This window comes from Maylandia zebra, linkage group LG4 (assembly GCF_041146795.1).
Source record: "Maylandia zebra isolate NMK-2024a linkage group LG4, Mzebra_GT3a, whole genome shotgun sequence".
NCBI classification, from domain to species: Eukaryota; Metazoa; Chordata; class Actinopteri; order Cichliformes; family Cichlidae; genus Maylandia; species Maylandia zebra.
The window spans coordinates 18667202-18738928 of record NC_135170.1 but is presented as its reverse complement, the minus strand read 5'-3'; the positions used below and the strand labels follow the sequence as shown (position 1 = coordinate 18738928).

General features: G+C 38.5%; 5 protein-coding genes across 7 annotated transcripts; 1 reads left to right on the top strand and 4 right to left on the bottom strand.

Annotated features, from left to right (window-relative positions):
* Window positions 1–1287: 1287 nt before the first annotated feature.
* On the bottom strand, window positions 1288–2921 carry LOC143418266 (galectin-1-like). Its single transcript, XM_076882790.1, has 3 exons — window positions 2917–2921; window positions 2588–2759; window positions 1288–1434 (listed from the first exon to the last, which is right to left on the bottom strand). Exons 1-3 carry the CDS (start codon window positions 2919–2921, stop codon window positions 1288–1290), a joined length of 324 nt encoding a protein of 107 aa, XP_076738905.1.
* A 3280-nt stretch (window positions 2922–6201) lies between these two features.
* On the bottom strand, window positions 6202–9290 carry LOC101487575 (beta-galactoside-binding lectin). The gene is made up of 5 exons (XM_024802120.2): window positions 9273–9290; window positions 8257–8380; window positions 7793–7927; window positions 6812–6999; window positions 6202–6631 (listed from the first exon to the last, which is right to left on the bottom strand). Exons 1-5 carry the CDS (start codon window positions 9288–9290, stop codon window positions 6485–6487), a joined length of 612 nt encoding a protein of 203 aa, XP_024657888.2. The 3' UTR covers window positions 6202–6484.
* Window positions 9291–19903: 10613 nt separating this feature from the next.
* Window positions 19904–24268, bottom strand: LOC101487861 (beta-galactoside-binding lectin). Its single transcript, XM_004558504.3, has 4 exons — window positions 24156–24268; window positions 21385–21464; window positions 20721–20892; window positions 19904–20471 (listed from the first exon to the last, which is right to left on the bottom strand). Exons 1-4 carry the CDS (start codon window positions 24162–24164, stop codon window positions 20325–20327), a joined length of 408 nt encoding a protein of 135 aa, XP_004558561.2. The 5' UTR covers window positions 24165–24268; the 3' UTR covers window positions 19904–20324.
* Window positions 24269–32666: 8398 nt separating this feature from the next.
* gtpbp1 (GTP binding protein 1) lies at window positions 32667–40996 on the top strand. 2 transcript variants are annotated; one of them, XM_004558471.6, is made up of 14 exons: window positions 32667–33192; window positions 34702–34813; window positions 34951–35131; window positions 36753–36936; window positions 37187–37351; window positions 37488–37611; window positions 37770–37884; window positions 37968–38112; window positions 38205–38387; window positions 38573–38708; window positions 38912–39090; window positions 39283–39444; window positions 39722–39772; window positions 39920–40996. In XM_004558471.6, the coding sequence occupies exons 1-14, from the start codon at window positions 32998–33000 to the stop codon at window positions 40034–40036; spliced, it is 2049 nt and encodes a 682-aa protein (XP_004558528.1). In that variant the 5' UTR covers window positions 32667–32997; the 3' UTR covers window positions 40037–40996. The 2 variants fall into 2 exon arrangements, with proteins under 2 accessions (XP_004558528.1, XP_004558529.1); XM_004558472.6 differs by lacking the exon at window positions 39722–39772 and having other exon boundaries at window positions 32670–33192.
* A 1172-nt stretch (window positions 40997–42168) lies between these two features.
* Window positions 42169–54297, bottom strand: sgsm3 (small G protein signaling modulator 3). Of its 2 annotated transcripts, XM_076883099.1 has the most exons (22): window positions 54073–54297; window positions 50247–50315; window positions 49977–50062; window positions 49165–49228; window positions 48319–48530; window positions 48089–48196; window positions 47717–47860; window positions 47398–47593; window positions 47123–47268; window positions 46690–46923; window positions 46370–46552; window positions 46033–46188; window positions 45880–45934; window positions 45460–45509; window positions 45109–45261; window positions 44947–45017; window positions 44672–44720; window positions 44450–44535; window positions 44222–44344; window positions 43948–44008; window positions 43758–43829; window positions 43149–43238 (listed from the first exon to the last, which is right to left on the bottom strand). In XM_076883099.1, exons 2-21 carry the CDS (start codon window positions 50251–50253, stop codon window positions 43758–43760), a joined length of 2256 nt encoding a protein of 751 aa, XP_076739214.1. In that variant the 5' UTR covers window positions 50254–50315; window positions 54073–54297; the 3' UTR covers window positions 43149–43238. The 2 variants fall into 2 exon arrangements, with proteins under 2 accessions (XP_004558530.2, XP_076739214.1); XM_004558473.5 differs by lacking the exon at window positions 43758–43829 and having other exon boundaries at window positions 42169–43238; window positions 54073–54296.
* Between the last annotated feature and the right edge of the window lie 17430 nt (window positions 54298–71727).

The window sequence follows — 71727 nt, the reverse complement described above, 5'->3', positions numbered from 1 at the left end:
AGATCTGCATGGAGGAATGGGCCAAAATACCAGCTACTGTGTGTGCAAACCTGGTAAAGACCTATAGTAAATGTTTGACCTCTGTTATTGCCAACAAAGGTTATGTTACAAAGTATTGAGTTGTATTTTTGTTATTGACCAAATACTTATTTTCCACCCTGATTTACGAATAAATTCTTTACAAATCCTACCATGTGGATTCATGGATTTTTTTTTCACATTCTGTCTCTCACAGTTGAAGTGTACCTCTGGTGCAAATTACTGACCTCTGTCATCATTTTAGGTGGGGGAACTTGTACAATCGGTGGCTGACTAAATACTTTTTTGCCCCACTGTAAAACATTGCAATGCCAAAATATGGTCACACAGTTTCCAGTTTTGGAGCCTGTCAATTACTGAAGGCTGTTTATATTGTGATGACTCTGTCTGCCTGACTATCTGTGTTTGAAAATATAGTGCAACTTTTGCTATTAATCTACATAACTGACCATAGATACCAGCAAAATTTGGGGATTGCACTCTCACACTATTTTGCTCCATTTTTTGAGATTTTTAGTTGAACTTGGAGCTACCTACAGAGTTTTGCTCTCGTTAGACATACATACAATTTAGGATTAATTATTCATTTAATAATATCAAGTAGAATAGATATATATTGTAATTTGATCTGTAGTACAAACCTTGGTACATACAGTTACTGTGAGTCAAAGCGGACCCTCATGTTATGAAATATGACCCATAATAAGAATTAAATTACAGACCACAGCAGTGACAGTTTCACCTATGAAGTAATTTCACAGGGGACGCCCAAAGGCATCATAAAACATTCCATGTTAGTGTAACAAGAATAAGGAGTCACCAGAGTCATGTTTTTTCATAAAAGAATGTGTTTTAAATAATGTCGCTGCAATAAAGAAAGAACAAATGGAATGTCTTGGGAATTCAAACAAATGCTTTAGTACTTTCAGACACCTTACAGAAAAACTTGATCACACTTTATTTGATTTTTGCAAGCAAACTGCTAATTCCAAACAGAAAAATCACTTTGGCTACTTTAAAACTTCAGTTATCTGTGTCAAGGACCAAAGAAAATATTTATCTTACATCCCATCTTCACACCCAAAGCTGTTTGGATCAGGCTCTCAACAAACTAAATTCCTTTAAGATAAAAAATGAAATTAGTGATGAAATTCAAGGTTGGCACGGTCACCATCCACCTTTGGGGAGATTACCTACTGATAGACAAGCAGAAAAATAAAACAAGCAATGTGAATTGATGATGTAGATTTACTTGATCTCAATGCTTTTAATTTCAGCATCTTGACCAAATCCAATGACAGAGTACTTCCTTGCACCCATGCGGTTGGGAAAACAGAATGTTGAGCCATTTGGTAAAGTCACCACAAACTCTGAAGGTGTGAATTTAATGGCGATCTAAAAAAGACATTTTGAGTGAAAAGAAACAGAGAGACAAATTATAGATTGATTGTAATACACACACACACACACACACACACACACACACACACACACATATATATATATATATATATATATATATATATATATATATATATATTCGTATCGATATTGAACCGTTCGATACAGTGCTTTCGGTTCGGTACGCATATGTATCGAACAATACAAAATTTGTAATTTATTTTATCAACTTTCCTTCCCCGACGTCCCGGAGCTAGCGATTTTTTCAGTCGGGCTACCAAAATCTATCTCTTCCCTGCCCGTCGGCCTATCGCAGGAAGGAAAAATATATGTCAATGCTTTTGCATTCTTTCGGAAATGTAGCTGGGTAATTATGTCATTGGCATCGGTGAGCCACTGTCAATATGTGACATATTGAAATCGCGTTTGAATTTGCGCTTGTTTTTTTGCTTTCACTTTGCAATCGTGCGAACTGTGTATAGAGAGCGACAGCACTGATTGGTGAGTGATGATAATTTGCGCACCAATTCCTCTGACATCGTCTTATTAATCGTTAGCTTACTATGCAAACATGACAAGTGAAATCTCCCGCAGCAAGCTTAAACATGTGAGAGGTTGATCACGCAGAGAATCGCTGAGCTTATGTGAGTGCGTGTGTAAAAGCATTTCAGTTCTGCTGAGCCAAATAAGACAGGTCAGGGTGAAGAAGTGACAGCCAAAGAAAAGCTTACCACAAAACGGAAAAGTTATGACAAATCAGACTATAAGGCAAAAAGAAAGTGCAGCTTTATGGTTTCATGGACAAAATAATTTCTGTGGCTGCGATATGACGAGCTAAATAACCAGGGCTGCACATAAGTGGTCCGCAGGTGCGCATTCGCTGTCAAAATAAAAAACACGCACAAGGGTTAGGGTTAAATTTAAAAACTGTACTTTTGAGTTAAAATATATATTTATAATTTTAATAAATGACAAATTAAAAAGGCATGAACAATTTTTTTTGTATCGAAAAAATATCGAACCGTGACACCAAAGTAATCGAACCGAACCGTGAATTTTGTGTATCGCTCCACCCCTTATATACATATATATATATATATATATATATATATATATAAGGTGAAAATACAGGCACACACTCTCATACCTGAAACTCCTTTCCCTCACAGAAAGGAAAGCAATCCTCATGTTGCTCCTTACACCAATTGCCTGCTTCCAAAGAATTGCAGACAAATTTATTTATCTGTCCCTTTGCATTAAAGCGAGCGTTGAAATGAAATGCAATTCTGTCCACGCTGGGGCCAATATCCAGCGTGAATCTGCAATGTACAGACACACAAATATTTATTACATCTTATATTCCTTTTAGCATGCGTAGGAAGGACATAGGGCTGAAATAAACTGAAATACAGATATAGCATTTTTGACACACATTTGCAAATAATTTTGCTACAATAAATTTAAAGGACCATTCACCCCATAATCAAATTCTAATGACATGGCCTCCTTGTTCACCTGATCTGAACCCCATTGAGAACCTGTGGTCCATCATCAAATGTGAGATTTACAAGGAGGGAAAACAGTACACCTCTCTGAACAGTGTCTGGGAGGCTGTGGTTGCTGCTGCACGCAATGTTGATGGTGAACAGATCAAAACACTGACAGAATCCATGGATGGCAGGCTTTTGAGTGTCCTTGCAAAGAAAGGTGGCTATATTGGTCGCTGATTTGTTTTGTTTTGTTTTTGAATGTCAGAAATGTATATTTGTGAATGTGGAGATGTTATATTGGTTTCACTGGTAAAAATAAATAATTGAAATGGGTATATATTTGTTTTTTGTTAAGTTGCCTAATAGTTATGCACAGTAATAGTCACCTGCACACACAGATATCCCCCTAAAATAGCTAAAAATAAAAATAAACTAAAAACTACTTCCAAAAACATTCAGCTTTGATATTAATGAGTTTTTTGGGTTCATTGAGAACATGGTTGTTGTTCAATAATAAAATTATTCCTCAAAAATACAACTTGCCTAATAATTCTGGACTCCCTGTAGAGTGTGGGAGGAGCCTTCAACCTGAGTGATATGTGAAACAGCCAATAGGATTGTGCCAGTGCTAAACACCCACTACCTTACTCATAGTCAAATTATAGACCATAAATAACTAATTTAGAAGTTAAAAAATGTTTGCATATGTTGGTGGTTAACATCCCACTGTTACACTGTTTGTTTGAAATGCCTCCAAAAGACTGTCTGAACTTGAATAAACCTACAATTCTCCTTCTTAGATCTTCACTGACTCTTTTGGACTTTTCAGTTGTTCTGAGGGGTTAAAATGGGACTTGACAAAAATTACAATAATATCTATTCAGAGCTCCAGGAGATTTTCTTTGTGTAACGGTTGTAATGAGCTGACCTGTGTTGCTGCTGCTTTGAAGTTTACTGCTCTTTAATGATTTGCACAACTAAATTCAACAAGGTGTAAGCAGATGCATCCCATAATGCTTTCCATTAACTACTGTTTATATTGTCTTTATCATATAGAGTATAAAGTTGGTATAAAAACTGAATGCAGTGAATGAGTCAAAGTATCACCAACATAAGTTCTAATTTACCTGAGCTGCACATGATGTAATAGTGACCATGAATGCACCGTCACTGTGCACCAGTGCAACACACACACACACACACACACACACACACACACAAATTATACAAGGCCTAAGGTTCAAGAAGCCAAAATGCAATTCAGCCTTTGCTCAACTACTGTGAAAGAGAGAAGGTGCGACAGAAATCATAGGGAAATGTTAGAACGTCCTTATCTTACTGTCTAATAGGTAACTTTTATGCATATGTCTTCTCATCTGTCACTGCACTCCATTTAAAAAAGGATAAATGATACAAGGTCTTTATTTTAATTTGCTGGGTTTATCAAGCCAATGAGGTCAGAATGCAGTTCAGTTTCTGCTCAGTTCTGATACTGGGAACACATAGCAGAAATGAAATAGGGAAATGTTAGCATGTGCTTATCTTGCTAACAGATAACTTTCATGTTTATGCATGCCTATGCAGATGAGAAGGAAAAAGAAGTAATTATTGTACATATATGCTGTATGGTGAACATTTTGACCTTAAAAGATCAAATATTCAACATTAAAATAATGTTTAAAAGTGAATACAAACATCTGTTTTAATTAAAGCACAGTTCAATTATAGACTAAGCTTGCACCAGCTATCAGTGTTTAAGTTATGTATTAAGAATGTCTATAAAACACAGACAAGTAAAAGTAATATTAATAGTAATACAGAGCAAGAAAAATGACCTTGACAAAACCACGGGGCAGCTAAAAACAGGAAGGTTTCTGGAAATGATTTTAAATAATCATTTGTTGGAAAGTATACAGAGTTTAAAGGATGACATGAAGTCTTGAAGCCTTGAGATGATTATTCCCATTGTTACCATCTTGGCTGTTTTGCTAAAATGGTTGGAGGGGAGAAGAATTTGAGGGGAATTTACACTAAGCAAAGTTGATCTGAGCACCCACTGTCCTCCAGTGATAACACTAAGGTACTTCAATAATCCACATTCTGCAAAAACCTTTCACTACTACTTCCAATAAAGAAAAAGAGACAACTATTATTACACTGTTATAACAAAATGTGATATAGAAAAATAATCACATATGACTCGCCTGAGTTTATTGTAAAAGTGGCAATTTGTTCTCACGTCATTCAAAAAGCAATCAGTATAACTAAGTAAATAAATATCCTACTCTTCTTGGGTAAATGCAATAATATCAGAGTATTTGTGGGGATATTTCTCCAGTAAGTAGTAGCTTCAAAAGTAGAAGTCAACAACATTGCTCAGCATTTCTTAATAAATAGCAGTAATCAACTCACCTGATATTTAAAATATTTAAGTTTCCTTTTCAACGGTTTAAAGGTTCAAAACATTTAAAACTGTACCCTATCCACTTTCTCAGAAACCAAATCTGCTGTAAACCAAAAGAAGTTTACTTAAAAAAAAAAAAGATAATTTTTCAAAAAGAATTATTGAATCCCATTTATTATGTATATGTACCACCAGCAGCTGGAGTCATTTTATTGAAAGCTTTCTCCACATTCTGAGACTACACTGAAGTAAACTGCAAAGTTGCCATCAAAATGACATCAAACCACTTTTAGTGTTTTCTATTCCAAGCATTGATTGATATTGCATTAATAATTATAATTATCAATTGTAGTTGAGGAAGTATTAGAAATACAGCAGTGAGGTGAGTGTTTAATGGTTGTAGTGGTTATTAATGGTTATGTCCCGACAGTCCCACAATTTTCTTGCCATTTTCACATTCATTAAAATGAATGACTGTTTCATTTCATGTCTGTTTTGTGTTAATTTCTTATATAAATCTGTGCACGATGTTGTGTAGATATTTTTCTCCAAAAATAAATCCTAATAAATAATAATAATTCCAAAATCCTGCTTTGAAAAACATTAATTAAGGATTAACAGTTCATGTATAGACTAGTAGATAGATTAGTTATATGTGAAAAATTAATCTATGGTATAAACACTTCTCATAACTTAAACTGGACCCAAAACTGTGAAGGTATGAAATATGACTTGTATGTAAAAGGTCAAATCACAGAGCGGGGCAGTGCCTGTGTTTCACTGGGAAAGGATGAAAGGCATTGTAAAACAAGTATAAGGAGCCACCAGAGTCATGTTTTTTTTCATAGTAGAACATGCTTTATTGATGCTTTTGCAGGAAAGAATTGAAAAGTAAAAAGTCTTGGAAAATACAAATAGTGAATAGTGAAGCATTTAAAGGCACATTAAAGGAAACTTGATGATAGTTTACTGTATATGATTCTTGCAAGCAAAAAACTACAAATCCAAACCAAAAAATCCCTTGGACTACTTTAAAACTGCACAGTTCCATAACAGGATGTTCAGTCATCTGTGTGCAGAGCTAAAAATCTGCTGCCAGACAAACAGAAAAATAAAACAAGAATTTCAATTCAGCAATTCAAGGGTGGATTTACTTGATCTCAATGCTTCTGATGACAGCATCCCCATGAAAGCCCATGACAGAGTATTTCTCTGCACCCATGCGATTGGGGAAACAGAACGTTGAGCCATTTGATAAAGTCACCACAAACTCTGAGCAAGTGAACTGAATGGAGATCTAAAAAGGCATTTTGAGTGAGAGAAACAGAGAGACAAAGGATGTGAACACTGTAATATAGCTCAGAAAAAGGTCAAATAATGACGTTTTTAATGTAATCAAAGATACCGTGACACACATTTTCCAACAGAGATTGCATGAAAGAACAAGGCTACAATACGGACAAACACACTCTCACACCTTGAATTCCTTTCCCGGGCTGAAAGGAAAGCTTTTCTCATATTGCTCCTGATGCCAATTGCCTCCCTCAAAAGAGTTGCAGACAATTATATTTATGTGTCTGCTGTCATCAAAACGAGGGTTGAAATGAAATGCAATTCTGTCCTCGCTCTCACCAATATCCACAACAAACCTGCAATGAGAGAAAGCTATTACATTACATTATACAGTATTTAGGATCAGAAAATATGGGACTAAAATGGACTGACATAGAGATACAAAATTATCGGCACAGATTTGCAAATAATTTTGCTACAATAATTGCCCCAAGATAGTAAATCTTAATAAAATGGTGACAGAGTGTGATTACCTACCTTTCAGGGAAAGTTCACCCCCAAATAAAAATTCTCATATTTGCACATTTTATATCAGTACCTTTCAAACTTCAGTTACCTTAACCTCCTAAGACCCAAACTCTTTCATGGCATGCATTTTTAATTTCTCTTTTCTATTTGGGCTGATTGGGACCTGATGAATGAAAAAAAAATGATTTTTTTTTTTTTTAACCTAAGTTTTGTTTCTGAGAAAAATTAGACCCACATGAAAGGACATTTGCTTTAAATTCAATAGGACAGTGGCACAGTATAATGTCCTCGTAAGTGGATATCGGGCCCTTGTAGAGCAAAATTTAATTTAATCACCCAGAATGTGATGTCCACGTATGTGGACAAAAGATCCTAGGAGGTTAAAGAGATACTTTACAAAATCAAATTTTCTAATTTTTCCTCTTACCTGGAGATTTAGTTATCATTTTTGTGCAACTTTTCTCTGTATAATAAGATGTACATTTGTGGAACTTTGATTGAAAGTACAATTACTCTTGTTACTCCAAAAAAGTCTCCAAAAGCTTTTTATTATAAATATATTTTATTTTTCAACTTTACTATGACTCACTCACTAATTTAAAAATCCTAATACATCTTATCCTTAATCAGTATTTACCAGATTTGATGACTCCAACAACAGTCAGGGTTTGTTCGACCTTGAAGGTCATGTTCTTTATTATCATATCCTGTACAGATAAAGACAGGGATTTTTGGTGATACTGCACTGGACAGTGCTGTTTACTGGCTGAAGCTGAAATAATAAATGACTCCAAAAAGAGTCAATAGCATTACAAAATAGTGATGCACCCATAATAAATAATGCCCTGCATCAACCATCTGTAGCTGAGAAGACAAAATAACAATTAAGAAATGATTAATGCACACATATGCTCTGTGATGAATATTTCAATGATAAAAGGCCATCAAATAAATCCAAAATGTCAGAATTATGAAAAAACAACAAACCTAAAAGCATACTGCTTATACTTTAGTTTAAGCATAACTCTGCTGATTTAGTTACATCAACCTGGAAAAGAATAAGCTTGTACCATCTGCTTAAGACTGTATATATTTACTTACCTTCATCATCTTGGCATATGTAGTAGGTTAAGTACAGCTGAGAAGAAATGAGAGTTCTGCAGGGACTTAGTCTCTCTGCACCCAGGAAGACTGCATTATATAGAGTGTGGGAGGAGCCTTCAATCTGAATGACATTTCAAACAGACAATATTACTCTGCAATTGCTTAAGACCCACTATTTGACCCATTGTCAAATTATAGACCATAAATAAATAATTAGTAGTTAACAAATACTTGCAGATGTTGGTGAAAATTAGTTGTTAACATCACACTGTTACATTGTAACCTGTATTTGTTCTTTGGACTTTCCCATTGTTTGAAATGTCTCCAAGAGACCCTCTCGACTTGAACAAGCCAGTGTGGATCACATAAAATCCCAAATAAATTCAAACTTGTGCATCCCTTTCTTATTTAGAAAGTCATTAAAGATGCATGGGTACAATAATTCCATCATGGAAGAAGAATAGTTCAAAGTAGGGCTGGGCCATATCATACCGTTCACGGTAATACCGGTATAATGTTGGGCAACGATAAGAAAATGAAATATCGCGATAGAATATGGGTCAAACTCGCATGCGCAGTGCCTTTGTTTTCATACGCACATGGCGGAAAAAGCATGGCGGCGACGGAGAATGAGAAGGGCGAAAGTGGATCGTTGAATGAAATGGATGAACCAGAATTGGTTTGTAAAAATGCTGCAACTTCCGTGGTCTGGAACTGGTTTAGCTTTTCGCTTTCACTGGAAATGCCTTTTGGTTAAACTGTCAGCAAGGAATTTGCATTTGCACTGTTACATTTTTATATAACTTTAATGCACATAAAAAACAGCTGCTTGTTTAAGTGACAATAAATGCGCTAATAAAGTTGTGGAGTTGTAAAGTATTTTGTCTAGTGTCAATTATATCGTCAATTATATCGTCAGTTATATCGTTATCGCAAATTTTCAAATGTATATCGTGATAAATATTTTTGGTCATATCGCCCTGCTCTAGTTCAAAGAAATTGACTCAAATTACCATGACATTCATGCCCATTATGACTGTAGAGAAACATTTTTAAACTACGAGTGAACTCTTTATGAAACATTTTATAAAGTTTAAAAGGGTTTAAATTAATTATAATTTAATTATAGTATGTTTGGTAAATGAGATATAGTTCCTTTGTTACTGAAATTCTTTTTTTTAAGTTGACATTCATTCTATAAATGTTTTAAACTTAGTGCCCAACTTTATATAGCACATTTAACCTTATTTCAATTAACCCTTAATGATATAAGAAATCAACAAGATTTTGATTTTAGCCATTTACTGTATGTCATTTACACTTTTCCAAACATATTTACCCCTGTATCCAAAAAAGCTCAAACACTACAGGATCTTCCGCCTAGTTTATCAATCCAAACAGGCCAGAAAGCAATTCAGCCTTTGCTCAGCTGTGATACTGGGAAAGAGAGAAGGTGTGACAGAAATGACACAGGGAAATTTTTTGCATTTATTTCTTTCCCTTTCTAAGAGATTACTTTTATACATATATCTTCTTATCTACAGTCCTTTCCAAACACATTAACCCGTATTCAAAAAAATTTGATATGATCTGACAGGTTTGTGTTGTATTCTACCTAGTTTATCAATTCAAAGAGGCCAGAATGCAGAAATGACACAGGGAAATGTTCTTACTATCTTACTGTCTAATAGGTAACCTTTATGCATATGTTTCCTTATCTAGTCACTGCACTCCTTTCCAAACAGGTTTAGTGCTTCATTGAAAAAAAAAAGGCCAACATGTTCTGAAAGGTCTTTTTTGTGTTCTACTGAGAAGGTGTGACAGAAATTACAGGGGAATGTTAGCATGTGTTTATCTTGCTGTCAAACAGATAACTTTCATATAACTTTCATGTCTATAAATGGCTATGCAGATGAGAAGACAAAATAAAGAGTTAAGAAGTTATCAATGTACACCAAGGTTTTCATTCGTTTTTATTTAGTTTCAACTTGAGATTTTCATTTAGTTTTTATTTTTTTGAAAATGCTTAGCTTCAGTTATAGTTTTAGTCTTTTTTTGTAATACAAGTTGCATACAAGGGGAATGACTGAACAAAAGAATTCAAAAAAGTTATGTGTAACAAAATCTTGTAATATCACAAATCAGGTAACCTTTTTTAATGTATTGATTTCAGGAAGATGAACAACCATCCATAACAGTCAACTGTAAACGATGTATGGCAGAGTAATCTTGGAATTAAGGAAAATTCAGTAAGCACAGTGAACATAATTACAGCAGCACCTGCAAGCTTATGCAAAGGGTTAGCTTCCTTGCCTCCTTGTTAGTTTTATTATCAATTTCTGCTTTGCTACATCCATCGTAACCCCCATGAGAGTATTGACTCTTGGCTTGGCTGCTTGCAGAAGTCAAGTCGAGTAGCGCAAAGTCTATGGTGATCGTCTATAGAAAGAGAAACATGTTTGATAAGTTTTTTTTATTAAGTTACACACAAATAGCATTCTCTGCCAACAGGCTCACAGAACATGAATATGTAGAAACAAATAACAGACCAGAACCAAAGAAGCAATGTGTACAAGCAGGTGACAAAGACAAGTTTGTACAACACATGGCTCCGTAACAGCTCCAGTGTTTCCTGGAATTGATTCGGAAACACTAACAGAGTTATTACCTATCAGTGAAATTTCCCCCAGATAGTCTTGGTTGAGATCTGGTGACTGTGGAAGCCATGGTATATGATTCACATCATTTTCATAATCAACTATTCCCTCTTCAAATACTTAGTCACAGGCCAAAGATAATCTCTCATAGCAACTTTGCACTGATACGACTCTTTTCCCTTTGACAAGTGGACCCTAACATGGGAGCAAAGTGCAACAATGGGGGTGCCCAAATTGACAGGCTGCATCCTCCTGAGGACCCGGCCTTCACGACCTACGTGGCCCGGGTCCTCCGAAGGCCGGGTAGCCTGAAGTGATCGGCTGTGAAACTGGACGGTCTAGCCTTCAGTTTTGCGTCACCAGCTGTCTCAGTGGAGTTTAATAAACCCAGCTGTCTGCTCCTTCCTATCTAAAATATAACAGGACACTGGCGTAAATTTTCAATCATCTCACACTTCTGTTTAATCATTTTTTCTGTTTGACATTTATTCAGCTGTCTGAAAACTATAACTTTAATCTCAGCCAAATCGATTTACTCACAAACAAATAAAACACTGAAAAAAGCCAAACAATAAAATTTTTAAGCTATCTGAGTGACTTAAATCAAATCAAATCAAATCACTTTTATTGTCACATCACATGTGCAGGTACATTGGTACAGCACATGTGAGTGAAATTCTTGTGTGCGAGCTTCACAAGCAACAGAGTTGTGCAAAATACAATAATGTAAACAAGCAAAATACAAGAATGGCTACATCTGAAACTAATAAATATACGTACAATATATAATAGTATATGCATTTCTGGATGTGTATACTAAATATTTTTCTACGTGTGTGTGTGTGTGTGTGTGTGTACACATATTTTACAAATTAAATAGAGTCAACAATAAATAAAATATATAAAAATATACAGAGTTGAGACATGTGCAAAACAGTGGCATTACTGTACAGTATGGAGTGCATAATGTTAAAGTTCCAGTAGTGAAGCTGAGGTTTCTATGAAGTGTTCAGCAGTCTGATGGCCTGGTGGAAGAAGCTGTCTCTCAGTCTGCTGGTTCGGGACCGGATGCTGCAGAACCTCCTTCCTGATGGAAGCAGTCTGAACAGTTTATGGCTGGGGTGACTGGAGTCCTTGATGATCCTCCCCGCTTTCCTCAGGCACCGCTTCCTGTAGATGTCCTGGAGGGAGGGAAGCTCACCTCCAATTATCCGTTCAGAGCACCGCACTACTCGCTGGAGAGCTTTGCAGTTGTAGGCGGTGCTGTTGCCATACCAGGTGGTGATGCATCCAGTGAGGATGCTCTCAATGGCACAGTGATAGAAGGTCCTGAGGATGCGGGGGCTCATGCCGAATCTTTTAATCTTTTATTCGACTTATATATCATGTTCAACCTGAGAAGCGAAAGACCGCAGAGGGGTTGAAAACGATGTACCGGGAGTTTGCTATTCTCGCCCCAGCTAACTATCGAGCTGGTGGGTAACAGACGTCTCCGAAAACGTCTGAACACTTTTGCAAATATGTGATATCTTGATAAGCTGAGCAGATATTTGAAGTTTACACAGCTACATTCTCGCCTAAAAATATCTGAAAAGTTTATTTTGTGACCCAGAAAGAGTAATAAGAGTAATATTAAAACTAAGTAGCTGCCGCCATTGCTGGAAACTGGAATTGGCTGGGCTGCGCTATGAATTTTGGGATATGGTGGGCCACGAAGGATACACCCGACCCATCCTTCAAATCTGGGGAAAAGGAGGACGCATTTGTCAGCTGCATTCAGGTTATTTTCCAACCTGTTTTGGCTCAAAGGAGCAAAAGAAAAATCCTCATCAATGTTGGAGTAAAATCTTGATGCTTTTATTGTACATACGCTGATAATTGTTGCTCTTGTGTCATTGTAAACCAGTAAAAATAAATAAATAACACATTGGGATCACGCTGAAGATCACAGACCACAGCTGAGCCATCAGGTGGGATAAAGGAGCTGGAAACATCACCTAATAAAGAAAAAAGACAACAGACTGAATGAAAAACAGAAGTCGCCTTCATTGCACATTTTTGACCAATCAGAAGTCCCCTTCTTTCACTCTAGACATTTGACCAATCACCGATCAGGATGAATTGCACTACCGTATGGTCCGTCCCCCTGCCCAAATCCTGACCGGGGCATAGTGTTATTATTATTACTGTATTATGGTTACAATATCAGTAGTGCCAACATGACCAATTATATTTGCGATAACAGGCCAGAAATGCTTGTACGGAAGAGGATTAGGGCCACTTGTTTATCACACAAATGACATCTAATGAAATTTTCCATTCAACATTTGAACGAATCCCCCAGCCAAATAATGATAATAATAATTTCCCGAGCCTTTCGGTTCACACAGAGGAGGGTCAAGGTTGAATGCACCTGCCAGAACTCAACTTTAGGGTTTTTAATGCTGTTAATGCTTAACAGAAAACTCAGCTGTACTGCTGTCCTGCATCCCACTCTGGCTTCTTATTCTTATATTTATTTTAGTTTGTTTTCCAGATACAATAAAAAAAAAAGACTATAGTACCTCGGACTGAAGTGGAGACCTTCTGCTTTAATTTAAGTGGTTTTGCAGTTCGACGTTATCAGAGGCTCAAAATTAACTAACTGACAAGCAGTTTCAGACAAAAATAGCAGCTGACTCATGATCATTTATCATTGGGGTGAAACACAACACACACACACGCACATTATCATAAAAGACTGCAGTTCCTAGTTTATATTAAATCACGGGTGAAGGAAGAGAAGGAGAGCCTCACCTGCTTTATAGCTGTGAAAGAAAACCTGTAAGACAAGCATAGGTGTTTATGTAGCTCTTTTTTAAAGGTGTAAAAACTGGCAAGTTAAGTTGCTTGTGTTTCTTCCCCTCAAAAACCTTTTCACATGATGAACACAAAAGACGCAACCAATGTACAGTATATACAGTGGCACATTTTTATTCATGGATCATACAGTACAACACACACCAAAAACATTAGTCCACCTCCTAATCCGCTTCCTGTCTGTGTTCTGGGTCAGGCCAGAGAATCTCATCCACATCACAGACTACATTGGCCCTAGCCAGGCAGCGGGGGTAAAATCCTCTTGCATGCCTGCTCCACCCCTGGCATGCATCTACTGATATATCTAGGTCTTCCATGACCTGGAGGAGGTGCACACGGACATAAGGTTCTCTGTCGTACACCATAACTCCTCTGTTGGGTTTAGAAAGGAAGAGTATGCAGGCAGAAAGATGTGCACAGACCCTCCACTCTGACCAAGGACATTTACAATAGCCCAATGGCCAGTTATGTTCCTCCACCTCCTCCCTGGTGTCTTAGATCTCCTTCTCCTCCTCGACCTCTTTCTTTGCATGTCTTTGGATCCATTGAGCTGACTTTGGCCCTTTTGTCTATCCATCAAAGTTTCTGATTGGTGTGTGATACATTTTGACTCCTAGTGTTTCCACTTTGTTAATTGTGTGCTAATTGAGCTAAAGCTGTGCTGATGTGAGTTAACATTATTGACTGCTCGTGCTTTTTAAGTAGTCGCATGGTGTCAGTACTGACAAACGTAGAGATCTGTGTGTAGAGTTTTGCAGTAACAGTTCACCACATCTGATTCATGTGGCAAAGCAGGGGCATAGTGTTTATAGCTCAGGGAAATGGGTGTGCTTTTTGGAAATTAGCTTTATGGTTTTGAAATTTGGATTCACAAGATTGGTTATAGTGTTTAAGCAATCGAGAAAAACTGTAACAAAATTTAACCGAACACCTGTTCACTAAGGAGTGCCAAAATGAATTAAACAAATATGTCATTAAATAATTAATTGGGTAGGTAATTAAAGTTTGAAATAATTAATTAATTCAAAACATAAATAATGATAAAATATGAATTCACTTCATTTATATGTTTATGCATATTTTACTTACTTTGAATTTTAACCAATTAATGTTTATCACATTTAATTAACTCATAATAATTAATGACACATTTTACTTTCAATTATTTAATGACATTTTTTTATTATTTAATTATGTGTTTGGTTAAATAATTTTGGCACTCGTGGTCCTCCATAATCTCACTGCCAGCCTAGCCTCCTCTTGTTTTTTTTTTTTAACTATCCCCTTTGATGACTAATTTATATAAATTGTACATTATTAAAAGTGTTGAGCAGCCAGCTGTGCCACTTTCACTGAAGTCCGTCCACTTTATTTCTCTGAAATCATCAAAGCTTTTGGGGAAAACCTATTTATTTACTTCAGGAATTAAATGATACACAAAATGTGTCATATGGAGCTAACTGGTAACTCATTACTGCTCACAAAAAAATGACAAGTGACAAAAAGTGACAACGACCAAAATGAATCCTCTAGAGTAACAAAAAGTTTCTGATTTGCTTTACCTTCTCAAAACAAGGTTTTTTTGCGCCAGTTTGTTTGAGGAGAAATGAGCTCAGTCAAAAGATGAAAAAAATGAAATAAGAGAAAAACATATAAACACAAAGGTGTGCCAGCTACTTACAAGTAGGCCCAGAATGCAAAACAATATCCTTTGCATCCTGAAAATAAATATATGCACATTAGCAGGCAATCCAATTTGTTTTCCTGTTCCCACGAGTCCTTGTTTGAGTTTTTACCTGAACTATTCGCTCCTTGTTGTGCGTCTTCACATCTCAAGTTGCAAAGTTTACCCAAGTTTTCTTCTCTGTTGTGCGCTCACAGCCTCTTACTAAAGTACAAGACTAACCCTGGCAGCAGCAGCAGACTCCCGCAGCACAGAGGCGTGGGTGTTATTGCAGTCGGCAGAGTGAGGTTATAAAAGTATGGTTCGGGGAACCCCAGAGGCCTTACAGCTTTTTCCGAGTGGTCTCTTTAAATGTTAGGCTTCCACTGATCAGCAAATGTGAATCTAGCAGTCCAAGTTAACTGGACTGGACAATCTTTGGTTGTCAAAATTTATTGTGAGGATAAGGAAAAACTTTATATACATAACTGCTGCTGTTAGAGCTGAAACTAGAAAACGGACTGCTTTGTGATTACTGTGAAGGGAGTGTAGTGCAGGAAGTGGCGGTCCTAGCCTGTTTGGCGCCCTAGGCGAACACTCCCTCTCCCTCTCCTCCTCTTCTTTTCTATTTTTTCTAAACTGAGCACCTGATGGCTTTGAACTTTTCTTGTCCATGTTCCATTGGTTTTGATTTTGCACTCCAGTATGAACACCCATCCCCGAACCCGAGGATCACCACAACATAACCTAACAGACCTACACCTTAGTTCACAGATTTGCTTTGTCTAAGGTGTATTTCTGGGATTTCGCACAACCCAGGATTCAAATCATGAATACATAATGGGCCTGGATTTACAACATTATGAATGAAATGTGCTCTATTTGGAAGCAGCCGCCCCCAACCCTGTCGACGGGGGCGTTGTGTGTGAGACTTTAAATCATCAAACTGTAAATTATAAATTTTAAATTGTTATTGATCCCTTTACCCCTGGTCCTAAAGTGTATATTTATTTTCTTACTCTTCTTATATATATTGTTTGTTTACTTGCACTGCTGTAACTGGAGCCTCATCATCTCGTCTCTATATACTGGACTGTATGTAGCGGAGATGACAATAAAGTTTACTTTGACTTCAGCAGCAAGCAGGCGCACCGAGGGCTCTCGCGCTCACTTTTCACGTATTTCGAAAAAACATCGGTGCAAATTATAAGTCTGTATCATGATGTCTGGTGTTTTTCTGTTTGTTGGTTTGTTTTTATTTCGTTTTATTTTGCGAGCTGGTTATTAGATGCTGCTCCAGCCAGCCAGAGATTCCCCCGCCGCCCCGCCCTCTCCTCCCTGTGCCGCAAGCAGCAGGCGCACCTCGCAAACGGAGGGCGCCCTTACTCCCAGCAAATGGGCGATAGAAAACCGATCGGTGCCTATGCCATTCCCAATATGCGCTGGCATGACGTCAGGGCAGCATGAGTACGAGCAATTCTTTTTTTTTTTTTGCCGATGGTGATGCCGCCCCCACCACGATGCCACCCTGGGCAACCACCCGTGTCGCCTGTATCAAAAACCGCTACTGAGTGAAGGGACATCTTTAAAAAATTATGAGCTAACAATAAATAAATAAATAAAATCCTATAAATTCACACATTTCTCTGTTCCAAATTATAGCACCAACCAAGCCTGTGTCATTATTTGGTCAATAGCTGCTTAAAGCTCCCCATTCCCAAAGTCAGGAGTACTGTGGCTCACTTCTTTCTGAAAATCAGAAATTCTCATGAGGCACTTATGATAATCTTAAATCATTACTCTAAACAAAATCTATCAGAAAGTGATGCATTTACTTGTACATACATTTACTTGAAAATGTTATTAAAACCCATAAACATCACAGGCTGTTGGCTGTTGCTAATGCTATATCCATGCTTTATCAATGCTTTGGTTATATCCAAAGAGGTAAGACAAATGTGTGACCTACCTGCTATATCACAAACTAGCCAACTTCTATGTTTCAATTAACTTTTCACATAAATGAATACATTCATTTACAAATATGTACCAGTACATACTTGTGAGTAGTTTCAAACTGGATTTCTGTTGTACCAGCAACCCACACTTTGAGCATCTGCACCAATCATAGAAGCATGACTGAGGAGAAGAATAATGGACCCTGGGAAGTAGGCTATCTATTCGCTCATGAGGCTGTCTCTAAAGCATGATCTCACTTGAAACTTGTAAATTTACTATAAGTGTACTGTGTGTTTATAGATATTCTGCGTGTGGGTTCATGATGTGGTTTAACACAGGTTGCCTATGCTTGAAGCAAACTGTCAAAGTTGGCCTTTCCTCTGGAACTGACCCAGAATAGGCAAAAAAATCTCACGCAGTATAAAAGAGTCTTTTAATAAAATAATAAGTTCAAGGTACTTAGAGAATGTGCACATTTGACAATCAGCAGATCTATTGCCACAGAAAATATGTCCATAGACAGAGTATGGTGTGCACTCACACGCATTCTTGCAGACACACACATAAAAAACACATTTTTGTATTTTTTTCCACTATTTACATAATTAGCTGTGATCAGAGGATTAGCAAAGTTGATCAGCTTACTTCTGAGTTATTATTCCACAATAAGTTGATCTAGGCACTCACTGCCCTCCAGTGGTCACAGTGAAGTACTACAACAGTACACATTCTCCAAAGACGTTTCAGCATTGGTGCAAGAAAAAACTGAGGCAGCTGTTATGGCACAGTGACGAAAGGAAAATCATGAGCACTGATGCAGGTGTGAAGGTTTCTGAGGATGTTTACTCTGAGTGTTGGAGATGTATAGCTTTTAATTGCCAGTTTTTTTACACTGGAAGAAATGAAGCTTATGTATAAGTCTAAGAGGGAAGATTTGTAATATCTCATCTGCCTGCTTTGCTGGGTGTTTGGCTGCTAATCTATTCAGTACATCACTACCACTTTTCTATGCTCTTAATCTCAATACTAATATCTTTACTCTTGTCCATTCATTTTGTTGTCAGCCTCTGCCCTCACTGACACACAAAACAAAACAATGACTACACAACAGACTAGCTACACAAGAAAACACACTAAGTATACACTCCACGCTAAACATCACAAATCTCCCACATCTCAAAACTTGCTCTCTAACCCTCACTCGCTCTGTCTCGCTGCCATCACTACCAAAACCTTCGCCTCTTCCTAACCAACCAAATCCCAAGTGTTGAGTTTTTTTAAAAAATTTCTCGACGTAGTACGTTTTTCAACCAATAGCAAAGAGGTGACTTTTTTTCTTTATTTACTGTTTTTGCACTGTCATTAGAAAATGCTTTAAAAAATCCCCCAAAAAAACCCACCAAAAAAAACTTGACGATAGTATTTAAGAACTGGTGTATACTTTCAAGTCCAAACTTTCAACACGGCCTGAAACAGAGACTCAGCGTGGCTGCAGCTTGTTGCTATGTCAGTTTAAATCAGTCATGTGATTTGGAGGTGTGGCGTGTCTGTGGACCCCAGAAGGTTAATAACACTCACCTTCATTCCATTTCCAGAGTGTAACAACCAACCACCTGTGTGAAATCTGAAATTGCCATGGTGCTGATCCATTTGGTAATGGTGGAGGCAATATATTCAGTTTAAGAATTTATATTCACTCTTAACTGTAACTATGTTCAAAGTGTTAGTGTTATCTTATTTTAATAAACAACACTGTCATATACAAAACTGGGGTAGCAAGAGATCATCTTAGGGTGGCACAGGACACCTCATACCACTCTTCTAAATCCGCCCCTGACCTTGTGGTGTTTTTCAGACTAAGTCCACAATAATTATTGCAATTATTCATTTTAAATTATTAAAATTAGCTATTAAAATCATCTTCCATTACATCCACAGTAGTTCAGGAGTGCTAAAGGCTAATTACAACATAATGGCCTACCAGCCATGCTGCCCTCAGAGGTGCTGATCAAAGTTGTAATTATATGAACAACCCCCTCATTGGTCCACTGTTAACATATTCACAGTGATTGAAACGCTACTGGTGAAAACACGTGGTTATCCACTCCCACCTTGTTAATATTCAGTGGGTGCTGAAGAAGGTTTTATAATACAGCAGTGAGGACAGTGTTTATTTGTTGTAGTGGTTATACATGGTTATATAAATCCTAACATTTGCACAATGTTCTCCTTATTTTCACTTTCACATAAAAATATATAAATCTGTGGACGTTATGTGTTCGTGCCTTATGTAAAACCACGCATGGTGTGGTGTCAATGTTTTTCTTCAAAAATAGGTGTTGTAAAATCAAACTAGACCCAGACCCACCTGTGACACATGAAATACTGCCTATATGTAAGGGTTAAATTACAGAGCCCAGCACTGGCTGTGTATCACCTATAAAGTAATTTCACAGGGAAAGGATGAAAGGTGTTGCAGAACAAATAGAAGGAGTCACCAGAGTCATTTTTTTCATAAAAGAAAATCCTTTAATTGATGTTGTTGCAGGTAAGAATTAAAAAGTGGAATGTCTTTTGGAGCATTTTGAGACACATTAAAGAAACCTGACCACACTGTACTGTATATGAATCCTGCAAACTGCAAACAGAACAATAACTTGCTTTAACTGCTTTTCTGGTAGAGTTCCAGAAAGGGGTGTTCAGGTTCAGAGCTAACGATTCTAATTTTTAAGGCTCCTTTTTTATGACCATAGCTGTTTGGACCTGTTTCTCAACAAACTCATATCCTGTAAGCTATGAAAATCTATAATTAGATTAAAGGTTAACAAGTTTTCAGGAAGCTGAAGACCTAGGACTTTATATTACCTGCTGCTAGACAAACAAAAAAAGAACATTTTTCACATCCAGATATGAGAAACGATGGCGCTTTACTTGATGTCAATGCTTCGAATGCGAGCATCCCCATCAAAGTTTAGGGCCGAGTATTTCTCTGCACCGACGCGGTTGGGGAAACGGAATGTTGAGCCATCTTGTAAAGTCACCACAAACTCTGAAGGAGTGAATTCAATGGAGATCTAAAAGGTATTATCAGTGAGAGAAACAGACAGACAAAGGAATCAAATATTGTAATACATGTGATGTATAACGTTCAAGGTCTTGCAGATGAATGTGCGGTATCAAATAATGAAGTTCTCAAAGATGCAGTGGCACTTATTTTCCACCAGAGGTCACTCTCAGAGAGAGGCACTATACAGACTAAAGAGGAAGCTAATAGATTACATATGACCCATGCAAGGCTAAAATATAAACACACACTCTCACACCTTGAACTCCTGTCCCAGGGAGAAAGGAAAACTTTGCTCGCGTTGCTCCTGACACCAATTGCCTCCCTCGAAAGAGTTGCAGACAATTATATTTGAGTCTCCATGGGCATTGAAACGAGGGTTGAGATGAAATGCAATTGTGTCCTCGCCGGGGCCGATATTCACAGCAAAACTGCAATGTACAGACATGTGACAAACCTCATTTACTTTAAATAAGTAGCTCAGTCTCATTCTAATGGGGAATTTGAAAGAGAAATAAGCATAGTATAAGTAAAATACAAGGGAAAGAAGAACAACAATCAAGCACGTTTCACGGCTTAAAACCACATTTACCTTAAATTACTGACTCAATTAAATTCTCATAATCAATTTCAAATAGAAGTAACTGAGTCAAGTTCAGAAAGATACATGACATGTTCTATAGCTTTATTTCTGATGGTTCAGCTACTTTAAAGAGACAGCTAACACAGACAAAATCTAATTTACTCATTTTTTTTAGCCAAAAACACTAGCTACCAGTGTTTGTACTAAATGATAAATACAGTGATAACGACACCCTGTCAAGAATTAATTTTGCTGAATATCGATTGAAGATTTTTCTAACTTTTCTGTGATTCATTCATTTACAAACTCATGACACAGCTCGTCCTTTATCAATACTTACTCTCCAGCCTCAGGTTTGGCGACTCCAACAACAGTCATGGTTTGTCCAACCTTGAAGGACATGTTCTTTACAAACATACCCTGTGCATAAAAAGAAGGCAAGTTTGGTGATACAGTGTATTATTGTCTACTAATACTACTGACTTTTATTAGATCCAATTATTATTACAGCTTCAGGCAAAAAACAGCACTGGTATAGTCTCGGCCAATTCTCCAATCCTCACTTTATCCCTGGAAACTGCAGAACATGTGTTTTCAGTTATATCCCCATTGACTGGCTGGTCAAATATTCCAGCTCTTGTGTCCTGAGGTTGCCAGGGACATTTTTCTGTACGCCGATTTTGGCAGAGACTGAATGTTGAAAAATGATGAGGGACAACTGTTAAACTGAGTCAAATTTTCCTCAGTGCAATACTAGATACCGGGAGTGGAAAAACACTAAGCTTAGCAGAAATTCAGTTCCTGCTGTACATGTGGCAGGGAAATAGTGGTTTGTGTAACAATTAGGAAATGGTCATTCTAATAGGGAATTTGAAAGAGAAATAAGTATAGTAAGTAAAATATAAGGGGAAGAAGAACAACAATCAAGCACGTTTCACGGCTTAAAACCACGTTTACCTTAAATTACTGACTCAATTAAATTCTCATAGTCAATTTCAAATAGAAGTAAATAAGTCAAATTTAGGAAGAAACACTAAATGACATGTTCCATAGCTTTGTTTCTGAAGGTTCAGCTACTTTAAAGAGACAGCTAACACAGGCAAACTCTTCCACTGAAGGCACAAGTCCTTAAAAGTGTATTCTAAAGATGTAGGTTATCATATAAGTCTGTTAGACTCTTATGTCTATTCATTTCCACCTAAATTCCTAACGCAACTTTTATAGATTTTTTTTTTATTCATTTGTATTTCTTCACTGCCCACCTTCATTTCAAGGCACAAAATCAGAAACCTACCTGTGTGGGTTTTAAATGCTGCAGTTGTTAGAGAAACATCCTAGATACAGTCAACAAGAAACCAAACACATTTGCTAGAAATAACCATGAATACTTGATCATATTAGATCATGCAAACAATTCAATTTTAGATTCGCTTGTGAAGAGACCAAACTTTCCCACTGAACATGACTTTGAAGACTTAGTTGTTGATAAAATAATTTACATTGCTAGGTTAACAAACTGACAGGTCGCAATACCTTAGAGCAGTGGTGTCCTGCAGGTTTTAGATGTGTCCTTGATCCAGCACAGTTGATTTAAATTGCTAAATTACATCCTCGACATGTCTTGAAGTTCTCCAGAGGCCTGGTAATGAACTAATCATTTTATTCCAGTGTATTGACCCAGGGTGATATCTAAAACCTGCAAGACACCGGCCCTTGAGGCCTGGAGTTGGACATCCCTGCCTTAGAGCAACATTTTTCACCTCAACCTCTTCATGACTGTGATTCTCAAATCCTACAGAAGAGAAAGTTTTCCAAGGACCTCTGCATATTCTGTAACCCCAGTTACATGTTCATTGTTATCTGCATTATTAGATCCCAATTAAACTAAATTCTGTTCATCTTAAATTATATGTCACCACCATATCAGAGTTTCTATTGGTACACAGATAACAGTACTTTCATTTATATCCCCTTTGTAGACACACAAACATGTAATGATCTGCACTGTTCTATAAACAGGCTGAAATCGTGGCACGCCACAGCTCACTGCAAAAAATATAATTTATTTAAAGATCAACCAGTGTAAGTAAGGGAGGCATAGTAATGTGAACATTCTTCCTCTGTTAGAAAGTGTGTTTGGCTGTGCTGGACTGGGCTTGTGTCCGAGCTGGCAGTTACGCTGCATGTCTCCCAGACATTCTGCCTAATGAAGGAATCTGAATAAAGTAATGTGTAAGACATGATACTTCACTGAATCTGTCACTGGTGTGATGATGAAATTGAGCTGGCAAGTTATTAAAACAGTAACATGTTACTAGTAATAAAGTAATTATAAAAATAAACTTCACTGAACTGAATGAATAATTGTCATTTCTGTGTGAAATCAACAAAAAGTGAATCTTAACAGTGCCAGGGACATTATTTGAGAGATAATTACACTTCTGCTTAAGGGTGAACTGTTGTTGACCCCTGTTTGGCTTAGATTTGCAGGATTGTTGGTTCTTCTTCTTGTTTCTATGTTATTACTTTATTTCATTTCATCCCTTAATGTGATTTAAACCACAACACCCCTTTAGCCCCAAAAAAGAAAAAGAGATACAAGGTCTTGATTGTATTCTGACTATTTTATCAATTCAAAGATGCTAGAATGCAATGCAGCCTTTGTTCAGCTCTGACACTGGGAAAAGAGAAGGCGTGACTGAAATGAAAGACTCAAGTGTTATCATGTGTTTATATTACTAAGGATAACTTTCATGCATAGCCATGACATTGATCTATTACTATAGATGAGAAAAAGAAAATAACAATTAAGTAGTAAATAATGTAAGCATATGCTCTGTGGTGAATATTTTGACCATAAAAGGTCATCAAAAAATTCAAAACATTAGAACTCCTAACAGCTCAATAAAAACTAAATGCAAACATCTGTTTTAGTTAGTTCAGTTTAGCTGATGCAATTACATCAGCCTGGTAAATATAAAGCTAGGACCAGCTGTCAGTTCAATGCTTAAAATAGGCTTGAAGCCTAAGACTGTTGATATCAGTAAACCAAAGAGTCATATGAAAATCAAAGTAATAGAAGTTGACTATTGTTGTCAAAATTTTACTTACATTATTCATCTTGGCAGATGCAGAAGGTTAAGTACAGCTGAGAAGAAATGAAAGTGCTGCAGGGCCTTGCCTCTCTGCACCCCACCAGATGACTCCAGTATATAGAGGGTGGGAGGTGCCTTCAACCTGAGTGACATTTCAAAGAGCCAATAGAATTGTGCCATTGCTAAACACCCAAGAGCTGACTCACAGTGAGATTAGAAACTGCAAATAACTAATGTAGCAGTTAACAAATACTTGCAGATGTTGGTGAAGTGAGGCTAATTAGTGAAAGATCATTTGTTAACATCAAACTGTTACATTTTAACCTGGTGGAGCTGAGCCTGACTGTGAGGGGAACTGCAGACTTGGAGTTAAAAATAGAAGTGTATTTGTTACCAGGGAGACAACTAAATATTTAGCAGAGCCAGCGGTCTTAATGTCCACTTACTGTATATAGCTCAGGCCATACAATAAGATCAAATGCCGGCATTTGGAATACATCTGTGGCAAATTCTAGGTAGAGTTGAAATTAAGTGAAATGTTGGAAGTGAGTCAGATCCTCAAAATGATTTGAATATATGACTCACACTTAGAGCCAGAGTATACTGTCAGCTGCTGACAGAAGACAGCTGCTGTGAGTGCAGCAGGGTGGGTCAGTTCCACACATATCCACTACAATGTATTACAAACTAATGTAATTCAGAGCAATGTCACAGGAACCATTTATCAAGAAGTAATTTCTTTTACAGTTATCTGCTGTTTTTCCCTCTGTAACTACTAATTCTAGTCATATTTGCAGTGTAGGGCTGCTCCAAACTAAATTTGGCTAATATCTCATCATTTAAGAATCATTTAAGAACCATCATTTAAAACCAAGAGTGGAGTTTCAGAAGGCGTTCTATTTTTATAATCTAGGTTCAGATTCCAGGCTGAAAACTTAAACCTTGTGACCAGTTCCCCTACACTTCACACATTGTAATGGTACAAAATAAAAATTCCTCCCTGTGCTTTATGACTTCTTTCTGGGTCATGTTATTGATTAAACACTTTTTGGCACCACCACCTCAAAATAATGTCCTGAGAGCAATAGAAAAATCACAAGATCTTTAAGTAAAAAGTACAAAAAGAACGCTTTAAACTAATTTACATAGTCCACACAGTGCAAATGGGTAATCATTCAAAAGCAACTCAACAGTCTATAAAGACAAAGAAAGGAGATATTCTTCAACTGCCAACTCAGTCATCTGATCTCAGCCCTTTAGCGCATACTTTTCAGTTATTAAATAAAAACTGAAGGCAGAAAGATGCACAAACAAGAAACTAAAGACAGCAGCTGCATCAAAGGGTTTCCATCGGCTCTGGCCTTCAGACTGCAAAGGGTTTTTATCCAAGTAATAAAAACTAGTATTATAATAACAAAAATGCAAGCTTGATCAGTTAATTCCTAAACAACTAATGCAATGTGCAGTAAGTAAAAACCTGACTGAATGCTAAAATTTCTATAGGAAATAATCTTATCTACTTCTTGAACCATGTGCTCCTGTGACCATATGTCAAAACAGGGTGCTATCTTCAAATGATGCATGATAGGTTCTCACACACCTTTCTGGATGGTCATGGTCTAACCCTACTGCACAAGCAAATGCTGTGCAGTAGGGGAATTATTTACAATTGTGGTCAAAAGCTTATATACACTCCTCTTGGGGAATAATGTCATGATAATTAGGGACTTTTAATGGTTTCTTTAACAGTTGATTGATTGAATGGTTGCGCAAAGGTCACAAGTTGCACCTTGACCACATGCTTTTGGTCATCAACAAGCTTTTAGCGTAATTCTGGATGGATATTTGAGCTCTCTTGTTGAGAAAATTGGCAGAGTTCATTTAAACTAACTGGCTTAAATGGACTCGGCTTTTAAGAGTATTCTACAAATTTTCAACTGGGTTGCGATTGGACCTTTGGGGAGGCCATTCCAGAAGCTTCATGTTAGCTTCTATTCCAAAATCAGTTTTGATGTGTTTTTTGATCATCTTTTCTATTGTCATTGGCTTATACTTGTAAGATTAAAAATGGTTTCCAAGATTTCTACCTTATTAGTTTATTTGATTTCATCTTTTAATGCGATTTTAGATATTGCAAACCTTTTCAAACAAATGTATCCCTGTATCCAAAAAAGCTCAAATGATACAAGGTCTCTATTGTATTCTGCCTAGTTTAGCAATCCAAAGAGGCCAGAATGCAATTCTGCCATTGCTCAGCGGTAATATTGTGAAAGAGAGAAGGTATGACAGAAATTACAGAAATGTTGCATGTATTTATTTCCCTTTCTAACAGAGAACTTTCACATCTCTGTTAGAAAGGGAAATGAAAGGGAAATGCATGTTGACAAGAAGACAAGACAGAAAGACATTTTCCCAAACACTTCTATACCACATGTCTTCCTGGAATAACAGCCATTGCCATGTATTGGATGTCAGTGGGAATACAGATTTAAGACACTTCTGTATTGGCTTTAGCAATGTCCATGGTTTCTATGTGGGATGGCAGGCTCCAGAGCCTGAGGGCAAAAACACCAAAGTCCTGGTTTTGTTCTCTGGCAAGAAAGGGTCACTGACACTGACAGAAACTGGAAGGATGAACTCAGTGACCTCAAGGTAGAATATGGAGTTAAAAGATCTGCAGTATATTATGGAGCCAATCAATGGAGTATTTGAAAACAACTAATACTGAACTTAGAAAATGATTTCACACATAACCAGTGCAACTGAGCGAAAACAGGATAATGTGCTCTCTTTTCTGTGCACCATTAAAAAAATCAGTTTTGAACCATCTGTAATCAAGGAAGGGTGAAACTGAACAGTCTTATTTACAGCAAGTTATGGTAATCCAGGTGAAAGGTGACACAGACAGATAACTGTTTCAACATTTTCAGAAATATAAAGGCAATGCATGATGTATGTAGCACGTATGATTAAAAACAGAAGAGGAACAAAAGTGGATCCTTGTGGGATGCAACAGGTTCTGGAAGCCGACTAGCTTCATCTTTCGATCATGACGTTCCTATATTTGAGGAGGGAAACCAGTGTAATACGTGACAAAGTTTGTGTTCCAGATATTTTTAAAGAACTTGTTAGATTCTATGCTGAGATCAAGCATGACTAAATAGTAGACTGACAGACAAAAGCAGATTATTATATGCCTTAAACAGAGTAGTTTTTTTCTACGTATGCTTTTCAAACCAGAGTGAAACTTGTCAGATATGGTAAAAGTATTTAAACATGGCTATAATTAGTAACTTTGCAGTAAACCGAGTCACTCATTTTGTTTTAAAGCACACAGTCAGCACACAGTCACACAGTCCTATAGAAACACAACATGGACCCTGATCCCCTCAGTAACTATAGGCCTGTTTCCATTTAACACGATTTTAGAAAAAGCTTTGTTCTAATTGGGACTAACAAAGACTACTTTAAGAAGGTGTGGTGGAGTTTTGTTACTAGTGTTTAATAATGTTTCTCAGAAAAGTGATCAAAACTGGCAAATTTTGTATTTGGAAAGATTATCTTCACTTTCAGATCAGCTTGTTCAAAGTTATGTACCACCTTACAAGTGAACGTCTGAGGATCTTAGTTCAGCTGTACCAACAAACAGTGTGTGGTTTGTTCAGAAAGCAGGTGTAATTATTATTATTATTATTATTATTATTATTATTATTACTATTATTGTTTTCAAAGTTCATCTCTCTACAGGATCAATCTGGAAAAGCTATGTCATATTTGTTGCTAGTATTGTGAAAAACTGGACAGTCTTATTTACAGCAAGTTATGGTAATCCAGGTGAAAGGTGACACAGACAGATAACTGTTTCAACATCCTATATATGGAGAAAAAAACAGCTTTAATGTAGCAATATTCTCGGTTGATTTATTATTAAAAGACATGAAACTATCCACTGAAACATTAAATAGAGTCCGAATTTATGTGGATAGAATGCCTTAGTTAGAATATTTATAGAGCTGGGTGTGCCACATAAAATAACTTCAGTTTTGGTATTGTTTAGTTGAAGGAAGTTCAGCTCATTGAAACAGTCAAAAAGGGTCATCATAGGAACAGTCACTGTCAAGTGTGGCAGGTAGATAAAACTGTGTATCATTCAAATAACAGAGATAGAAAAATGGTAACATGTGTTAATCTATTTCAGAAATATAACGGCAATGCATGATGTATGTAGCACATATGATTAAAAACAGAAGAGGAACAAAAGTGGATCCTTGTGGGATGCAACAGGTTCTGGAAGCCGACTAGCTTCATCTTTCGATCATGACGTTCCTATATTTGAAGAGGGAAACCAGTGTAATACGTGACAAAGTTTGTGTTCCAGATATTTTTAAAGAACTTGTTAGATTCTATGCTGAGATCAAGCATGACTAAATAGTAGACTGACAGACAAAAGCAGATTATTATATGCCTTAAACAGAGTAGTTTTTTTCTACGTATGCTTTTCAAACCAGAGTAAAACTTGTCAGATATGGTAAAAGTATTTAAACATGGCTATAATTAGTAACTTTGCAGTAAACCGAGTCACTCATTTTGTTTTAAAGCACACAGTCAGCACACACTCACACAGTCCTATAGAAACACAACATGGACCCTGATCCCCTCAGTAACTATAGGCCTGTTTCCATTTAACACGATTTTAGAAAAAGCTTTGTTCTAATTGGGACTAACAAAGACTCCTTCAAGAAGGTGTGGTGGAGTTTATTACTAGTGTTTAATTATGTTTCTCAGAAAAGTGATCAAAACTGGCAAATTTTGTATTTGGAAAGATTATCTTCACTTTCAGATCAGCTTGTTCAAAGTTATGTACCACCTTACAAGTGAACGTCTGAGGATCTTAGTTCAGCTGTACTTTGAGTATTGCCAACAAACAGTGTGTAGTGTGTAGCAGGTGGAATTATTATTATTATTATTATTTTTAAAGTTCATCTCTCTACAGGATCAATCTGGAAAAGCTATGTCATATTTGTTGCTAGTATTGTGAAAACCAGTTCCTTTATCAGACGTTCAGTGGGACAAAGAGATGTGACATGTTTGCTCATGCTTGTGGTCTTAAGGCAGTCAGCAGATCTTATGACACACACATATCCGCCTACACACACACACACACACACACACACATACACACACACACACACAATATTTACTGAATATTTATTATAACTATTTATTATCATCACATGAAAGCCAGTAATTCAGCTACATACTTTAATTATATGAGATAATGAAATGCAAACCACTACAACATTTATTCCAGGCTTCACACCAGCACAAAACAATTATATTTGTGTGTATTTCTTAAGATTAAATGCAAACTATTTTAAAAAATTCTATCTGTTGATTGGTAGTTAGCAGACAATTATCAAAATTCATTATTTTACTTAAGAGTTATTAGTGAAAATGCTTGAAGGTGAGAAGAATTCGAGAATAGTTATATTGTTTGTGGTCTGACACAAAGGTGATCTGAGTGTTCACTGTCCTCCAGTGGTCAGAGTGCAATACTACAACAGTCCACATTCTGTAACGACTATTTACTACTGGAGGCAGCTGTTATTACAAGGTGACAAGGAGAACCAATAGAGCGCTAATGTAGGTGGGAAATCTTCTGAGGATATTCCCAATTAGTGTTGAGGATGTATAGCTTTAACTAAAGTAACATAAAAGTAAAAAACAAACAAACAAACAAAAATATCAATCTGACAGTGATGCAAAATTATAACAAAATAGAATGCAAAACGTCACACACCACTCAGCTACACAAAAGTCAATCAAACTACATAGATACGCCACCATTCTTGGGTAAATGCAGGAGCATCAGAGTTTGTGTGAGGGTAATACACCAGGAAGGATTATCTAGCTTCAAAAACAGAAAGCAAAAATAAATAGCAATATTTAATGCTTATTAGAGATTTTCAAAATTGAAATTTACTTTAAACAATTTGGGCTCAAAACAGTCAAAAAACAAAAACAAAAAAAACAAATAGGCTATTTTTCACAATTCAGCCTCCCATATTATCCCTGAGAAAAAAAATGTGGTGTGAAGCATAAAAAAAGAGGGTTTTTAAAAAAAAAGAAAAAAGCACTTCACTATGCTCTATGAGTATAGTGTTTCTGTCACTGGAGAACAACAACAACAACAACAACAAAAGGAAAATATAAAATGAAAAATTGTACACATTACATCACATTGTTGCCATTAAGAAATGCAAAACAGTAATCAGGTAAATTACACTAAACTGGCTATTTAATCACAACATTTACCAGTCAAGCACAACATTTTGTACAACAGGTACAACAGGTTGTACAACAGAAGTGACCTTTCAGACTGCAGATCAATGTTAGACTGAGCATTGGTCACAATAATAATTGAAAAGTACAACATATCATTTCCTTGTCATAATGACATAGGTCAGACAATATTAACTTTTGAATACATTTTGGTGTCAGACCAAAGCAGACCAAACCGACACAGTAATTATTGCATACATTAATCTTAAATGTATGTAAGATAAGATAAGATAAGATAAGATAAGATAAGATAAGATAAGATAACTCTTTATTGTCACTGCACAGTCATACAGTGGGGCAAAAAAGTATTTAGTCAGCCACCGATTGTGCAAGTTCCCCCACCTAAAATGATGACAGAGGTCAGTAATTTGCACCAGAGGTACACTTCAACTGTGAGAGACAGAATGTGAAAAAAAAAAATCCATGAATCCACATGGTAGGATTTGTAAAGAATTTATTCGTAAATCAGGGTGGAAAATAAGTATTTGGTCACCTCAAACAAGGAAAATCTCTGGCTCTCACAGACCTGTAACGTCTTCTGTAAGACGCTTTTCTGTCCCCCACTCGTTACCTGTATGAATGGCACCTGTTTGAACTCATCATCTGTATAAAAGACACCTGTCCACAGCCTCAAACAGTCAGACTCCAAACTCCGCCATGGCCAAGACCAAAGAGCTTTCGAAGGACACCAGGAAAAGTATTGTAGACCTGCACCAGACTGGGAAGAGTGAATCTACAATAGGCAAGCAGCTTGGTGTGAAAAAATCAACTGTGGGAGCAATCATCAGAAAATGGAAGACATACAAGACCACTGATAATCTCCCTCGATCTGGGGCTCCACGCAAGATCTCATCCCGTGGGGTCAAAATGATCATGAGAACGGTGAGCAAAGATCCCAGAACCACACGGGGGGACCTGGTGAATGACCTGCAGAGAGCTGGGACCAAAGTAACAAAGGTCACCATCAGTAACACACTACAACGGCAGGGAATCAAATCCCGCAGTGCCAGACGTGTTCCGCTGCTGAAGCCAGTGCATGTCCAGGCCCGTCTGAAGTTTGCCAGAGAGCACATGGATGATACAGCAGAGGATTGGGAGAATGTCATGTGGTCAGATGAAACCAAAGTAGAACTTTTTGGTATAAACTCAACTCGTCGTGTTTGGAGGAAGAAGAATACTGAGTTGCATCCCAAGAACACCATACCTACTGTGAAGCATGGGGGTGGAAACATCATGCTATGGGGCTGTTTTTCTGCCAAGGGGACAGGACGACTGATCCGTGTTAAGGACAGAATGAATGGGGCCATGTATCGTGAGATTTTGAGCCAAAACCTCCTTCCATCAGTGAGAACTTTGAAGATGAAACGAGGCTGGGTCTTCCAACATGACAATGATCCAAAACACACCGCCCGGGAAACAAAGGAGTGGCTCCGTAAGAAGCATTTGAAAGTCCTGGAGCGGCCTAGCCAGTCTCCAGACCTCAACCCCATAGAAAATCTGTGGCGGGAGTTGAAAGTCCGTGTTGCTCGGCGACAGCCCCAAAACATCACTGCTCTCGAGAAGATCTGCATGGAGGAATGGGCCAAAATACCAGCTACTGTGTGTGCAAACCTGGTAAAGACCTATAGTAAACGTTTGACCTCTGTTATTGCCAACAAAGGTTATGTTACAAAGTATTGAGTTGTATTTTTGTTATTGACCAAATACTTATTTTCCACCCTGATTTACGAATAAATTCTTTACAAATCCTACCATGTGGATTCATGGATTTTTTTTTTCACATTCTGTCTCTCACAGTTGAAGTGTACCTCTGGTGCAAATTACTGACCTCTGTCATCATTTTAAGTGGGGGAACTTGCACAATCGGTGGCTGACTAAATACTTTTTTGCCCCACTGTACATAGTACAGTAGTACAATGAAATTGGAAAACTGTCCTACGTCGGCACTACATATAACACAACACGACACGATATGACACATCACAACGCAACAAACAACACAACACAGTATATTAACTTAGTATAAAAAAGAAGAAGAAGTGTATGTGTATTGCACACTGTTATTATTGCACATGTAATTCAGGAATACGTGCTATTAGAGCCCTGTTGCCCTCTGAGTGTGAGGGGCTGATCCAGCTTGTAATCATATGAACGACCCCCTCACTGGTATTGGTCCACTGTTAACATTTTCCCAGTGACTTCAACTCTACTGGTGAATATGATGTCAAAACACACGGTTATCCACGCCCTCCTTTTTAATATTCAGGTGCTGGTAGGTTTCATTTTCAAACGCGGACAGACGGTACATAAGTAAGCGTTATTTTAATGTTAGTTAAAGCGCGGTGAGACCCTTGCTAACGTCATTAACTGTAGCGTAGCAAATATCTAACTAATACTGGAATTGACAGCTCGAGGTGCACCGGTTAGTGTGTATATGTGTGTGTGTGTTTGCCTGCCAGCCGTCATCACAACAGTTTAGAAAACCTGCAATTTATTACTGCAAAGTTGGCATAAAAATGGCATCAATAGCGGCGGCGCATGAGCCAGGCATTAGCCCAGGCTCCGTACCGCTGGCCGATGCTTTAGTCCCGGCGAGTATATTTGCTCCAGACCGTGGAGGATGCAGCGACGACGCCGGGGATGAGTGTTTCGAGGATGGAGACGTGCTCAATGGCGAGCCCGAGGATCGGGGGATTGACTTTACTAGCAAGGTAAAGCTAAGCTCGCCAAGCTAATGCTAGCTGCTGCTGTCAGTGAATGAATGAATGAGAAAAATAATGCGCCTCTCCTCTACAGCTATGTAATTAACGTTTTATAGCTACGGAGTATTTTTAAGCACCAAATATAACACACGAGTGATTTTTCTGGACACCGAGCTGCTTTTGTTGACACTAAACAGCTAGCAAGTGTTAGCAGTTCCAGCTAAAATAGCAGCGGAGCCCGGCGCTAACGTTAGCTGGACATAGAAGCACTTCTCAAAACAAGTGAATATGGTTCATCTGTTATTAACGGTTTGTGAACCCAAAACAAAAACATACGGGATAATAAAGAACAATGAGATAATATGGTCGGCTTTCCAGGGTACCAGCTAAAATACCCGACATGTTTTGCCTATAATGTCTACCTATGATATATATTGTTGGCTGTAGCTATATGTGCTGCTGAACCATTCTGATCAACTGAAAGTTGCTCTTAAATACCGAAACTTGTAGCATGAAAAAAGAGTTTTTGGCCTGACGTAATCCGGAATGTTTGAATGTAAGAGTGAAAGCAATCATGTCTTTGCCCACAGGTATTAAATTGCACGTTACAATGGTGTTTTTTGGTCCCATAAACACATTGCACAGAGTTGCATCAGGTAGGCAGTCCCTTGTTGACTTTTGGCTCCTGATAGTTTCAGCATGTTAGCAACTGATATGCTATTCTGTGTAGCAACTTCTCAATAACCCAGTCCACTGGGTACTATTCATCTAGCAGGCCTTTAACACAGCCCTTGTAGCTCCAAATGCATATCTCTTAGTATAAAGTATGATAGTACTATTACACTTGTAACCCGCCCTTAAAGGGAAAGCAATGTACTGCCACTAAGTAAAGTATGTTTCTGCTACTACTGGACCTAAACTACATTTCCTCAATAGTTCACTTATTTCATTTTGTGTGTGTTTGTTCTGGTTTCTTTTAAAGATAGAAACAAAAACTAGCAAATAATAATAAAAAAATGTTTGTTTAATCAGGGTCCCCATGAGCATCACGCTCATCCTTAGCTACTCTTCCCAAGGTCTTACACACTCAGGCCAACATTCACAACAAATAAACATAAAACAAGCAGGTTCTTCTTATACAAAAAGCATTGCACTTCAAGGTGTTTTTAGGTCCATATCAGCAGGGATAACAACACCGTGTTCATGTAACCTTGCGGTATGTCATGAGAAAATAAGCAGCTGTGTTTGCATGTTGGGTGATGCGTTCGACCCTGCCATTCCCTTCAGATTTCTTTTTGCTTACAGGGTATGAGAGTGTCCTCCAGTGAAACTAAAATGTCCCAAATAAGTAATAATGTTTGGTTCAATGCCTGTTCTTTTTTTTTAAACAACCTTACCTGATGCAGTCTCTCCCGGGACTGTTATTAACTGTTATTAGAAGAAGAATATTTGATTTAACAATTTCATGGCCAGTGTTACTCTTTATGTTTTTCTCTTCCCCTCTCTGGAACCCAATAGCTGGCACTTGTTAGCCCAAATGGAGAGCAGTATGATTCGTTACTTCGGCAGCTACGAGACAGGATGGAAGAGGGATGTGGAGAGACTATTTATGTGGTTGGAATGGGCTCAGGTGAGAGATATATAAAAGCCCTTGTCCAAATTCCAAGGATACTGTAGTGTAAATTACGAGTCTCTCTCTTCCGCCTTTTCACCTATTCACTCTGTAACAGTTTGTAACACATCTGTTCTTGTTCTCCTCCTGTGCAGATGGTGGTGACTGGGGTTTGGATGAGAAAGATATGGAGGCCTCAGTAGCCACAGTTCACTCCATGTGTGAGCAGCTAGATGCTGACCTGATCCCTCTACGGGAGCGCAATGAGGCTGCCGGTTTGGTACGTGACTATCTGATACGGAGGCGTGTGGGTGAGCTGGACTTCCTGGAGGTCAGGTGAGCAGTAATGAAGTCACACTTACTTTCAACAGTGCACAGTGTGTTCAGTACAGGTGACATGTGTCCTGACCAGACTGTTTCAATTTTTTATCAGATAAACTACTGAAAAAACCCAGAGGCCCCTCGGGTGTGGAAAAAGTCAGATGCACACTTGGTACAATTACAGCTGAGAATTTTAAAGGAAATTTAAAGAAATGTTTATTTTAAGCTAAATATTTATAATAATAATAATAGTCATAAATCACCTTGTAGATGTTATGAATATTGGTACTCTAGGTGGTTTACAACCTAGGTTTCATCTAGGAGGATTTTGGGAACAAACATACAGACATACATAAGCTACGATCATGATAGTGTGATGATGATGGAAGATTTCTGTAATTAAACCAATCCCAGGGCCGGGTTCCAAATCCCTTACTGACTTTTGTCCAGTGGCTTTGACCCGTGTGCTGTCTAATTATATGGAGGGAGTGCTTAAAAAACACCTCACCTTAGCTATTATGGATCAGTTGGCCTGTATGCAGTTAGCATGCAAGTCACAAAGGAGCACAAAAGACGCTGCACTGATACTACTTAATACAGTTACACATCGCTTACAGCAAACAGCTGATCAGGGAAGGATTATATTTGTCAATCTGACTTCAGCCTTTAATACAAGGACACATTTTATTGCAAGAACAAATAATAAGAGGGTAACAGTGGATTAGATATTTTGAAATTTATTGTTCGCAGAAGGTCTGTATTACTCATGTTGTCTAATGAAATAATTTGTAATACGGGGAACCTGTAAAGGTGTGTTTTATCCCAATTGTTATTTTCTCTTTATATAGATGATGTACAGCTACAGGATGGGAATATGAAGCTGGTGTAATATGCTGATTATATAACTCTTGTTGGTCCCGGTCATAGGAATACCAACCCTGATGATTTTGCATCATTGCGTAGGTTGGAGGAATGCTATAAATCTCTCTATTTGTTGATTAACATTGACAACACAAAAGAGCCTGTCTTGAATTACACAGGCCCTAAAACAGGTCTTTCATTTTCTGTTCAGTCTGTGGAAGTCATTAATAGGTTTAAGTATCTGGGAAAACATTGTGATAAGGAATTACATTTTGCAGCTAATGCTGATTACATCAATAAGAAAGTTAGTCAGAGACTGTTTCTTATGAGGAAGCTAAGAGGCTTTGAAGTTAGCGAATACGTTTTGGAAAGAGTAAATGTCAGCTTGATTGAAATCGTCCTCATGTTCAATACTCAGTCTGGTGTGGTAGCCTGACTGTGGTAAGTAGGAACAAACTGGACTGAATCTGAATTGCACTCAGGTCAATGTTATAGAATGCCTCTGGCTTGTAAAAAGCTATATAGAGGATGATTTGTACCAAATTCAATTAGTATGATGAATAATAAGCTGCAATATATTTTTATAACTTTACCAATGGTTTATGCATGTGTGTGTATGAATGTGTGCTGATAATTATCAGTTTTTAGTATGGATTGATAACTGACAGTTTTCCACCAGTTTGGACAATGAAAGTTATTCTGTTCAGTTCTATTCTGTTCCCTGAAGCATCCAGGGCTCTTTTTTCAACCTATATGGTATCCTTGTGTCTCTCAGGGTTGCAGTGGTGGGCAATGTGGATGCTGGTAAAAGTACTCTGCTGGGAGTATTAACACATGGTGAGCTGGACAACGGCAGGGGCTTTGCCCGCCAGAAACTATTCAGACACAAGCATGAGATGGAGAGTGGCAGGACCAGCAGTGTGGGCAATGATATCCTGGGGTTTGACCAAGAGGGACAGGTGAGTGTGTATGCTCAGTGCTTTACTTCTAAAAGAAGTGTAACTCTGAAAATGACTCGTGTTTTTAATGATGGTTCATATATTGAGTCATGAGGTGCTGAAATATGTTGACTGTTAAAATAAGTGTGAGAAGAAATGAGTTTGGTGAGGTGAACGTTAATAGTAATATGGAGGATCTACAGAAAATGTTGATGGAAGATGAAAGACTGTATGTTTACATAGGATTTCTGTTATTGTACTTGCCTCCCAGGTGGTGAATAAACCAGACAGTCATGGAGGAAGTCTGGACTGGACCAAAATCTGTGAGAAGTCCTCTAAGGTCATTACCTTCATAGACCTGGCCGGCCATGAGAAATACCTCAAGACCACAGTGTTTGGGATGACAGGACACCTTCCAGACTTCTGCATGCTTATGGTCAGAAAGGGGGAGGGGGAGGGAAGATGGTGTGCGTGTCTATGTACAATATCCATGATGTCCCAAAAATCGTTTTCTTTTTTTTTCTTTTTCATACAAGTGTAGGAATAAAATTCACTTTTCCCTTCCTTTCCAGGTGGGCAGTAACGCAGGTATCGTAGGAATGACCAAAGAGCACCTGGGCCTGGCTTTAGCTCTGAACGTGCCTGTGTTTGTAGTGGTAACCAAGATAGACATGTGCCCAGCCAACATCTTGCAAGGTAAGCCTTCTGGGGTTTTATTTGCTTTGCAATATTTCCTTATTATGCAAAAAATACATCTTCTATTAGCTTATATGCTGTTTATCTGCATTTTCACGTGCTAAAAAAATTACAGTAACAACTAAATAACTTGTGTGTTCTTCATTTCCTTCTATCAGAGACCCTAAAGCTGCTGCAGAGGTTACTGAAGTCCCCAGGCTGTAGAAAAATTCCTGTCCTGGTACAGAACAAGGACGACGTCATAGTCACCGCTTCAAACTTCAGTTCGGAGAGGTACTGGGTCTGTTGTTGCGAGATTCAGCAGCAGAAAGACAATGTCTCACTGTAAGCTACGTGTGTTTGTTGTGCACCCCCAGGATGTGCCCCATCTTTCAGATCTCCAATGTGACCGGTGAGAACATGGACCTGCTTAAGATGTTTCTCAACCTGCTTTCCTCCAGGACATCCTACCGGGACGATCAGCCTGCTGAGTTTCAAATAGATGATACCTACTCTGTACCGGTACTATGAACACTGATAAACTGCTCTCCCTAATGTATTTTATCATGTAAATTTAATGCAAAAAAACAGGTCATGTGTTGTTTATGTCTTAGGGTGTGGGAACTGTAGTATCGGGAACTACTTTACGTGGGCTCATACGCCTGAATGACACCATGCTGCTGGGACCCGATCCTCTAGGGAGCTTCATCTCTATTGCTGTCAAATCAATACACCGTAAGAGAATGCCTGTGAAGGAGGTCAGAGGTGGCCAGACTGCCTCGTTTGCTCTTAAAAAGGTAGAGAAATAATAAAATCATCCACTGTCTAGTGCAGATGCTTGGCATTGCATAGGTCAGTTAAATGTTAGCAGTTTTTTTTTACTCATTAGGCCTTATTGCTGGTCTTGAAAAGTGTTATTCATCTTGATAATAGAAGGGCAGTGAAAATGATGACATGTTTTGTCATATGCTTCCTTCCAAAGATCAAGCGTTCGTCCATAAGGAAAGGCATGGTAATGGTGTCCCCGAGGCTAAACCCACAGGCAACTTGGGAGTTTGAGGCTGAGATCCTGGTGCTGCATCATCCCACCACAATATCCCCGAGATACCAGGCCATGGGTGAGTAGCAGTGACACGCTCTGTGTGTGTTTCTAGAGTCACCTTAAGGCAAAGGCAGGACATTTCAGCAAAGATTTATAGCAAAGTTTCTAAATGACATTGAACATTTGTATGTATAAATGTTATGGGACTGAAATTGTCATTTTACAACCACAGTAAGCATCAATTCATTCTCCTTTACGTATATATTCCCCAACACTCAGTCCACTGTGGCAGCATAAGGCAGACTGCCACCATCCTGTCCATGAACAGAGACTGCTTACGAACAGGCGACAAGGCTTCAGTCCACTTCCGTTTCATCAAGACCCCCGAGTACCTGCATTGTGACCAGAGGCTTGTGTTCAGGGAGGGGCGCACCAAAGCTGTAGGAACCATCACTAAGGTAGCAAAGCCTTCTGGAAGCTGAAGGTTTATGTTGAGTTAATGCTACAGCGATCTGAGGATCATGAGCCAGGTTCTAAAGCTGTAGTTGGAAATAATATTAAGATTATGTCCAAAATGTAGAAATCATTGTAGGTTTATGTGCTCACAGATAGTTCTTTGGAACTAACGTGTTGTCTCATATCGTTTTCAGCTGCTGCAATCCACCAATAACATGCCATCAAACTCAAAACCGCCACAAATCAAAATGCAGTCTACCAAAAAGGCGCCGCCGCGAAAAGAGGACGGCACCGTGGTGGCCGGTGACGACGTGGGAGCAGCAGCTCAACCGGCAGCCTCCAACTCGACACAACCGGTGAGTCACAAGTCATTAAAAGTACTAAAGCTGTATGCTGTATGTACAAATTCTGTGTGTGCGCAGTAGTGCAGTTCCTGCGTTTCTTCAGATTCTGATTACTTACCTCGAAGTTGCTGTTCTAACTTCTGTTTCCTCCTCCTCTTTTTTTCTCATGTAACATCTTGGCTGTGAATCTATACACTGCTTTGTAATATTTCACCCTAAATTTTAACTCACCCACATCACTCCTGTACACTCTCTCCATCTCCTTTGCTTTCGTGGCTGGCTCTCAAAGGGAGAGGGAGATGATGACCCTCAGTTAAAGGAGGGCAACAAAGAGAACAAGGTAAACTGTGTTGACAGAAAACAAAAGCAACAGTGAGGCTGAATTGTGGAGACTGGACTCTGGTCTTTGCATTTGTTGTTGTTTTTGGCATTGTGATGCAGTGCAGCGACTGCCTTATTGAGCGGTTTCGTTCTATCTACGTTACAGCCAAAGTCTGGAGGTGGTGGAAGGAGAAGGGGTGGCCAGAGGCACAAAGGAAAAGGCCAGAACAGCAGCACCAACCCCACAGCAGCGCCTTCCTCATCGGGGATAGGGAGCTGCTGAAAAGCCCACGGGTCCCATTTCTTCCTGTCACTCCACCAAGTGTCTTCATTCCACACACCATGAAGGAAGCAGATGTTTGGAGCAAGACACTCTCCTCAGTCTTATTACTCCTCGCCTTTTTTAGTTTTATTGGGTTTCTGTTTTTTTTTTTTTTTTTACACCAGGTCCCATACTTTTTATTTAATTATTTTTGAAAGGGAACACAGAGGGGTATGTCTCACACTAAAAGCATACACCTCCTAAGCATTTAATATCAGCTGCCTTTACCATTTCGAATGGCTTGGGTGATTGAAACCAGTGTGGTTTTTGAGGTTAGCCTCACTCAGGATGATGAATATATTTAATTTTATCCATATTTTATGCGTGTCTGAAAACAGTCCTCTGGCTCAGTTTCAGGGGCAGGGAGGAAGGATAAACCCAAGACAAGGGTCCAATACCTATATTTACGAGCAGCTATTAGTGACACCCATGAATTCCCTGTGTATTTGCAATGATAAACAGTTGTACTATTTATACAGCATTAATTGCCTCTTAGTTTTACAGATTGGAATGATGTACAAAATGTATGCAAATCACAAATGTAGCAGAGTTGATTTAAGATTCTAGGTATACAGAAAATATAAGCTGTTTTGTTTTATAATTATTTATTTGACATGCAGAACATTTACTCTTGGATGGTCTTTATCTTTTGAGATAAGTTCACTTGCACACCTAGATTCAGTAGTATGCGTCATTCTTCCATCGTCGGTCTATATACAAACCTTATAATAGTGTTAGTACCAATACAGCACAGTTTCTCACTTCAGCAGCTGCTACTGATTGTAATACTTGCCGTACTTGCAGTGCTACTTGTAATTCTCATATCCCTATGTTTGTTGCTGTAGACATATTGTGACATTTTAAATCCCTTGCTACAAGAAAAGAACCATTAATAAACACAGTTTACTGAACTTTTCAACAGTGCTGGCTATTGTGTTTCCATATTTTCAATATTTCTGACATTATTTGCAGTAATATTATTTGCATGGATGTAACCCCTCATTTTCCATCAAGACAAGCCCACACTGCTTCAGCTATGTTGAGGCCTGGGCTCTGGGAAGAAAAATCCATGACTGACAGCATTCTATTGTGTTTTTCTATCCAGATGTGCTTTTTTGGGGGCACTGTATTCAAAATCATTGTTATGTTGAGGTTGTTGACAGATGCTTTCCAGATGGTACTAATGCTTTATAAATCCATCAATATTGACATGATCCCCTACACCACTGGCTGAAGTGCAGGTCAAATCCTTACAGTTGCCACCAGTTTCTACAGATGCCTGCAGACACTCACTGTTGTGCCTCTCTCCAGACCTATGTACCAAACGTTTCAAATGTGCAGGTATCACTCCATCAGACCTGTTGCCACTGCCTTTCTGTCCAGTTGTTGTGTAACCCCAGGCTTTTTCTGCCAGTTTCCCTTCCTCAAAAATGGCTTCTTGACAGCCAGCGATTCTTGAGACCATTTCTGACGAAGCTTCAGTGAACAGTAGACGAATCAACTGCAGAGCCAAATGCAACTCTAGCCCTGTCAGGTCTTTGCTGGAATTTTTTCCCCTCTTAGTTCAGAAAAATTACTTTCAGATACTGTTCTTCTGTTGTCATTTTTGAGACCTGCCACTTCTTTTGTGCCCCTTTTGTCAATCTTCTTAAGGACAGATTGCACACCTTGCAAACCTTTGGCTGATGGATTCACTTTGTTGGCTATTTTATGTCTGCAAAACTATTGCTCAAGACCATTTCAGAAAAGTTTAAGTCTGTTTCATTGGAAGCAAAGTAAGAAGAAGAAATGTGGGGTAACTCAATGTTTTGCAAAAATGATTTGCCAGGAGAATAGATGTTTTTCTTCAGTAAATCTTTAGTTAAATTTTGTACAGCAGGACTTATGGATTGGTGAAATATTATTTACTGTAAATGATATTAGTGAAAAGAAAGAACTGTTAGTTTGACAATTAAGTAAAAAGTCATGTAGACCTAAGAAACAGCTCTAAGTATTTTCTTTAAGTCTAAGGGATAAAAATCAAAAGAACAAAGTCAAAACCTTTGTCTTAAAAACAGTAATGAACATGTTTCATTACATGTAACACAGCTCACTGAACTTGATACAGTTTATTTCTGGATGTTTATGTCAAAGCTAGAGATCAGTCTGGTAAAATACAGATAAAAAGTCCTATGTTTGAATTGCCTTAATGGTACATATAGTCACAAGCATATACAAAAAACATTACAAAGTATAGACTTGTATGTGTAGTTATCTTTTATACATATATAGGTGTAACACAAATTATCTGCTTCATGTACATTATATTATACAAGACAGACGTTTTACTACCACTGCTTAGGTAGCACACATACCCATAGTTTTATATCACAACTTCACAAGGCTTTACTTGGCATGTGCAACATTTAATGAAGTATTTTGTGGAATTTGTGATACTGAGGTAAAATACATTCCACTTGAAAATAGTTTGTAACTTTACAGCTTTGTGTTTAGTAATGTTCTAGTTTGGCCTTAAATCTTTAAAGGATGATGAGGATGAAATTTAGGATAAGGTTACAAAAACTTGTGTTCGTCATGGCAACATTATGAGCAGAACAAAAGAATAGATTGTATTTCTCACCCACTCATGCACCATGAGCTTCAGGTACTGAAAAAAAATGCTGTTCGGTCATATGTTGTAGTCTGTCCTGTCCAAACTCTTTCTGTGGCAGGAGTGTGCAAGATGTTTATATAGATATATTAGATATATATGTATTTTAAACCTTGCAGTGAAACCTCCAGTACTGGGTATTGATCCGTTTAAATTATGTACAATGATGTGCACATGCTTCAGCCAACACGAGCCAGTTGAGTTTCAGTCATTTGGGTGTTACCATTGTCCAAAACTGACACAGGATGAGAGGGTGAACCGGTTGGTGAAGTAGTCACTTCTTTTAGCAGGCTGACAGTAGTGTCTAGATTTCTTGTCTCTGCACTTTTTTTTAACATTTAAAGAACAAACAAACAAAAAAAAAAAAAAAAAGGGCTAAGCTATGACTTTGAGACCAAGTTGTAGGTTTCAGCCATTTTTGCTGCACATTTATCCATCAATGTCCCAGCTGAACAGGTGATGTTTCACCAACATATCCTGCACTCCCTCTTTCAGTGGCTTCTGCTCCTTTTCCTGGGACATAAATGAAATGTGGAAAGCTTTTACTTGAAGTCAAAAGTTAGTAATGCATCACCTGATAGAAACACTAATCAGCAATTTTAATGAAAATATGTTTTATTATCTGCCTAAAAGAATATTGCCTTAATTAAAAAACAAAACAAAACAACACAACGAGTTACCATCTGGAGTCTGAAGGGGAAAAAAAAAAATCATGATACTGACCGCACATGATGACTATAGTATCTACAGTCAGCATAATAATATAGAAGTGAAATCAGTAGATCTTATAGAGATGCAGCTTTTTTCCCCCCAGAGGAGACAGTCTGACTTGCAGGAAGGAGATGGCAGCGTGTCACTAATAGCACTAGCAACTGCCATTTCTAGTCTACTTCTACAGTGACATGGAAAATTTTCTTCTTTCAAAGATTTATTCTACAAATGTGCCACCTCAATCTGAAAATGAAGGGTAAAAGAAGACAAAGAACACTAATACCTACGCGAATCTACCGATAGTTTGATGAGCGACATTACCTAGAGATCCCAACTAAAGAGGTGATGCTGAACCAGCACTTCCATAACTTCTGCTTTCAGAATAGCAGACTTCTGAAACAGTATAAGTCATAATGTTTTTCGTCACTTAGTTCTAACAAGTCGTCCTTGATAGTAAGACTGGCTCACAACCGCTCTATATTGAGAAGCTGTCACATGCTCCTTGACTCACCTCTTTTTTGTCGGGAAGCTCACAATCTTGGGAGAGACTGAAGGCAAACTTTGACAGGACCCTGAAGAGAAAACAAGTTTGTTAATCATTATCCTGATTGATACACAGCTTCACTTTGTTTAACTTTTACCCTTCAAGCTTCTTTCACATGTATATTCCTGTTTTTACACGACTGAATTCTGTGTGGAAAATGCAAAAGATGGCTCGTGGATAAGATACAGCCAACTTCAAGAATTTAACACTCGGTAACCATCCATGATTTGAGCAGACTGACCTGAGCTCACACTTGATTTGAACCCATCCGGGGCTACGAAGGAATGACCATGGGTGATACCATTTTTCTACAGCCGCCATGCTGGAGCACAACACCTCCAACCATAAGTGCAGCACCTGCTCACTGAAGAGAAACATGTTAAGATTCAGACAGACTCGGTATGAAAATATGATTCTACAGAGTGACTTTGATGATTTCAATTCCACATGCATGTGTGATGAAACTTACTTCAGGCCAACACACACAAGAGACCTAAACTTGACATCCATTTGGGCATGTGCTGCATCATGGCTCATGTTGACTGACTGCACTGCCTGAGAAGGTAATCAAAGGGAAACAGTCATGCACTTTATCAGTCCTCAGTGCTACACGGCAACTTTACAGACTAGAAGCTAAGCCTCATATTACTGACAAAACACTTGGTTATTAATAAATAGAGTGTTCACTCACTCTGTAAAGCAGCTCCTCTGGCGTTAGTACTTTTCCATCTTCATCTAACCTGGTAAATCCCAAAGACAACCACTTGTTACTTCCAAATCTCTACTAGCAGTAGTGCAAAAAGCACACAGTGCACTGAGCATACAGTTAACGGTAAATGGCCCATTTATGTTCTTAACAAAGCATCATGCAATGCTAATTAAAGTCAAGTGCATCCCTGATGGCCCGTGGAGAACATTACAATTTGGGTTAATATAGCAAAGAATAACACTTTATGTACACCTCACCTGTAGGTTTTACACAGGACTAGCCTTGAGTAAACAGAATTGAAGTCCCTCTCTACCTCCCTGCTGGCCGCCTGAGTAAAAAGAAGAGGATTTAATTTAAATTGTCAGTTTGACAGACGCATGTGTGATACATGGTACTATGATGACAAAACATTTTCCTACCTCCTCTATGAATAACCACGGGTGACATGGCCCTCCAAGTATAGATGGTTTCTTCAGACCATGCTGAAAGATAGCCTTCAGAGCTGGACATAGAGTCCCTCTGGCCAGGTCTGTCACTGCCTCTGTCACAGAGTCGTCACCTGCTAGTGAGTACTGAAGACATGTACGAGATCGTCAATCACTGTTGAAGACACTGTATGATTCGACAGTCAGGACATTACAATAATAAAGAAGCAAAGACAAAACCTGGTGCATAGTTGATGACATCGAACACTGGAAGAAACATCAGCTAACTGGACAATTTCAAAGTGCTTAGCTTTAATTAAGAGAATAACGTAAGAATGTGCATACCTCCTTGCTCCTTTCATCAAGGATCTCAACAAACTTTGCTGGAAACCAGCCTGTTAAAGACAAAATTTATCATACAGCAGATAATTACTTACTGATCTTTTATATCAGTTGTTTCTATTGTTACATTTTACTTATGCATTTACTTTAACTCGATTCCTTTTATAATTTTATCCCATATCTTTTACACAATTTTACTTATTTTGCACATTTTTATTATTATCACTTGTATAATTCTTTACTTTGTTTTTCATTTTTAAATGTGGAATGTAAATACATCTGCCTTTGGATCAGCTTTTTAAAATTTTAAATGTGCTAGATCAATAAAACTTTTTTGGCTCTTTATATTAAAAAAATAAATAAATAAATAAAAAAAAATAATATATATATATATATTTTTTTTTTTTTTTAAATCCCACATACCTCTAAGGCTGTTGAGTTCACCAACCCAGCAATGTTCGTCCTTTTGCGAAATAATCTGAGCGACAGAAGAATACAGCAGGATGAGACACAGAGACCAGACGGTGTTAAAGCTGTGCTTCTTTTTTGCCAGCATTTCTGTAAATTATGACTCACAGTGATGATGTCATTCTTTCTAAAGCCCAGTTCATCATCATCATGACGCTCAAAGTCTAGCAAAGCCTTTGCTCGTCTCCGTCGGTTGCGAGATACCACAAGAAAGTTTTCATGATCCCGCTGATGACTTTCCATGGAGTAGTCTGGAGTCAGATCCTAGACAGAAAAAATGGAACGGATCGATATGAAGTCAAAATGTGAGAAAATAATAATCTTAAAATTAATTCCACAATTTGGAAGTATTATAATGCTACAGACAGCAAATGAAAGTACAGCATGGCTGATGCTCTGTTTATTTTGGTTGATTGGTAGTTCAGAACAGGACATAAACACTCACAGTGCTGGAGTGGCGTGGATCCAGACAATGGAAGTGCTCTGCAATGCGGGTTATGGCCTCTCGCAAGGAGGCCACCAACTCAGTCTGCTTTATGTTCTTTGACTTCAGAGCTTCTGCCTCATCCTCCCCAAAAAGCAGGGAGGTCAGGGTGGATTTCCTGCGCAGCGACTGCCTCCTCACCACCTAAACATTTATCAATAAAATCTCAATTTTTTCCCCTCTTTTTGTTTAACAAAATTTTTAGAAGTAAATATACAACTCCTACTCTCCCTGTCTAAACCACATGACTAATAAATTATGCCAATACTATAATGACTGACCTTGTTGAGATTGGTGTTGAGTGTTGTGTTGTTGCCATTGCTGAGCTGTGCCTGTTCATTTAGGATGTAGGCTAGGTGCTTGTGTCTGTGAGCTTCCAGAGTTTCTTGGGAGAGTGTCCCTGCTAGCCTCATAGCCTCCCCTAGAACTGCAGGTGCGTCTCTCAGCTGGCTCGGCAAATCCGAAAGAGTATTAAAAATGGATGCAGAGTTCTCTGATGACACAAGTTCCTCCTCCTGGAGTAAAGAAGTAAATTAAATAAGATTAGGATTAGGATGATGGCTTAATCTTCCATCCTAATTGCTCTCCCCCAAAGAAAAAAAATCTAATTGGTAACTGCACACACCAACTAAAGAAAACAATAAATGTAAAGCATTCAAGAAAAATACAAACTGCAAGAGGCTATTGAGATTCAGCAGAAGTACTGTGGCTAACCTTAATCTTGAGCATGCCCAGTGTCACCTGGAAAAGCACAAGTGACCCTTCATAGAAGAGCAGATCCCAGATTCTTAGGAGCAGACGGATATCCACCACACTGGCAAATGATGTCAGGAACCAGTGCAATGTGATCAGTGACAACTCTGGATGTTCAAAAAAAGAAGATGATGTTACCTACTGTATACAATGTACAGTATAGGGTGCAACTCACAACCCTTTTTCCACAACCCAAGGACTAAACTCTCATCATCTTTCTTGATGCTTGATCCTACCTATGTCATGCTCCTGCAAAAGGCGGTCAAGGGCCGGCAGGTACTGAACAATAAGTTGGCGGAGAACTCTCTGATCCGTTTGAACGCCCAGCAGAGTGGAGGAAAAGTAAGATGGAGGAAGAAGATCTTCGATCAGGGCGCACATCATCCATAGTGCATCCTCCTCCTCGAGAAAGAGCAACAGGCAGGAAACAACCTGGATGAATGAGACAGATATGAGAAACAATGAGAGCGTAAAGAGGAGAATACCTTCTATGCTGAATCAGCTGCTCTGAGTAATGTAACTGATCAGACAGACTCTCTATGTATGTGTTCTTACCATGCCAGTGCCCTGACAGTACCCAATGTCAGGGTAGAGCCATGCTAGGCTTCTCAGTACACGTCTCAGCCTTGGCACTCCAACACTGGTCAGACTATTGAAACACGCATTGGTTGGCATAGTCCGTAACAAGTCCTTCTCTATCTGAGGGACACAAGATTAAGATGGGATCATCCCATTATTATTTGAAAGATCTTTAAGGATTCTGCAGAGCAAATGAAGAAAAATAGTGCAAAACACCCTAATGCTTGAAGTCTAATCTCCAAATGTGTCAGACAGATTTGTTGACTGTGTTTAGGCAGTACTTTTTGAACTTAATAATAATAATTACAATAATAAGTCTTCACACATTTATACAGTTAGGCATTTTACCTGTTTAGCAACTGTGGTGTCATCATTAGAGCTGTTCTTGATGATTTCTCTGTAAGAGATCTCAGAGGTCCTCTTCTTTTGAAGGGCTCCAGACAGACGCATCCAAAGCTAGGAGAGGAGGGGGAAAAAAAACGATGTTTCAGTAACATCACTATATAACTAGCTTGCTTTAACAGTATTTTAGACTTCTAGTCAATGCTACAAGAAACAACACTGATGGTAAAGCTTACCTGTGGTCTCATACTATGAGGTATTCCTCCTAGCACCAAGGAATGCAAACGCTCAGAGCGTGGAAGGACAGGATCAATAAGATCCCAGGTCAGGTCACCTACTGTGTGGTTATGGGTGAACTCCAGGTGGGCTTGCCAACGCAGTCGCTGCTGGGGGTCTTCACGCTGGGGCGAGCCCTCAGTGCCCAGCCAAGACTTAGGCTCCCCACCATCTAAGAGAAAGTAATATATTCAGCCTTAACTTCAGCTTTAGTTTGTTATCTGTGCAGGCTCTATATTAAAATTGTTATAACTTACAAACTCTTGGATTAAGGAGAACAAAATAATGGAAAATGGTACCAGCTACAATACTGTGGGCATTCACTGCAGAGATATGAAAGCTGCTTCACTTAAAACAAACTCAGCTGAGTCTCCAGGAGGACTGGAGAGAGTAGTCTACTTTTGCATGAGTTGTCAACCAGCACACTTCAGAGAAGCAGAGAATTCTGCTTTCATCATTCATGACATTGGAACCATAATTGTGTGTATTTGGATTGTTTTTTAAAATCACTAAAATTTGGCTGATAGATTAACAAAACCTTTTTCTGGGGTTTAAAACTCAAAATACACACTCAAAGACGATTCAATAAATAGCCTTCTTCATTGTCATAATAGGTCAAGGCTGGAAAAACCCTGAGATCACATGCACTTCACCTACATAATAGAGCTACTATGCTCATATCTAAAAAACAAAATTTTTCCCTACTGCGATTCACCAAATGATGATAAAAAAGTTTTAAGACAGAAAAGAATTGTCTGTGTGTGAATGAGAGAGAGCAAAAGAGAAGACATGGATAAATGAAATACCCTCTGTGTCCACCCTAAAGCCAAATTCATCATACTGGAGTTCAGGCTGCTGTGAAGAGTCTTTCTGCAGAAACAAAACAGTGACATGCATTTAATCGGTGAACATCTCATAGTAGAAACATGACTATATCAAACAAACGTGGCTATAAAGAAGTGAGATTAATGGTTTCAGTGCCATTAAAGGAGCAGTGTTTTAAACTGATGAGATCACCATGGTAACTTTTGCTGAACAACGTTACCGTCGCCCAAACAGGCTACAGTAGATGTTTTAGATATAAACCGGCAGCACAAAAACACATTTTAACTACGTTTTTCCTCTCAATTTAAAAGTAACCTCAGATACATTATATACAAACCTGTGGGTTATTTAATTGGTGATTTAAAAACTAAATATTTATGGTTAGTCGTAAATACCTGATAATGAAACTGATAGAACACAGAAAACAAAAACGATAAGTCTACTGATATTCATACCAAACCAATTCATGGATTATACACAATCAAAAACTTTTATTTCACTTTGATTTGGGCAAACACTAAAGGGAATTCCACCCCTCTTTCACTGTGGGACCATAACCTTGAATGCACTTAATTTTTTTAATATATTCTTTATTAACCTCCACAACTCACATCTTTAACTGAAGTAGGCAGCAAGCATTTGATTAGTCCATTTTTTTGTTGAAGAAAACTAAATAAAGATGGATGTAGATGTGTGACAGCCTTTAATATTTTTTTCTCAATTTCTAAAATCTGAAATGTTCGATTTCTCAAGAAACTTGTTTTATCAACAATGTGGGAAACCATATTCTTACTTGATGGTACTTGGCCAAAATGTCCTGGGGCCACATGCTTGGGGTAAGAGCCGAGAATGGCCCACCAGGAGCTGGTGTGTAGGTACCTAAAAGAAAAAAAGAAAAAAAAAAAAAAAGGTCTTATTATATCCATCTTTCTATTGCTAAATCCACACACACACACACACACACACACACACACACACACACACACACACACACACACACACACACACACACACACACACACACTCCAAAGTTCTGCAAAGAAATTACATTTTGCAAATATACCTGACATTTTGATGATTGAGTTCAATATGGTGGGACACCTGGGAGTAAACAAGTCAGCAGATAGCCACTCTATAGGAAAGAAACAGGTGCTGAGAATCAGTTGGCAGTTTAGATCGTCAACATTTGCATATTTCAGAACGATGCTGAAGCTAGTCAGTCCTCCAGCTGACAGCACTCCGTATGTTTGTGGGAAAATCTCCAGACACATAAATGACCTTTACAACCACTAACCACATCAAATTAGCAGACATTATAAATGTGTTTGTCTTCACTGTTTCAGTAGCAACTGTAATGTTTGAAATCCTTCGGATACCATAATCAGTTACTCAGGACCTCAGTCCATTTTGATACTATCCAAGTTACTATAATGTAAACCTACCTAACTGCTAAACAAATACGCCAGTCTTCAAACCAATCAAGTACGAAGAAATTGTCCAACAGACCAACAACAATGTAACAAGCAAGGCAGTGCCCCTTCTTCTAGAACGAACTCCAGGACATGCAGAGCTTCGGCACAAACACAGAGAGGAGAAAAAACAAACAAAAAAAACCCCAAAAAACCCCCAAAAAACCACGAGATAAAGAGAATTCTTGTTTCTCTCTTCAAGGCAATATGACTGCTGTAATTACCAGAGGCTAACTATTCTACTAAACTCTTTGTGTATGTACAAATGTGTGTTGTGATGCTCTAAATGTAGAGCGCACATCTTGGGGTAAAATTAACATTCTGTGAGAAAACCATAAAATGACTTGCGCCTACAAACACACAACAAAGACTTAACATACCATGTATTTATGAGCTTTTGTCTGCAAGATTTTAGCCTTTGCATTAAAGCTAAAAAAGTGACTGTTTAAGCATATAAATAAATTACATGGCAAATATTGGCAATGAAGGGGAGCAAAGTGGGCCATCCCTCTACAGCACTGCGACAAATACCATGATCTCATCTAACTGTTGGTACAAAGTTGTTAACCTCAGTACAGCCTTTCTGTGTTTTAGATATTATCATTAACAATGGTGTTTCCACAGGTTAATATTCACAACTTTAACTCAGGTTCACACACTTTGCACACTATGTAACTGCAGTGGGTGAACCTGTCCTTCACCCACTGTCTGCTCCGGTATAATATCCACTCTAATAACAATGTAATAAAATAAAATAAATAAATAAAACAAAAAGATTAACAAGAGAAGTCTACAGAGAGTCTGTATATGTTTCGCCCTTAAGGCATTCAGACCATGATTCTGCTCACTATAAAACAAAACAATCAACAACAAAATAAAAGGACATTTTTCTAAAGTCAGAATGGTCTAGAGGACACTGATTTATTTACAGCCTTTGTGTGTACATTTAAACAGCACTGTGCTTGGGAACAACCCAACATTTTTCTGGAGGATTTGTGATGAAATCTGACTTTAATGAAAAGATGCAGTTTGTATTTTACCCTTTACAAAACAGAAAGCTAGAAAACTATTCTTGGAGTAATTGTGCGATGATTCTGGCTCAATTTTTCTAAGTAATCACTGCAGCATTTCTAACAAAGTACAAGTCACATAGGCATATCAGGAAGATGTATGTGTAATGGCCGATATATGGTTATTGGACAACTTCAAATATCCCTCTAAAATGATGGATTCTTGCCATTAGCATCTAAGAAGATTTCAAGTCTCAGTTCTGTCTTTTGCATACAAATAGTAAAACACTATATATGGTTTGTGTTTGATAGATGTTTTGTGGGCAAATACAACAAACGAGTTGTTGCCCCAGAGAAGAAATAATACAGTATATAAGTAAGACAAACCACTACTTGGAATCTAAGCAACTACAACCATAACCTGTGAAAAGAGGCTCGCCTGCATGCAAACACGCTGCCAAAATGATTCATTCTAGCAGCAGGCTTGCGGCATGAAGGGAGATTTAGGACTTAAGAGATGAGAAATCAATTTGAGGTCTGGAGGACGGCCAAGTGTTTTCAGGGAAGCTCTGTCTAACTGAGGGAGGCCTGGGATTTTAGAGCTTCTCCTTTACAAGAACATTAACAGTTTAAACACCTGCCAAAGAAAACCAAACATTACAAAATCCATCCTGCAAACTGTTGCACATATCAGTAATCTGACAGCAAAATTCGTCCGCAAACCCGAAACAAACATAACGAGCAAGTTCTGAGTAACCCACTATGAATCCTTATTCTCATAATATCAATCCTTATTCTCAGAGTCATCGCAGAATGCGCTCTATACTACAAAGAAGAACACCAAGTTTGCAAACACGGATACATAAAATACGATTGTGACTCTGCATGTGATTAATAAAACACATCGAGTATTTTAGATTTTGTCGAGAAAGGCAAAACTTGGGCAGAAACAAGTCACAACTTTCAGGAAATGAACAGAACTAAGGTGACTTGGAAGTTAATGCTCTCACATGCATGTGATAAATGGAAATCATTAACTTGTTACAGTTTTGTTCTCCCAAGGATGTAAACAGCACAGACAAATCAAATCACTTCATCTGAGGACCTTCCTGGACCTATAACAAAGGGTCTTTCATGCTTTTTTCCTCTCCAAACAAAATAACATCCTTTTCACTGCGGAGGTGTGGCTGTACTCACAAGTGTTTGCACACACACTGGTCAACACCCTGTTGTAAGAACACCAACAAGCAACATCCTGCTGTGCAAACAGGCCAAGAGTATGCATCGTGCACAGCAAAGCCCTTCCTTTTAAACACTATAAGGAAGCTCTTACTTCTACTCTAATTAGAGTTTGTGCTGCCCCATCAGCTCTACCCACTCCACTTCCCCTTACACCTCCCCCAGCTGTCCCTTTCACTAACCACAACATTGGTGACTCATGTCGCCTCCTCACCAAAGGAAGAAGAAGAAAAAAAAAGGGTGTCGGTGTATGCCAGAGCATCTCTGCCTTGTGCCCAACAAATCTAGCTTTGGCTGAAGAATGACAGGCGCACACCTTCAGTCTCATTGGCAGTCCATCTGTGTGTGTCTCCCCTCTTACACACTGGCATGCATCGCATCTAATTATAGTCTCAGTTAGACTTACGCACACATACACGCAAAGGGATGCTCGTGGAAGGCCACTTCTTTGAGTGAAAGTGCTGGAAACTCCCGTCTAAATACCCTTACTTCCTCGTTTCAATGGAGTGTAAGGCAAGAACCTGCAGGGAATAGGCGCTGTATGACAAAAAAGCACTGCATCACTCTTGTCAACATCTATCTGCAACACCTAAGCTCTGTTGTCAGTAAGCCATAAGGTTATGCATAAGGCAACAAGTGACTCTCCTGCGTCTGATAGCACTACGAGGCACGTTTGAGTGTAAATCATCTGTTGTGTTGGTACAGACTGCAGCATCTGTCAGCTTTGTATGTGTCATCGTTAAACCGTTCAGCTGACCCAGAAATGCTGAAACGTTAATGGTAGACCACACGTGATGCTACCGACTCACACACACACACACACACACACACACAAATCTCACTGAATATTCAGTTTTTTTTATTAACTTAAAGATATGTATGAAGCACAATGCTCAGAAATGATTCAATTATTGTTACGTCAAACCCCCAGCTGACGTCAGTTGCAGCTACGAGACAATAACACAACATTTTCTTTCCTTAAAAAACACCCCCATCAGGGACAACACATTTGGTCAACACCACAAATGTTATCAAACAATAAGCCATGAAATTTAACGCTCATACATTCATATTGACTTGTCAGCTGTTAGCCAAACATGCTACGTTTAGCTTTTAGCTAGTAGTTAGGTGCAAAACGGTGTACCACGGAAGGCCTGTCCGATTAACTTACCGTGACATTATTCTAGCGAACGCACGCTAAGGTTTCTGGAGGACGTGCCTTTTCGTTTTTCCCCTATAGTTTTAAAGAGAAAACGCCATATGCTATGCCATTGCCATCTCTCGCCTCGGACGTAAGACTTCCCAATACTGTGCACCTGCTAGTGGCGACGTGTAACTCCGACGTATTCTTACGCCCTGTAAGGCTTTCCCAGTTCCTTTTCCATCGTGGGAAGTAGCGCCAGATCCCGGAACTACAATTCTCAGTCAAAAATATCCTTCCGCAGGTGGGGAGTAGGTGACGCAGGCACACGACGTATCTCTTTTTTGTTCCATTCATTCATTCATTCTTTTTTTCTTTTTTTTGATACTCCCTTACCTCATTCAGACCAGCTACGAAAACAACCAGACACGTTTCAGAACAGTGCTAGTCATGACGGGTCAACCAGTAGCTGTTATGGGAGTTTGTGCTAACTCCAATTGCTTGAGTTGTTTTTTTTTTTGTTGTTTTTTTCAAATAAACCTCTTTAAAAATAGGTAAAGACAGAAACTGCAAATGAGAAACCTCAACTGTCACTGCATATATCACTGTTATTTCACAGTAATTAATGTTTATTTAATTTATTTACTCTTATTGGTATTAAAGTGTATTCACGCACAATACAGCGTATTCCACTGTCCCTTCTCTTTCCTTCTTTCTAATATTGTTAAGCATTAGACAGCAGCTTAATTTTTAATCTAATTAGCTGCTGATTGAAGCCACATCACGTTGCTCTTACATGACTACTCCACAAGATGGCTGTGTTTTACAAAAGCCTTCTCCTACCCTCTCGAATGAATTCGTTTTAACATTAATAACGTCTTTCAGATTTAGTTATTGTTAGTTTAGTATTTCAAGTTTACTATCATTAATCATCATTTCATTATTTTTTAAAGGGATTCATGCTTTTGTCCTTTATATCAATATTCTTCATCTTTATTTTACAGTGATGAGCATTCTGAGTGATGAGCATGCAAACCACAGCTTGACGTCAATGCCTCTCAGTGAGTTCCATAATAATAATTTAATCTGAAATGATAAATAACAACATAAATAACATCAGAACATTTGAACATACTATCAGCTTTGTGATGCTCTGTTGCATTTTGAATCCATGTGGTCCTTTTCTTTTCCTTCTAAGATGCCAACTAGTTTATCCATTGGGTGTTTACCGAGGAGAGGGGAAGTTTGTTGGCTCTCGGGGCCACAGAGCAGTTGCTTGGCTTCTGTGTTTATAAGTTGCTGGTGCCACTGTCAGTGTCAGTGATTTACCTCTTTACAAAATCATTAACAAAGCTAATATGATCTGCATAATGTAACCCACAGAACTCAAGGCACGTGCTGTTCTTCTCATACAAGCACTTTTCAGCTTTATCCTCATACAGCTCCTGGTAATACTTGTTATTTATTGGATAGTTTTTTGTTGTTGCTGTTTTTTTAAAACACTAGACTGCAGTGAGGATTCCTGTGGAAACATTAAAGCGCACATCTCCCACCATCCACTATTATCCATCTCCATATGCCAGCCAACTATCTTTGCTGTGTACTCTTAGAGGAAACTGGCACTTGGGGATGGCACCTTGCACATTTTATGTAAGTATTTGGAAGCCAGGCTAAATGAATGCTAAAACCAAATGATCAGTTATTTTCCCATCTCAGAGGAAACTTGTGCGTGACGAGAGGAAGCTCTTTGATGCTGTAGCTGAGAATGTGGACTGTGCCACTGCATTTTAATTTCTTACTTATCTGTGTGTGCATGTGTGTGTGTGTGTGTGTGTGTGTGTGTGTGTGTGTGTGTGTGTGTGTGTGTGTGTGTGTGTGTGTATGAAAACTCATATTGCACATCCTTCTGACTGTGAACCCATGATCTTATAAGTGTTGAACACATCTGTATATCAAATGCATTTTCACAGCTTCATCCTGACTTTCAGCGGTCTTCATGTCTTTTTTTATGTTGGTTTTTTTGTTTTTTGTTTGTTTTGTTTTTTTGCTTACAGACACATTTATACATATAAACAAAAGTTAGCAAGTCTTCAGCATAAAAAAAAAACTAATTTTATATACCCTTCCATCAATCTCTCTTTTCCACAAGTCTCCTTTTCCCTTTTCTAGCTGTATGTTGACACATCAGTATGACACTATATTCTATTTCTAACCCTCTCACATTGCTTAGCTTCACCATGCCAGAGTGAGTCACATCATTAAAAATGCTCTAGCTGCCGACCTTGCCCACAATCTGCCTGGCCAAATAGTGCGCATAGTGTGTTCACCCGACATGCCACAGCAGTGTGGGCGAGGCTCAGTCCCTTTTGTGTTACCTCTTTCTCAATGCCCCACCTTCTACCCGTGCTCATCGGTCTGACTGCCTCTGTCACTCTTGATAGAATGATGCCCACTGTCGAGCAAGCTCTGAATCTTACTCTGCAGTTACAATGACGTCAGGCAGAGGCAGAGACGGGTGAAGGGAGCTGCAAGGGGAGGAATAAGGAGATGGATAGAGATCGAGGTACATCCAGGGTGGGAGAATAGATGGGAGAGCAGAGGGCGGACGGGTGGAAAAATAATGCTGCGAAAAGGCAAATATGAGCTGAAAAATTACAGGAGAATGAGGAAGAGGTTTAGCTTAAAAAGGTGTGTGTGTGTGTGTGTGTGTGAAACTGAAGCAAAAGAGGGGAATGATTAGGCTAATAGTAAGGCAAGGACCAAAGCTGTACAAACACAGAAAGCAGAGGAAGAAGAGAACATGTGGGCTGAAGAGACAGTTTTTTTCCTTCCCTTGATATATTGTTTTTAGAAACTTACAGCTTCTACTGCACATGTGGGTGTGTCTTGCACACACACATGAGCACTGGTATGTTCATTGAATTAGATGACAGAGTTTAGTGATCCAGATGAATCAGCAGGTTAACATCAGATAGGTGAAAGAAAAAAAAAAAGACTCTGAAAGGACCACTTGTTCACTCTGGATCAATTTACTGCAGTCCTGCAGTAATCTTTCAGGACAGAAGATAGCGCTGTTGCATTGCATCAGGCAGCATACAATTAACTATGCAAGTGGGCCATATGTGCGGAAATTAGATTGTAAACGTAAAGGTCTGCGTGCCCTCACGTGCGCATGGATTCAAGGATGCACTGATGTGCGTGAAAATGGGCACATGCATTACTTCTGTTCATGCATACTAATTTATATGCATGGATACAGTATATGTGTGGGTTATGTTTTTTTTTTTAATTGTTCTATATATATAATATTGCAGTGGATGAATCTAACTTATGTCCACATTGAATTTTACAGGAATTTAGCCTCAGCTTGAACTAACCTGAAACTTTTAAAATTATAACATGTCTAAGTCTTTACTGCTGTGCAGGCAATGTATAAGACACACTTTAAGTACAGTGCACAGGTTTATGTAACCTGCATGATTTGGCCTCTGGGATAATTTGCATCACTTATTCATAAGGTCAGGTTAGCCTAGCTTGAATGGTTCTCCTGGGCTGGATCGTGGGGCTTTCATACAGCTGTTACCCCAGTCTCTGAGGGCTTATCATGTGATGAGGAAGATTGAAGGTAAAGGCAAGGGCTCTGGGGCTACATGTGGCAACGGCAACTAATTTCTCTTGGGTCACATGAAGGGAGTGGTATTTTTAAATCTATACTGTTTGCAAGGTGCAACACGGACTGCTGCAACATATATAAATAAATGAAACAAAATAAATAAATAAATAAATATGGAAGACAAACATGTTCTACACTGGTCCATGTAGTGAGAAGAAAAACAACTAATATATAAAAACTTGTTTTTCATTTATGGAGGTTAACTTATGAGATGTAAGATAGCAATGTGACTGTTGTGATGCAATGTAAAGAAGAACGTGAGTTTGATGGTGCATGCTGACCGCAAAGGAGACAATCAATGCCGTTTTGCAGCAGAGGGAAGAACAGATGCTGAACTTTGCTAACATGAAAACAGAAGACAGAGCAAAAGACAAAGGGTACAAATCATAAAGCAGAATTTTTGTTGATGGTAATTTTCCTGCAGGACATCAAAGACCACCATCAATGTTTAATTACCCTTAAACCTGTGTATATGAACCTTCACACAATGCTACAAGACAGCTCAGGATACATCTACTGCCAGCAAAGGAATAAAAATGCTACTTACTGCAGAGTGATATCTATTACAGCTATTACTTTATGGTTATTTGTAAAAAAAAAATAATAATAATCAAAATTGTTATAACACTTAACAAAACATCAAAAAAAGTCTTTTCTATACTGTAGTTTAAAAAAATATCATTAAAGCTCCCATGAAACACTTCCCGATTGTACATTGTTTGCTGTTGGCACGAGTGATGATAGTGATGTGCTGTTTGTGTACCAATTATCTCCATCTGCTATGGCCATGTGCTGGGTGGGTGGATGATCATTATTTTTCTTAGTGATAGACAGAAAAAGAGATGCTGTAGCAACATATATCCCTTTAACCTCTTCCATCCCTCTTCCTTTCCCTTCTTGTGCAGTATTTAGGACCTTGCGAATCATGCTTGTTAACCGTTGAACCCCATACTGTGCTGTATGTCACAGTGTCTGTGTGTGTTCACATTATCATAAAATTCTAAAGTATATAGACATTAATTTATAGAATTCTATTTCATTCCAATGTTTCATTTGCAGTGAAAGTGAGAAATGAGAATACGAAGGGATAATAAAAAAAAATCTCAGATGAGGTTTTCCCCACATTCATTTTGCTACTTTATAAAAAAATGCAATTAAAATATGCTTAACTATCATCTTGGGGATCGTTGTTAAAGTTTATTTTTGTCTGTTGTTTTTTACGACTCGCTCATACACTGTTGATTTATTTAGTGCTGATATAAGATTGTGAGCACTTGCGTCAGGCCTATTAATGACCATACAGTTACTTGAGCAGCATGGTGGTGCAGTGGTTAGCCTCACAGCAAGAGTTGTTCTGCTTTCAAATTTGCATGGGAGGGAGTTTGCATGTTCTTTCTGTGTCTGTGAGGCTTCTTCCCACATCCAGAAAATGTGTTGGTGATTCCAAATACGCTGCTGGTGTGAATGCATGTGAGAGTGAATGATTGCCTCTCTCTCTGTCTCTCTGTTAGCCCCGTGATAGACAGGAAACCTGTCCAAGGTTCACACCGCCTCTTGCTCTATATCATATTTGGGAGATCCTCCAGCTCCCCCTGTGACCCTGAACTGGATAAGAGGATGGATGGATGTTGCCATCTAGGTTTCTTTCAAAAGGTTTTTCCTTCATACAGTCCATTTATATAATTATTTCTCTGTTTTATTTGCTTTGACTCAGCATTGATTTGTTTAGAAGCTGTGGATTTTTGTGATCACTTCCTTATCATTGTGTATTTTCTACCTCTCTGTGGTTTATGCTGCTCATGCTAACAATTTGCTTATATCCATGAACTTATGGTCATCTCTTACACTGGTCATAGCATTTCAGAAGACCACAGAGAAGTCTAGCTTTTTCTGAATGCAGGAAAAACAAACAAACAAACAAAACAAAAACGCGACTTGTCTATGTTGTAGATTGGGATGAATTTCAAAGTAGCTAGTCTTCAGTTCTGTCATTAGTCTTTGTCAAAGGCAAAAGAAAGAGAGTGCAAAAGAGTGAGGGGACAACGACAGTGTAGATAGTCCAAACCGAGATAATAACTTATGTCCGTATATCTGTGTGTGTGTGTGTGTGTGTGTGTGCGTGCGTGTGTGTGTGTGTGTGAGAGTGTGACTTTTGCCAAAAGTAATGAAAGAACAGCGTGTCCTTTATCCATATGGTGACTTATATTGCAATAATAGTGTGTACACATACTTTTCTGCATGCGCACTGACATTAAGTATATGAGCAGCTTGCATAGAAAGCCTGATCTGAAAGCCTAATATGTAAACATCACAAGGAACATAAAAAGTATAAGAGAAAGACCATCAGTTAATAAAGTTGTTTTATGTTAATGTGTTGCCTTTAAATGCGTGCCTTTATAGGTGTGACAATGCAGCTGTAAACCACAGATGATCCTTTGACATGCTGCTTTGTAAGTAATTTAGATGTTAGTGTTGCAGTTTGTCAGTTTGTGTTCAAAAATGATGATCGTACAGCCACCAGAAGCACATTAAAAACACTGATGATACTGATCAATACAGTCCACTGTTTATCTTGTTGGCTCCTGCCACTCTTGTGGATGCTGCAGCATCCCCGAGTGCGCCCCACTAAACCGCGTACAGCAACAAAGAGCCCATGGCATTTACTCTGACCTCCAGACTCCCTAGATCCCAATCCGATCATGCATTTGTAGGATGTGCCAACACAAGACTGAGCCATGAACGCCCCTACCTGCAATATGGGGGCCCAAGGTCATCAAAATCTACCTGACCCACTCTGAGTGATGTTTGATGTCACCTACTCTTGCAGAAATATCAGTCAAAAACAATTACAGATTTGAGACAGTTGACAACCTGAATATCCACAGGTGAATTCTGACACAGACAGCTGTCACTGGCAGCTGTCTGCTGTGCTAATTTAAGTCTCTTGACTGTGTTTGTAGTGTAGATGCATTGAGGAGCCTCTTAATGTTATTATATATTAAGAAATATAACTTTCTCCAGGGTTAACTGCGCTAACAGGGCATCCAAGAAGATTTTATGAGGAAAACCTGGCATGTTTGGATGTTTCTTAGCATTAATTAACAAGTGTTGGTGCCTTAGCAATGCAACAATAGTGCATATGAATGCATCTTGCCATTATAATTTGCTTACATAATAACAATTTCACTTCAAAAATCATAATGGCAGTGAACAAAAGGTTTCAAACCTGGGCTTCACAAAACGTCGGGCAACATTACAGTGGCCGTGTTCATCTTTTATATACAGTCTATTGTATAAGCACAATATACCTAAATTCTTGAGCGTATTTTTTTCGCACAAATCTTTTTTAACTTTGAAATAATACAGGTGCTAATAGAAACTACATGTTCACAGATAAATCTGACTTTAGCCCAGTTTTCTCAAGGACAATAATTTTTCATTTTAATAACACCATCACCCATCTTATCCAACCTTGTCCTCTTGATTATGATTTAGAATATTTCACCTTTTTGCAGTACTTACAAGGATGTCTGATAGAGATCTTTCGGTCCAGAGGTGCAGATAAAAATCAGCAGCAGCAAGAGCACTCGGTGGCGGTTATCACTGATAACAGAAATGAATAGTGTCCCGGTAGCCCTGATACACATCAACTGATGGAGACCACACGGTCCATTTTCTGTCTGGCTGTTGATAAACACTGCGATTTTCTGCGTGTGTATGCAGGAAGTTATATTCATTTATTTCTATCCTAGGTATATGTCCTAATCTGAAATTTGTGATGCACTTATGAGACGTGAGTCTCAGGATTCCTGCAGTTTTGCAAACAGTCATGTCATGAGTCGAGTAAATCCAAAGACCTTCAGGTGGATTTAGGAGGCTTCTGAGGACCCTGAAGTATTTGGTAGTCGTTCCCATGTTCATGAAAGCACTTCTGGGTAAATTTATGTCCATAAAGTCAATCATTGCACATGCACCAGCCTGAACTGTTGACAGAAGATATCTTGGATCCTGTTTATGCTGATTTCTGAGCATCGTTGGCTGCAATCAAAAATCAAGTCTTCAACACTCCATTATTTTTGTTTGCCAGTGAATCAGTGCCCACTCCAGCCTCAGCCATCTGCTTTTTCCTGTGTAAGGAGAGAAACCTGACATCATCTTTTACTACTGTGTCCTGTATACTTCAAGCTGGTATGTGTTATGAAATCTCAGATGCTTGTTTTCCCCACAGAGTCGTATAATGTGTTTATCAGGGTTGCTATAGCCTTTCTGACCTCATCAGCAGAGCATTTCCATGTGCAAAGTAGCCTCTAAGTAGATGACCTTTTCCATTCATTAGGAGTAAACTCTAAAGAGAATTGTATATGTGAAGATTACTACGATCATCCTGTTATCAGCAGTTTCAGATAAACAAAAAAACAAAACCAACTGTTGTGATGTTAACAATCACACGTCTAAGATCATATTTTCCCCTCAATGCTGGTGTCTGACGTGAGCATTAACTGGGACTCGTAAACACGGTTTTATGCATTGCTGCCAGTCATGTGGCATGACAAAACGGATGAGCAGGTGTACTGGTGTTCCTAACAAACTGCCTCATGACTGTGTATGTGTAAGTGGGAGAGCATCTGGGAGCAAAGCAAGGTTTGCAGCCTCCAGTAAAAGGCCTTTTCCAGATTGGCCTGTTATGAACTCTTCACAAGTCTGTTTTACTACACAGCACAAAAAGAAGTGCGCAGGTCACAGCCAAGAGTTATAGACATAAAAAAAGAACAACAACATTTCACATCATATAAAAAAAAAAAACAGAGAGAGAAAAAGAGACTTTAAAATTGTTCTACCAAGACTCACTTAAAATGCTCGGAGCAATCTGGATTCAAATAGTGCCTGAAATGTTACCACCGAGACTTCATTAAAACCTGCTTTGAGTAAACACGTCCCAGTGGGTATCCGGACCGAGTGAACAACAGTTTTCAATATCTATAAAGCTCAAGCATGCATAAACACAATTAAAGGGATGGAATTCAATACTTAGGTGTAGGTACACTCAGAAACAATCACCATAAGGCACATACAGATGGAGGGACTGCTCGTAATAATGAGCATCTACACAGTTAGCCATCTGACACAGTGTCCATATCATTGCACGCCCACATATGCAGACTTATGGGCTCTATTTCTTCACAAATTTGTGTCCCTGTGCACATTAATTGAAATGTTGGCCTACATAATAATTTAACTTCCTGCATAAACATTTACAGTGATTCCAATCTTGCTTGGGTTTAAATGAACTGTCCATAGACCGAAAATCATCTACAGGTTATAATTTTGATATGACTGATGACACTTGTTAATTTTAGATACATGCAGCTGGTCAAATTGGTAGTTCTAATATGCATTCAAATAACAAATGAAAGAGTAAAGCAGGAGGATTATAAGGAATATAGCTCAAACAGACATCCTGTAGCGTTGTACATCAAATAAAACCCCAAAATGGCAACTTGAAGAGCTTTTGGTGCATTTTTTAGTGGCATAAATTCAACTGTGTGCCGGGCTACAACAGTCTTCTTGTTCTTCTCTTACACAAGCACCTTTCTCTGTGTCCATTTGTATTTGCGTATGTGTGAGAGAGAAACATAGCACTGAGCTTAGAGCAATGGTTTATTTATTAGTGTGAAAAGCTTTGCAACTCTCCATGTCAGAATGAGTGGGTGCAAATTAAAATATCAACGCGAGGGCTAGACGCTACAAACAAGCTTTCGTTGGGAGATAAGTGTTCTGGTGTCTGAATGCTGTCCGTTCATGTGCACATGTTTGCATGACGTCATTGAAGCTGTCACAGGATAGGTTCATTTCATTTGTACGACCTTTGACGTTAATGAAGGGCAGCCAAAGTCTGAAGAGCCCCTTGAGTCAAAATAAAATGAACCATAGCTGGTTTAGCCAAGAGCTAACTTGTAATCATGCACCTATTGATTATGATGAATGTTGTCTGCATTGTTTAATCACTTCAAAGTCCAGACACTTACCACTTCTAACCACAATGAAAAGCAGTTATTCGCCTATTCTGCATGTTTTTAGTTTGGGTTGTGAAAAGATGCTAGCTTGCACTTAGCCCTGAGGAAAGAAAAACAAGATATCATTGCTGGATATAAGTAACAGAAAAACATAAATTAAAGCTAAAATGAACTCAGCTAATACGGTTAGTGTGCTAATGTGAGAGATACTTACTCTCCTATTCAAAGCATGCATCTGTAGCTCTCTCCATGACAACACAAACACAGGTCGCTTCTTCGAAACCAGTGTTTTATTGCTGGAGTTTTTCTCCGATATCCCAGTGACACTGTGAGAACTGTATTCATGAGTGAATGAACAGTAAAAAGCCCATGACACAGTGCCTAGCATGTACACAAAATGGCATAAAAATGCAAAGCACTTTGGACCGAACAAATAACAAACTACCTCTTGTCATGACGTTTTGATGAAGTTCTCATGCCGTTGCGGGAAGATTGTCCTTCATCCATACGCTGACTTCAATTACAACTCACTACATTCTCCCACTGCAGGAAATCTATGTCCAAACATACGACGTAACCAGTAACCCCCTTTAACCCTAAGATGCAACTGTTAGATGCCTGGGTCGTTGACCCAGGGTTTTTGAGTTTATTATATTATTTATCATTTCTAGTCTTTGGTTTCAGAGTTATGTCTTATGATTTATGTCTCTGTGTTCTCTAGTTGCTATATCCCCGTGTCCAGTCAGTGTCTGTCTGCCCTGGTCCCATGTCTCTGTTCCCTCTGTTGCAGTGCCTGCATGTGAGTCTGTGTCTTTAGTTCAGTCTGTGTTATGTTTCCTGTTTTATTGTATTGTATTTAAGCCCTGTGTTTCTCTGTGTCCGTGTTGCGATCTACCCTCATTTATGCTGTGTTCTGTCTGCCTGCTTATGTAAGTTTATTTGGGTTTTTGGATTTTTGTTACATTTTGCCATCCAGCAATAAAAGCTGAGTTTGAAGTACACTTGCCTGCCGTGAGTCTGCACTTTGGGTCCATTACTCCTGCTTGCACACAGCGACACATGACAGCAACCTTTAACGCCATTCAGTTCAATATGGGCTGTGTTGCCCTGACATATAGTTGGATTTTTCAGGAGGTGCACATCAGATTACGTGGACAGTAACAGGGGGTTAAGAGCATTTTCTGGTTTGGTCGTAATTTATGACCTAGTATAAATAGGTCACGTCAGTTTACATCAGGGGTAGGCAACTCCAGGCCTCGAGTGCCGGTGTCCTGCAGGTTTTAGATCGCACCCTGGGTTAACACACCTGAATCAAATGATTAGTTCATTACCAGGCCTCTGGAGAACTTCAAGAAATGCTGAGGAGTCATTTAGCCCTCTAAATCAGCTGTGATGGATCATGGACACATCTAAAACCTCCAGGACACCGGCACTCGAGGCCTGGAGTTGCCTACCCCTGGTTTACATGCTCAGCTTCACATAAAATATTACTCAACAGTGTTTATATGCAGCTATGGTTCTCTTTGTCGTCGACCCAGTCAGTGCCCAAAAAATTAGTACGTTAATAAATAAATAATAGTAATGATAATAATAATAATAACAATGATTAGAAGATAGAGATGAAAAAATAAGGCTTAAGCTTGAATTTGTAAGTCACAGGATTTGAATGGGCTTATGTTTTATGGAAGATATATGGTAGACTTGCGCTGATTCCCTCATCAGAGGCTTTTGCATTACCTCATGAACAAGACCTGTGGGAGAAAAGTTTGTGATACTTACAGGTTTTGTTCTGAAAGATAAACCTACTTAAACCTAAAAGCCTAAAGGTAACTGCAAGAAATCAAAAAGTAGCTTTACAGTAGGCTATGAATAGACTCAACTAAATAACCTCCTGTTATCCTCTGCAAAAAGCTAACTCATTTCCTGCAACAGGTAACAAGTGTCATCCTTTCCTAGCTGTGTTATTCTGCCCATGTGGAAAGCACGCTTGAGTTATTTTGGAAATATGCTAAATTCTTACTCAGTCATTTTCACTTTGTTAAGTGCCATAAACTGTAACAAAACGATACAGACACTGATAAGTGAAAATACAGCTGTGTTCTAAAACCTGACCATCAGGTTTCGATCTATGACCTCAGCAAACACGTTCCCGATGCTTTAAGTTTTTAATATAACATCTAATTTTAGCAATCCACAAGGACAAGAATAAAGAGTATGATTTAGCAAACAAAACAGCGAGATGGAATGGTGCCACTTAATGTAAATGTTCATTGATGGTACATTTCCTCGTGTTCAAGCTGCCAATTCCATAGGCGCTAATGCACCCCCATACCATCATCAGAGATGCTGGCTTTTTATGTGAGTGCTGATTACAAACCAGATGGTCCCTCTCACAGTGTACATGTTTCCCGAAAGGAATTTTAGATTTAGATTTGTTCCACCGCCGAATGGTTTTGCATTTTGCCTCGCTCCATCTTAAATGAGCATTGGCCACAAGAAGATGTTACCGGATCACATGGATTCTTCTTTGCATCACAGAACTTTAACCTCAATTTGTGGATGGCAAATTGTATTCACAGACAATGATTTCTGGAAGTGTTCCTGTCCATGCAGTGAGAGATCCATGAGAGAATCACACCTGTTTTCAAAATATGCAAAATTTTAATGCAACAGAAATAAAGAGAATGCTTTAGGATTGACAGCTGCAGCACCCGGTGTGCACGGGCTGCATCTCCGTTTCTCTTCCAGTTCATCTTCTCGGTTGTCTCATCTGGTTTCAAAACACAGATAGTATGGTGATACTGAATGTGAATGTTTATTATGTGTACAGCTGAACATGCTGGTGAGTGGTAATAATGTATCCATGTATAAGCTGTATTAAGCTTAAAATTCCTCCCAAACATACAACCCCAATTCCAAAACAAAAAATACTGCTGTGTAAGTTTTCCAGTGTTTCTGTTGATTTTTGGCCTTGTTTTTTGAGCACAGGGATTTCTCTAAATTCTTAGAATCTTTTTATGCCAAACCACGACAACAGTTGCTTTAAGGCACTTTATACTGTAAGGCAAAGACTGTGCAATAATACTGAGAAATCCACAACAATCAGTTGACACTCCCATGAGCAAGCACCTGGCAACAGTGGGAAGGAAAAACTCCCTTTGAACAGGAACAAACCTCTGGAAGAACCAGATGTTGGGGGTGAAGGGAGTATCATCATGTTTATCAGAATAATCTTACTAATTAGTTGCAAAATATTCCTCCAGTTGTTTCTTTCTAGTCTGATTTCTTTTCCCATTATGACCTAAATCATCTGTACGTCAATACAATTAAAAAAAAAAGCCTGAAAATGAGAACCAGAGTTTTAGTTTATTTATAAAAATTCAATGAATAAGGCCAGAAATGCTATTTTCAAGCAGCCAGCTTTTTATGGCAGTATGCGCTTTCTGGGTCAGATCAAATATTTAACATTCTTTCACCTCACTCATCCTTGAAGCTTTAGCACAAAAAATCAAATATTTAAAATCTGTATTTCAATAAATAGTTTAATAAATACTCCCGTGCACGCTTTTAAATTGTACACTGATGCATCCATGTGCACATTTGCAAGTGTCCATGTAAAACTACAGATTTACATTTAAGAGGGATGTGCATGTAAAAGACAAAAGTACACACCGCCTTTAACTACAGCATTAAAATAAAATATTAACTGCAGTTTTGTTGCTGTTGTTTTTTTTTAGCACTTATATTTATATATATATATATATATATATATATATATATATATACACATACATACATATATATCCCTGATTGCGTATGTGGCTCTGCATGTTGCCTAGTTATCTCCTTCCCTCTGAAACACTTTATAGGCAGGGGGTCCACATGGACTGGAAGATTAGGGGGATACGGCTCTTCCTTCTTGTTTGATATGTGCTGACACATGGCTGTGTGCAAGTGTAAGTGTGTGTCTAAGATGTACTTAGGACAGTAATGACATAAAAGCCACTGACAACTGGTCTCAGACAGGGAGAAGCAAATCTGTGTTGTGGTGGTTTATGCAGTGATACGATTGCTGAAGACAGCTGGACGCTAAACTTTTCCGATTTCCAGCAGTTCAGCCTTTTGTCTTTTGTTTGCCAGTTCATGGCTGCTGGACATTTGAATAATTTGTCCTCTAAATGAACCTTCCCAAAAATCTCATGACATTTTTTTATTCTTGTTAAAGAGATTTTACTCAGATGTGGCTGTTTTGTAATGATTATAATTATTGTCCATACAATATTAAAAGTTGTTCTACTTTCTGTTGTAGTCTATAGTAAATATTTACAATGATTTTTTTTATTATATAATTTTGTATTTCCTATTCTGAGCTTTATGCAGCATGTAAATACTGTATTCATGTGAACATGTTGGCGTGGGGCTGCCTGATGGTTACACTTTATATGCTGTGCAGTTCTGTATTTGTCAGTTTCTGTACATGATTAATATTTCAGGAAGCTAACAGCATAGATGTCACTGTTCTGCCTGACACTTAGGTCTCCTGTAATTCATCTAATTTTTCTCTCCATCTCTATCGACTTTAATCCTGTCAGTTTCTCTCGTTTGCTCACAGCAGAGATTCAAGTGTCATTCTGTCTGCCTCTCTTCCCTCTCCCAGTCATTTGTCCATGCGTGCTGCCCTGCGTCCTTTCTCTTTCTGTCTCTCCAGTCATCCGTGCCCCTTTCCTTCATTTTTCTCATTCTCTGCTCATTCCTCTATTCACCCCTTTTCCCACCGCTCGCGAGCACTGTATGCCCATTTTCTGTCCTCGTCTTTGCAACCTGATAACAAGCAGGCTAGTGCAATGCCACGCTTCACTGCTTCTCCTTCTGCTGCACATGAAAAAAAAAAGTGAATACACAGAGAAACAGAGAAACAGAGGTGCACACACGTAACCCTGCACACACACACACACACACACACACACACACACACACACACACACACACACACACACACAGACATTATGCACACAGTACACTGAAATATTTGATTTATCCATTTTCACCATGAGTCATCATCTTGGTGAGAGGCTAGCACCCTATATGAAGTAATGAAATTTAAAGCTGTCTTTAACTTCACTTTCAATGGGAGTGCTGAAGCAGCAAGACATGGATATGAATAATGCCATAATTTATGTCCAGAACATTAATTTTTCCAGCTTGCCAGCTCTATATCCCTGTGAAATATTTTGCATAGCTCAGGACTGCTCCGATGCTTTTTGCTACAATAAATAAAGTTACGTGTACACTTTATGAATATGCAAGAGGATTTTAAGGGGTGGGCTGGGCGACGTGTAGTAGAAGTAAGAGGAAGTCTAAAGGCAGCCTGTGTAATGCTCATAAATATTCCGGATTATATTATGCAGTCTAGTTTGAATACTCTCTCTAATCTTAAGAAGGGCAAAAAGGTATTTCAGACTTAAAACTAATCAAAGTCCAACATAAAGTCTAAATAAAAAAAAAACTCAGTTAACTGAGTTTTATGTTTCTAAAATGTTTTTTTAAAAATATAATGAAAATATAATATAAATAAATAAAAACAGGCAGAAAGAAGCTCCAGGTGCAACCGTTAGAAGCGCTTCGCAGCATGAAACGCCGTGTCCGATTCTGTTCCTCTTCCACGATGCTGACATTTTGCACGGAAACAGATTGTTTATCAGCAGGGGTGGGTAAAAATGGTAATATTAATTGGCAGGGTAAACCCTCTTGACACCTCTCTAAAAATGCTGGAAACTGTTGACTAATATGATAAAACGAGTTGGGGGGCAGGAAGGATGGAAAACAAAGCTTGAGGAGTTACATGAATGACTAGTTGCTATGGTTTCTGAGTTTTGATTAGTCTTTGTATCCCCCTGTCTTTGACATTTCCTGTATATGTCTGCCAGCTAACTACCCATACCTTCCTGTTCCCAACCATGTGTCCTGCCTGTCTCTGTGTGACTGTATTGTTTCTTTGAGTTCTGGTTTCACTTTTGTTTATTCAACTAATCCAGTCTTACAGTCTAGCACCTTTTGCTCTATCCAAACAGAGGTTTATTTTTTGTCTCCTTTGAACTCAATACAAGCCAGGGAGTACCAGTGATAACAAAATATAATATAATGTAGTGTACAAGCAGCACTGATTACATGTCATAGAAATTAGCCAAAATACAAAATCATCATATCAACAATAATTACCCTCCTGATTTCATATCTTGTAGAACTACCTCTAGCATCAATAAATGACTTCATCACATGTTTTGGGCCATTCTTCTATACATTGTTGCTTCATGCACAACTCTCTTAAGATCTCATCACAGCTTTTCAATGAGGTTGAGGTCTGGACTTTGAGTGGGCCATTGCAACACCTTGATTCTTTTCCTTTTCGGCCAATCTGTTGTAGATCTGCTGCTTTGCTTGGGATCATTGTCCTGATGCATGATCCAATTTTGGCCAAGTTTTAGCTGGTGGACAGATAGCCTCACATTTAACTCTAGAATAGTTTGTCATAGAGAGGAGCTCGTGTTCAATACAGTAACTGATGCCGAGGTCCTGTGGCTGCAAAATTAGTTCAAATCATCACCCCTCCACCTCTGTGCTGACAGTTGATCTCACGTGTTTGTGCTGATGTGCTGTTCGTGATTTTCACTTCATGTGGTGCTGTGCATTATGGCTCAACATCTCCACTTTGGTCTGGTCTTGTGTTTTGCTCAAATGTAATGTTTACAAACCTTAAGTCATGCTGTAGTGTTCTTTTTAGAGAGGAGAAGCTTTCACCTGGCCAAACAACCCATACATTTGTTTCTAATTGTACTGTCACGAACTTTAACATTTAAAATGTTAGCTTGTGTATTTTTGCACTTTCTTTGAGGGTTCATTGTTCTGACCAGTCCTGTCTTGAAAAGATTTTGGCATCTGTTGTCAATGTTTTTAACTTGTTAATAATCTTTCTCACTGTTGAATGATGGACTTCAGATTTCCAGGAAGTGGCCTCCTAACTCTTTCCAGACTGATGGTCAGCGATAATTGCTTCTTTAAGGTCACTGACAATGTCTTTTCTCTTTGGCATTGTGTTAACAAACACCTGAATGCTTCGAACTGCCAGCATGCGTTTTTGTATTGTTAGAGAAGTGATCACGCTAGCTGAAAATGTTTTGTACAATGCTTTGTAGTTCTTCTGAAGACGTATTTTGTCATTTTAAGACCCTTAAAATGATGTACTCTTTTTGCTTCCTTAATGACTAAGCAATGTACGTTTCTCAGTGATATTCTATTATTATAGTAGAGCCAAAACACTGGATAAAAGTGTAATCATCTAAAAAATACATAGATGCCAAAAAACACCAAAACAGCTGTAGACTAAACAATGCTTGCATCCAATATAAAATCATTAAAATGATTGAGCGTGTCATACAAATACCAGGTATGTTGGCTCTTCATAGGATGCAACATAGCTTAAAATATGTCAATACATGTAGCTCCATAAAATGTACAAAGTTATATATAAATTGTTCAAAAACTTACTATAGATCATATAAAAATTAATTTAGTGCTTTTTTGGTTTCCAATGGCATAAGAACAAAGAAGAGGACACTAACAGTATTCTGATTAGCAGTGCGTATCTTGAATTCTCAATTCATAAGAGTCCTGGTCCCAAAGCCCCACTCTAGTTGCTGATATCCCCAGGGTGAAGATAGCACAAGGCTCAGCAGATGACTTAATTAATTAAAAACATGTTAATCATAATTCTATCTAAAGTTATTAGTGCATGTTTGGGGTTGTTTTTTTCTGCCTTATTGCTCCTGTCGGTGAATCATGACCAGTGTATGCCTATGGCAGGATGGTGGCGAGGAAAGGGCAGGCAGTTTACGCCTGGATGACAAGAAACATCCACTCAGTTTAAATGTTACTGTACTGACTCTGAACTTTGACCGATGTATGCAAGCAGCTCAATAAAGAAGGCTTCTCCGCACAAAA

Coding starts and splice junctions, on each gene's coding strand:
- sgsm3 (XM_004558473.5), bottom strand. Junction 48,531..49,164: donor CTTTAGGGTGGACACAGAGG/GTATTTCATTTA, acceptor ACTTTCTCTTAG/ATGGTGGGGAGCCTAAGTCT. Junction 45,262..45,459: donor TTGATGAAAGGAGCAAGGAG/GTATGCACATTC, acceptor ACATGTCTTCAG/TACTCACTAGCAGGTGACGA.
- gtpbp1 (XM_004558471.6), top strand. CDS start 32,998: ATGGCATCAATAGCGGCGGCGCATGAGCCAGGCATTAGCCCAGGCTCC. Junction 34,814..34,950: donor TGTGGTTGGAATGGGCTCAG/GTGAGAGATATA, acceptor CCTCCTGTGCAG/ATGGTGGTGACTGGGGTTTG. Junction 37,885..37,967: donor TCAAACTTCAGTTCGGAGAG/GTACTGGGTCTG, acceptor GTGCACCCCCAG/GATGTGCCCCATCTTTCAGA.
- LOC101487575 (XM_024802120.2), bottom strand. Junction 7,928..8,256: donor CATATGCCAAGATGATGAAG/GTAAGTAAATAT, acceptor TTATTATTTCAG/CTTCAGCCAGTAAACAGCAC. Junction 6,632..6,811: donor GCCCGGGAAAGGAATTCAAG/GTGTGAGAGTGT, acceptor ATGCCTTTTTAG/ATCTCCATTCAGTTCACTTG.
- LOC143418266 (XM_076882790.1), bottom strand. Junction 1,435..2,587: donor GTGAGGGAAAGGAGTTTCAG/GTATGAGAGTGT, acceptor TGTCTTTTTTAG/ATCGCCATTAAATTCACACC.
- LOC101487861 (XM_004558504.3), bottom strand. Junction 20,893..21,384: donor GCCAAACCTGAGGCTGGAGA/GTAAGTATTGAT, acceptor TGTACATTGCAG/TTTTGCTGTGAATATCGGCC. Junction 20,472..20,720: donor CCCTGGGACAGGAGTTCAAG/GTGTGAGAGTGT, acceptor AATACCTTTTAG/ATCTCCATTGAATTCACTCC.